At 39.2% G+C, this 72089-nt stretch overlaps 1 non-coding gene and 1 pseudogene across 1 annotated transcript; one reads left to right on the plus strand and one right to left on the minus strand.

Moving 5' to 3' along the window:
• Positions 1 to 22497: 22497 nt before the first annotated feature.
• LOC142179484 (large ribosomal subunit protein uL23-like) lies at positions 22498 to 26733 on the minus strand (annotated as a pseudogene).
• A 4657-nt stretch (positions 26734 to 31390) lies between these two features.
• LOC142179708 (small nucleolar RNA snoR126) lies at positions 31391 to 31481 on the plus strand. Its single transcript, XR_012708251.1, has one exon. It is a non-coding gene; the product is annotated as a small nucleolar RNA snoR126 (small nucleolar RNA).
• Positions 31482 to 72089: the final 40608 nt, after the last annotated feature.

The raw sequence follows: 72089 nt of genomic DNA on the forward strand, positions 1-72089 counted from the left end.
ACAGTGATGTCCGGCGCCATCACGACCTTTTAATGGATTTTGGGTCATGACATTAGTAAAAACACACAACCCTTGATGATTTAAGAATTTTCTAAAAAAAAAATCAAAAGTTATTCTCAAGTTCATTCAAGAAGACACAAATATAGTTAATTGTAGATTAATAAGATAATGTTTAATATGTAAAATTTAAATTAATTTCAAAGTCCTAAATATTAGGAAAGTAACTTAAATTATAATTTTGTCTATTGTGAAAGTGTCACGACCCCAGTTTGCCCTCCGTGAACTATCGTGATGGCACCTAGTATCTACGACTAGATAAGCCTAACAAATGCGGAAAAGAAAACAATTGCGAAAGGAAAATAATTAAGATCTGATATAACAAAAAGAAACAGTGTTTAAGATGCCACCTGACATTTAACAATACAAAATATCAACCTAACCTCTCAAAATACGGAACCCCATGAATCACAAGCTAAGAGATACATAAAAGCTCTAACTCTAGAATGTCTATCAAAATGAAAATACAGAAGGGCTATATTAATACTGCGAATAGAAAGGGACTCTTCAATCTGCAGACGCGGCAGATATACCTCGAAGTCTCTATGAAAACGCCTCACCTCAAGGGTGATAGGACTGAGTCGAAGTACCTGGATCTGCACATGAAAAACATGCGCAGAAAGGGCATGAGTACACCACAGCGGTACTCAGTAAGTGCCAAGCCTAACCTTGGTCGGGTAGTGACGAGAAAAGTCAGGGCCCTACTGAGATTAAATAAAATATAAGGTATAATAATGTAGAATAAGACAGCATAATTAAGTGCAATAGTAAGAAATAACACAGAATAGAAAGAACAACAACAACTATAACAGACACAAAATAATCACGGAAAAGAGTACAACTCAACATAGAGATAACAACCGGGGATCTCTTAGGATCCCGAGGATCTCTTAGTATCCTCAATATGTGTACGGGGGATCTCTCAGTATCCTGAGGATCTCTTAGTATCCTCAATATGTGTGCCGGGGATCTCTCAGTATCTTGAGGATCTCTTAGTATTCTCGATATCTATGCTGGGGATCTCTCGGTATCCTCAAAATCACCCAGCGGAGCTAACGGAACTAACGAAATTCCATCCCGAGGTCGTCTTCACACTGCTCCGACTACGGTCCAATTTCTAAAACTAAAACTCTCATTTAGGGACCAGACCGGTCGTTTTGCTTTCTAGAACTCCAATCTCCTAAATAAGACTCCCTATGTGATTTTATTGTTTATGACTTGTAGGGATGGTTAGTTCGGGATTTGGAAGGGTTCGGGTTGAAATCGGAACAAGTAGTTCCTTAAGGTTAGCTAAAAAGGCTAAGTTTGACTTTGGTCAATATTTTGAGTAAACGACCTAGGAATCGAGATTTGACGGTTCCAATAGGTTCGCATGATGATTTCGGACTTGGGCGTATGCTCGGACCGAATTTTGGATGATCCGGGAGCATTTTGAGTATGTATTGATTAGTTTATATACTATTGCAGAATGATATATTGTTGAAGAAAGTGTGATATTTTGTTCAAGGTATTTACATGGAAGTGGGAAAGAGAATAATCCAGTGGACAAAATTTGTGAAGGTGATCAGGTTGAGCCATTCAGTAGATTATCATTTTTTGAACAAAGGGTTGCCCTTTATTAGGAGATACATCCAGAAATCTTGAAGAGCTTGAACGAAAACAAGCTCATCTTTATGTTTTGAGAAATTGTGAAGAAGTTCAACCATTTTTACGGTATGTTTCTTTATGCCATTGTACATTTCTGCTTGATTTTGTTAGCCTTTTCTCAATTATTATGGTTATTTTAAACAGTGAGTACGAGAGTGAGTATGAGCAGAATAATAGGAACAAGAACTTCGATGATTGGTTTTTCCATCGAGTAAGTTTTCATTACATTGTTAATTTTTATTTGTAATACTTCTTTAACATCATTATTTTATTTATTTATTATTATACAGATTATACAAATGCGCAAGAAAGGAAATTCACAAGTAAGTTGCAAGTTGTATTCTTTGGCTAGAGGTCCTTTTGATGGAGTCCAAAGATTCAAAGGGTATGAGATAAATGATTTTAGATTTCATAACTTATTGCCACGATTTTTATAACTTGAAGCAAATATATTTGATATTTTATTTGGCATAATTTATTGTGGCTAAATATTTATTGTTGCTATAATAAATTAAATGCGTGGCAAAAACTAACAATTAGCTACAAATTTATAATGTGGCAGTAAATGTGTAGTTATTTTCGCAGTTATTGTCACAATACTAACCAACTATAGCAAAAAGTAGGAATTAGCTTTGCCAATTTACTTTTTGTAGCTAAGAAATTTTACCAAATTGTGAACAGCCAGGGAATTTCAATTTTTATGGCTATTGCTAGATAATAGCCAGGCTTTTTTTATTCGTAGCAAAGAATTCATAGCTGTAGATGCATAATGTTGTAGTGTTACCCTAAAAATGGATAACAATTGAATTTATATGTGGTTTTAAGGACACGTGATTTTACTTGGCACAAACTGAGAAAATACGCAAATTGATATTGAAATTAACTGTAAATAGAAATAAAAGCAAACCGAAGGAAATGTATAGTTTTGACCCTCGAGCTAGGTCGCCCTAGAACCAAACGAATATTCCACTGGAAAATATGAACAAAGTAACAGAATATTGAAAGCTTAAGAGAAAGGTAGTATATTGCTTTGTATTGCGTGAATATGATGCCTTTTACAAATGATCAGATCCCCTTTATATAGTAGGGGAGTTCTACCTTTGATACAATTCTAAATACAGTAAGAAATCTCATGATTAGCTAAGTAATCGCCCTCTTTTTAATACATGCCGAGATTTTCGCCGTGATCGTCGTCCGATCGCAGATATTTTGGCTTTCCGTTATTTGGCTCAGTAAGCTTCCCTCGATCTAGTTCGATCTCTATCCTGCTTGGTCTTGATCTTGGCTGATCTCGATTGGTCTCTGGTTTCGCGAGCTCGGCAATCTATCATGGTCCGATATAAAATGAGATCGAGTCTCGGCCTGCTGTGCTCCAGTCTCGATTAGTCATAAAAAAGGCAAGCCCAATTTGACCGTATACAGATAGTCCCCTCATTTCTCGGAGAGAAGATGACGAGAAACGACCTGAACTTTTCTAATCTTGTCTCGACGGGCCATGACGTAAGCAACAAACCCGATTATGACGTGAGCGACAAGTGGATACTGAAATGTCCTGTTGGTTCGGTTATCGAGGCATTAAATGCCTGTCAATTGTTGTCGGCCACTACCGGTTCTGACAACTCAAAGTCTTCTCTACCTTTGCTTTTTCTTCAACAAATCTCTTTACTTTACAATCTTCACACCCAAATTTCTTGAACCCTAATCAAATCGCTTATCATCCCAATTCTTTCTTCTCTTGTTCATTAATGGCTAAAACTTCCAAAACCATACCGCAAAAGGAGATTGCTTTTTCATTACGACCCACCGGCGGTGAGGCTCCAACGGAACCCACCCTGAGGAATTTGTTCCGCTAGGGTGCCCAATCAATGCTAACTTTAAGCTAAAAAAGACTCCCGCGGTGCCAGGCCGATGTGAACCGGTCTTGAGATACATATGCACCATTATCCAAGACATCCTCAAAAGGGCAAAAGAGGAGTGTAACTGGGTGGACAAGGATGTAGTAGTTCCTACTCCTGAGGAATCGATCACCACACATGTGGAGGGGTATCTAAGTGTTTACACTTACCCCTTCACGATGGGTCCCTTAGACCCCATTATCATCGCCTGTTGCAAGAGGTACGACGTCACCCTCGACCAAATCCACCCTTCATTCTAGAGAATAGTCATTCTCCCCTGTTTCTTCACACAAAAATCGAGGGATGTCCCTTCATCCTCAATCACCTCATGCGCCTCTACAATCCTTGACTATATCGAGGGGGATTGATTAAGCTTGTCCGTCGGGCCAATAGAGCCCCGTTCTCCAACATAGACGAGTCTCGGGATCAAGGCTAGATGGGCCGATTTGTTCGAATAAAGACTTTGGACCTGATCCCTGCTGAAGATATGTCGTTCCCTGAGAAATGGAACATGAAATGTAAGTACACTTCACCTTGAATATTTAATTTGCTGTTTTGCTTCCTATTTCCTTTACTCATCTTTATTTTGGTATTGCAGCTGTGGCCCAGATGCCGGAACCAATTCCAAAACTTAAGAAATGGATCGAAAGCCTAGTGTCACATAGACCTTACTCCGAACGTGCCTAGATGGAGTTGTCGAAGGGCCAATGGGAGGCACGTAATCATGGTAGGTTTCTTCCGTGGAAAGGCTATTGCCTATGCTTCTCCTTGAAATTACTCATCCTTCTTTCTTTTGTAGGTCTCGTGAAGGATGTTACAATGAGGCCGCCATCTGATGATAAAGAGGTCCTTCCCCAACCACCTGCTCTGAAGCAGTCCTAATAGAAGAGAGGAAAGAGGCTCTGAGTTCCCCGATCGCGGAGAAGAAAAGACCGGCGAGGAGGTCTCGCAGGCCCATAGGGGGTGCTGTCATTATGCCTTCGGACCAATCAGCCGATAAAGGGATGAGTTAGAAGAAGAGGAGGAAGAAGACAACTCCTAGTTGGTGGCCCGTGCTCGGGCTAGTGCTTCGACGCAAAAGCCCTCCGAACTGGAGGAAGTTGACGAGGAAGCTTTGGTCGAAGTTTTGGAGCCAGAGAAAGTCGAGGTCGCTCCATCCCAAACTGAGATGATTGAGGGAGGAACCAGAGGCGAGGCTTCTCGAATAGATGGTAATGTCCCAAGGGACGATCTCGGAGTGATTGATATTTCTGACTCCTCTCAATTTTCGGATGCAACAATCTACGAGGCTGCTAACTTGGTAGGTCTCCCTTGAGAGGGTCCTCAGGGGGCAGTTGACATCCACAACTTCCTGGATGGGGTATAGTTCGAAACTTTGGGATATGTCATCGGTCATGGTGACTTACCGGTGCTGAAGAAAACACCGTCATCGGACGTCCCTAGGTCTTCATCGAGCCCGAAACTAGTGGACCGGTTCCCAGCCCCAAGTATTAACCTTGATCGTAGGCGTACTATAGTGCTTACTGTCCTGGAGGATGCTCGGGTCTTCTCTTCCCCCGTGGGGATCGCTAGCTACATGAGATGCTTGGTGACCAAAGAGGACCAAGCCACGATGGATGCGGTGGGAGCTGCTTACCTGTTCAATGAGGCCCAGCACATTCTGAATCGGGTAACTTCGAGGTCCATTCCATCATCTTTTTTTTAAAACTTTGAGTTTTAGATAACTTTAACATTTTCTTTCTTATTTGTAGGCTTCGGTGTTGCATCACGAGGCCTTCCTTCGAATCTGAGAGGAGCGCAAGGCTGAGGTTCGGACCTCACTAAGAAGACAGATACCTACAAGCTTCTCATTGAGAAGCCTAAGACATATTAAGTGACGGCTCGAGATGAGCATGCTGAGATGGCCGAGAAGGTATTCCGAATGCTTCACGATAGTGAAGATGAGTTGGAGATAACAACTAACGATCCGATTTTGCAGGTCCGATAGAGGCTCGAATAGATCAAGGACCTTCAGAGACAAATAGATGACACATGAGTCGAGGTTGAAAAGTTCAAAGAGTGTATGGACATCTTTGCTTCAAAAAAGGAGGCCGTTCAAGCAGAGTTGGAGTCGACCTAGTCTCAGCTTTGGGCTGCAAGGGAGAAAACCTCAGTGCAGGCCACAAAAATCGAGTCGCTTCAGTCCCAACTGGATCCGTCCATCTCCGATTAGGCAAACTTGGCAAACGAACTCGAGGTGGCCAAATCTGAGGTGGCCATAGCCAACACTAAAGCTGATGCTAAAGTGGCCCAATTTAAGGTTGATGTCGAGGCCATCCAGGAAAAGGCCAGGAGTATGGTGGATCATGCAAAATGGCAAGCTCGAATGGAAGCCCTTGAGGAGGTTCAGGCTCAAGGTTTTGATATTGGGGCCGAACTCGAGACTGCCAAAGAGGAAGAGACCAGAGCCTAGAAGCTGGCCTTTCCTGAGGAAGACTCCGAAAGCCTAAGCAGATCCGAAGATGAGGAAGATCCCGAGAATGGAGATGCTGCCTCTGACGAAGACTAGGGTACTTAAGCCTTTGTATTTTTGCTTTCTTTTGTATCTTTTTTCGAGGCCATTTTGGCCATTGTGAATTTTGTATTTGGCCGATCTGGCCTTTATAAAAAGGTTGTTTATATCGTTTGAACAACCTTTTTGGAAAAAATTCCACTTTACAATCCCGTATTTTTGATCTTTTAAGAAAATGGACTCAAGGGCCGATTATAATCAAAGTTCGGACAGTCACTCCCTCACTCGGGGACTGTCGTTCTGAAACCAATATATATATATATATATATATATATATATATGGATTTATAACCTTTTTGGCCCTCAAACTTTTCCTTTGTTTTATTGCTTGTATTCACAAAAGGTCAGAGAGCCTTAGCACAAAACAACTTAAGTTGTATACGTTTGAACAAATCCTGAGTCCATATCGTTTAGTTTTGAGGCGTTTTGGATTCAGTGTCATATTGGGAACTTGTTCCCCAGATAAGTGATTTCAAAATATAGTTTTGCCGAGGGTTAGCCCTTAGAACCGGTTATGTAAATTTTGAAGGCCTATTTTTGTTATGGTTTTCGGACGTCTCTAAGTCGTGCTAATATAGTCGTGGCCTTTTAATTCGAGTGTAGCCCAATGGGCTTGCTTAAGATAACAGTCCCCCGAGTGGGTACGACCGTGGTCTTTAAAATTCGGGGGTTTCCTGATAGGTCTTACATCCCCAATATAGTAATAGCTCGATCTATTTCGAAGTTGGTTTCAGAATGACAGTCCCCGAGTGAGGGAGTGACCGTCCGAACTTTGATTATAATCGGCCCTTGAGCCCATTTTCTTAAAAGATCGAAAGTACGGGATTGTAAAGTGGAAATTTTTCCAAGATATAAGATAGTTGCAATGAAAGTACTTTTCTTTATTCTTGTCAAAAATAGTCATACATGCGTACATGTTTTATGTTAGAGCTTGAACAATCTACGTGGGCACGATTCATTTTTACCGTTTGGCCCTTATAGTAAATCCTACCTATCGAAACCCTTCCATTTCGAAATAATTTCCTTGCTAGAACAATTTGATATCTGAGGGTAACCCCCCCCCCCAATATTCGAGGTTGATTGTACAGAAATCTCGGATACTGTAAACACAGTCTTTGAAATCGATTCATGATCGACCTTTGATTCTAAGTTAGCACGATCCATTGTTGCCTCGTTAGAAACCTCGCCGGAAAACCCATTTGGGACAAAACCGGTCTAAGGAAAAAGAGTGTAACGCATACTTTTAGACCTAAAGACTTCATGCCGATAAATCCATCGTGTCTTGTTGACCACCTGCAAACGTAGTGTTAGTTTAAAACAAAAGTAAATAGAAAGGGGTCGTACCTTAGCAGTAATATCGTTTTAGGTGAGATACGTTCCAATTGCTCGGTAGTTGTTCCCCATTCATCGTTCCGAGCTTGTAGGATCCTTTTCCAGTGACTTCGAGAATCTGGTATGGTCCTTCCCAGTCCGGGCCCAATTTCCCTTCGTTCGGATTTCGGATGTTGAGGGTGACTTTCCTTAATACCAAGTCCCCGACGCTGAAATACCAAAGATTGGCTCTTCGATTGTAGTATCTCTCGATCCGTTTCTTTTGGGCGGCCAATCGGACAAGGGCGGCTTCACGCCTTTCATATAATAATTCTAGGCTCGTATTCATAGCCTCGTTATTTGACTCTTCTGTCGCATATTGAAACCTGATGCTTGGTTCTCCGACCTCGACCAGTATTAGAGCTTCGACACTATAAACTAATGAGAATGGGGTAATCCCGGTACTAGACTTCGATGTTGTACGGTATGCCCAAAGAACTTCGGGTAGAATTTCCTTCCACTTTCCTTTTGCATCTGTTAGCCTCTTCTTAAGGTTCTGGATGATGGTTTTGTTGGTCGATTCGTCTTGTCCATTTTTGCTGGGATGATAAGGTGTTTATGGGATTCTTTTAATCTTGTGATCTTCGAGAAATTTAGTCACTTTGCTGCCGATGAACTGCTTTCCATTATCGCATACAATTTCGAAAGATATCCTGAATCGATATATGATATGATCCCAAATGAAGTCGATGACTTCCTTCTCCCTGACTTTCTCGAAAGCCTGTGCTTCAACCCACTTAGAGAAATAATCAGTCATAAATAAAATAAATTGAGCTTTACCTGGGGCCCTTGGAAGAGGGCCAACGATGTCCATTCCCCACTTCATGAACGGCCATGGGGGGAAAACTGAATGGAGTAGCTCCCCGGGTTGATGAATCATCGGTGCATGACTTTGGCACTTGTCGTATTTTCGAACAAACTCTTTAGCATCTTTCTCCATGTCGATCCAGTAGTATCCAGCTCTGATTACTTTGTTGGACCAATGATTTGGCACCGGAATGATTTTCGCAAGTGCCCTCGTGGACTTACCTTAGAACATATTCGGTATCTCCTGGTCCCAAACATATTGCTAACGGACCATCGAACATCCTTCTGAACAAGGTCCCGTCTTCGAACAAGGTGAATCGTGCCACTTTTGTGTGCAGGGATCTTGATTATTTTGATTCCGAGGGAAGTTTCCCATTCTTCAAATACTCTATGTATTTGTTTGTCCAATCCCAGGTCAAACTTGTGGAGTTTATCTCGCTATGGCCTTCCTCGACCACTAACCTCATGAGTTGTACAACAGACCCCGAATTAAGTTTGTTGTCTTCGACTGATGATCCTAGGTTTGCGAGGGCATCGACTTCTATCACGCCCCAAGCTTGGGGAGCGCGACCGGCGCTCAACAAAGTGGACCCAGCCGAGCAAGCCTATTGACACTTGATCACGCCCAACTATACCCTCTAAAAAGGACTTTGCAGACGTTGCAAATATAACCCGAGTATTACGCCCAGGGTCGAATCCACAGAGAGTTAACCTATCAATCACAATCTTTAGACCCACTAAACTCTTGAGAACCAATTTCCCAAACTTTTGAATCATAGTTGAAGGTTTCTTTACTAACTAAGATTGCAAGTAAATAACAAGCTGTAAACTAAAATGCTAAGGTTGTAAACAATGATGAGAAAAAGATAAGGTAAAAATTTCCCCTATTGATGGAATCCCTTCTGTTTATGCTTCACACAAATTTCCCAACACACCTCTATCAATCATGAACACTTTTCTTACCGTAAATCTCTCTCGAGTAATCACAGTAATATTTTGCACTCTCCCGAGATACACTAGCTAGCTTTAATTAACACAGTTCACTTAAGATTGCACCCAAGGCTTCGTTATCCCTAATTCCGCCTTTAAACCCGCAGTTATAGATTCCTCTTATACTTTAGGAGTGGTGTTATTCAACAATAACCTAAATATGCACTCTCTTCCGAGTTATGCACACTAAATAGGCACAACTAATTGAGGATCCTGTCAATTAACTACAACAAGAACATAGTTGAATAAATAAAGATTGAAACTAGCAATTTGTATTCGCATAAACAAGAAGTTCATCCCCCAATAGGTTCCATCAAAACCTTAGACAAGGGATTTAGCTACTCCTAACTATGGATAAACAAACTAAGATAAGATTCATCATAAACTAGCAATCAAAATCAAAGAAAAGAAGAAATATGTTTTGGGTGATCTCTCACAATTGTTTTTCTTGCCAAGATACTCTAAAATTCAATACATCCTCTCTTGGGCAGAGTCTAGTGTTTAAAATAGGGTTTTGGGCTAAAAATCCCGTGTTTTGCACTTTAGTCCCTGAAATTTCCGCCTCCTACTGCGGTTCTACCGTGGTCGCGGTCAAACCGTAGCCAAACATGGCCTCTGATTCTTCAATTGTCTGTGTCTGCACTCTGCCGCGGTTCTGCCGCGGTCGCGGTAAAACCGCGGTTTTTCATCCTATTCCCTTTGGAATTTGGAAAAACGCAAAACATGAAAGTTGTATCCCTTTGAGTTATATTTCCAACCATATATTATGGAGCCAAAATTTAGTTCTGAGTAAAAAGTTATGTGCATTTTACTAGACAGTGCGCAATATGCCTCATCGAGTCTTCGTTTGTTCTCAACTATCAAATTTGACCCCCGAACACGATCCCGGCTTAATTCCTTGAGCTTTTACTCAGATTTCAAAGCTTCAAATCACTTAAATTCATTCCATAACATCTATATAGCTCGGAATCACATCTACAAGGCATAAAACACATAATTAGTGCAAAACACTAGCGATTAAAGCGCAAACTCAACTAAAGTGCAGTAAATTAGAGTGAAATAATCAACTAAAACACGCAATTATAGCCTATCATCAACACTTCCTATCCAACTCACTTATGATCAAAAGAAGACATGATTTCTTTAATTAGACATTAGGAGATCATCCAAGTACATTACTATATCATTTCATTAATTACATCATTGTTAGGTTTTATAGTACATACACCTTACGATTTAGTGGAACAGAAATCCAAAACATAACATAATTAATTGACCTTCCCAACACCCATATACAACCCACACAATGTCTACGGAGCCTCTAAGTAGATACAAAAGAAAGTGCTACAAAAGTGCCGGCAACAAGGCCCTGGCTATATCTCAAATGTGGTAATCATATAAGCAAAAGATGTATTACATGGCCCAGGGAAGAAATGTGGCTCACCAAGATTGCTGGGAAGATGAAGGCAAAACACCTCTAGTTGTGATCAACACTGTCGGCTAGGGAACCACCTACATCCATTAAAAGATGTAGCGCCCCCGGCAAAGGGGGTTTTAGTATTGTCGAATAGTACTAGTATGTAAAGCTAAACATCAATCTTAACAGAATGAACAATAAAACATAGAGGAAACAATCATGGTGTACAATAAGAGCTTCAAACAAATACAAAAATCATCAAGTAAGAATCACAAGGTTTCCGGTTAAATTTCCATCTTATTAGGTTACCAATCTCAGTGCCATGTGCCACAATCCACAATACCACCGTGTTCCTGCACGGAGTCCGATCTCGACCCGATCAGCTAGGTCATCTCCCTTGAGACATCTACCAAATTCATAATTTCAATCAATCAATCCAGCACAATTACCACCATGTGTGCTACATGGTGTCCAATAACGGCCCGATCGTCTAGGACATCTCACTTGAGACATCACCCCTCTCAATCGTTCATCTCGATTCACATTTCTTTCCCATCTATCATTTCATGGCACGAGTATCCTCATTCATTTAGTCATTCTTGGCACTTGGCCGAATCTTACAATTCAAGTTTCCCTTTTTACATGTTCAACAACATTATCATAGCAACAATAAGGCCTATCATGTAAGGCATGTTCACACACAAGGGAAAGCTCGGAAATTCTAAGCACATAGAGACTTTGCATACGAATTGGCACAACAATCTTTATTCAATTCCTTTGACATGAGTTCTTAACCTTTCTCAACACATATTCCACATTGTTAAACATATTCACATATGAAGATAAGACATGATAAGCATTTGGCACACATATTGAACATATATTCTACCACACGACAGATTTGGGATAGTCAATTCTAGTGTGCTCAATTTGGGGACTTACACCGATTCCACGGACACCAGGGAATTTCGATTCTAAGAAGAAAGAGGCTTAGCCATACATACCTCAATTGAGCTTTCCTTAATTCCTACTATGTCCCGAAATGTTCGCCAACTTCAATCTATTTAAGCAATGTAGCACAATTGAACCCATAATTAGGAAATGATCATAATCTTAGCTCACTTGAGCATTTTATCAAGCATTATGTGTTCATTAAGGTTTTAAGCCCCTTTTTATGCAAGATTACACCAACCCATTCCCCATGCCACTCTATTTATGATTTATAATTTCCTCATATCTTCTAAGAACACATGCAAGTAATGTAATCGCCCTCATCCCCATGAATTACCCCATTAATGACCCCTTACAACTATGTTTGAATTTTAAGAGCTGAGGTGATGAAGCCTTACCTCCTAGGATGAAGATTTAGGTGCCTCACTTGAATATCTTCAAAGTTTATGTGCCTCACTTGAATATCTTCAAAGTTTAAACAAGAATTTGTGGAGCAATTTTTGATGAAGGACACTTCCTCTCTCTTAGACCCTCTTTCTCACTCTAAAGTACTAGGAAATAGGCTCAAAATGAGCCATTGCATAAGTTATAACGACATGGGATCGGGTTTAAAAATTAAAAATATGGAGCACCGACTCAGATCTGCGGTCGCATATGCGATCACATAATAGTTATGCGGTCCGCAAAGTGACCGCAAAAGTGGCTCTTAGGCCTGATCTCTCTGCTTTGGTCTGCGACCATTATGCGGTCCACAGGCCTGTTTTGCGGTCGCATAATGTGCCGCAGAACCTCCTTTCGTAAAAGTCTAAGAATGATTGTGTGACCAATATGCGGCCCGCAAAGTGGATACGTGATCGCATAATGGGCCGCAAAAATGACCTCAAAATTGGCCACAAGACTGCCTCACTCTGCGGCAAATATGCAGCTTGTAGAGTGATTATGCGACCGCATAATGGGCCGCAGAAATGCATACCTCTGCGAACATTTTCCTTTAACTTTTTAATGCACATTTCAATCCAAGAAGAATTTCAACAATTTCTAGCACATAACCCTAATGTGGCACCATGATATTCCGGTTCTTAGAAAGAATTTATGGGGCCTTACAGCTTCGCTATACTGATCTTGAGGCACATGTTGCAAAGTCCATTCCTTGAGTCGGTGTAGAGTTACTTGTAGCTTGTACAGGTATCTTTGCATGCATTCCTCTCAAACTTCAAAGGTTCTATTAACCTGATTCACAACAAGGAGGGAGTCACATTTAACTTCGATCACCTCCACTCCCAAGCCTTTGGCTAGTTCGAGGCCTGCAATCATGGCCTTATATTCGGCCTCGTTGTTAGTCAATTTTACAGTTCTAATAGATTGTCTAACCACGTTAACTGTGGGTGGTTTTAGCACGATGCAGAGTTCGAACCCCTTTGCGTTTGAAGCACCATCCGTAAAGAGGATCCAGACTCCCGAAGATGTACCCGAGTTGACTAATAGTTCTCTTTTGACCTAGGGTACTAGGGCCGGCGTGAAGTCATCCACGAAGTCTGCCAAGATTTAAGACTTGATGGTTGTTCAGGGTCGATACTCAATATCGTAGCCGCTGATTTCTACGGCCCATTTGGCCAATCATCCCGAAAGTTCGGGCTTATGCAAAATATTTCGAAGAGGATAAGTCGTTATAGCACATATGGGATGACATTGAAAGTATAGTTTTAGCTTCCTAGAGGCGCTTATGAAAGCGAGCGCTAATTTTTCTAGATGGGGATACCTAGTTTCGGCCTCATGTAAGGTCTGACTAACATAATATATAGGGAATTGCCCACCTTGTTCTTCTCAGACAAGGACTCCACTTACCGCTATCTACGATATTGCTAGATACAAGTAAAGTGTTCGTCTACCTTTGGCGTGTGAAGTAGTGGTAGGCTCGATAAGTACCATTTAAGCTCCTCCAAGGCATGTTGGCATTCCGGAGTCCATGTGAAGTTATTCTTTTTCTTCATCAACGAAAAGAATCGATGGCTCTTATCACAGGACCTCGAGATGAATCTCCCAAGGCGACTATGCGCCCCGTTAAACTCTGCACGGCCTTTATGTTGTCAACTACCATGATGTCCTTGATAGTTTTGATTTTGTCAAGGTTGATCTCGACTCCTCGATTGGATACCATAAAGCTGAGAAATTTGCCAGTGTTGACCCCGAATGCGTATTTTTCTGGGTTGAGCTTCATGTTGTATTTCTTCAGTATACTGAAAGTTTCCTGCAAATGCTTCAAATGATCCTCTGCTCGTAGGGATTTAACTAGCATGCCATCAATATAAACTTCCATAGATTTCCCTATTTGTTCTTAAACATTCGGTTTACTAGGCGTTGATAAGTTATACCAACATTTTTTTAATCCGAATGACATTATATTATAGCAGTAGGTCCTATATTTAGTGATGAACGAGGTCTTTTCCTGGTCTTCTGGGTTCATCTGTATTTGGTTGTACCTGGAATAGGCATCGAGAAAACTGAGGACCTCGTGGCCGGCAGTGGCATCGATCATGCGATCGATATTAGGCAAAGGAAAAGAATCCTTGTGGCATGCTTTATTTAGGTCTTTATAATCTACACACATTTTAAGTTTGATTTCCTTCTTAGGGACTACTACTACGTTCGCTAACCATTCAGGATACTTTACTTCCCGGATGGACCCTATTTCGAGAAGTTTGGTTACCTCATCTTTGAGGAAAGCGTGTTTGACCTCGGATTGGGGTCTTCTTTTTTGCTTCACCGGATGGAACTTCGGGTCCAGGCTTAGTTTATGGGTGGTGATTTCCAATTGGATCCTTGTCATATCGAGATAGGACCAAGCAAAGCAATCCATGTTAGTTTTAAGGAATTAAATAAGTTTTCCCCTAAGCTCGGGGGCTAGCCCCATGCCCAGGTATACCTTTCGTTGGGGCTGATGTTCAGTCAGTATGATTTGTTCCACCTCTTTAACCATTGACTTGGTGGTGTCAGAATCACCGGGGACTATGAAAGATCGAGGAACCCCATAGTCATCATCCTCGTCAGTCCCCTGCTTCTCTGTTTGGGTTGAGGCCGGTGTCTGTGGTTGCTATTTGACTTCCTATTTTCCATTAGAATTTGACCCTTTTGTTAATGAGAGTGCCGATATCGGTATTACTTCATCGACGGAAAACATTTCCTTTGCGATGGATTGCTCCCCATAGACTATTTTGACTCCCTTTGGGTCGGGAACTTTAGAACCTAGTGAAGGGTCGAGAGCACTGCCCTCATATTGTGGATCCATGGCTTCTCGAATAGGGCATTATACCTTATATCTCCCTTGATAACATGGAACTTTATCTCTTGGATGGTCCCAGCCACGTTCATTGGCAAAGTTATTTCGCCTTTGTGGTTTCACATGCCATGTTGAAGCCGTTTAGTACTCGGGCCGCGGGCACAACCTGATTCTGTAGGCCGAGTTGTTCCACGACCTCGATCGAATGATGTTGGTCGAGCTACCTGGATCAACTAAAATATGTTTAACTTGAGTCTTATTCATAAGTACAGATATTACCAGTACGCCATTATAGAGTTGCACGATCCCTTCTACATCCTCATCATTGAAGGACAAGGTTCCTTCTGGCACGTAGTCCCGACTTCACGTCTCCCTTGTGATTGGCACCTTGGTTCATTTTAATACCGGTCCCTAAGGAATATCGACCCTTCTAACAATCATGTGAATCACGTGTAATGGCTCTTCTTGCTTGTTCTGTCTGATTGAATCTCTGTTTTTGAAATGATTCTTGGCCCAATCGCTTAAGAATTCTCGAAGGTGCCCCTCGTTGAACAACCGAGCTACTTCCTCCCTTAGCTTCCTGCAATCTTCTATTCTATGGCCATGGGTGCCATGATACTTGCACATCTGGTTGGGATTTCTCTGGGCTGGATCGTTCTGTAGAGGTCGAGGCCATCTAGTATCTTTTATACATTTGATGGCTGATACGATGGCGGATGCATCAACGTTGAAGTTATATTATGATAGTCGCGGTGCTTCTTTGGGCCCGACATCCCTGTCGAAACCATTCTTGCTCATGAGCCCTCGAGAGCTCTGACCTTGATCATTTCTCCTTTCACCTCGAATAGGGTTGCACCTAGGCTCGTTGCCTCTTCAATATCCATTGTATGGCTGGTAGCGATCCCTGTTCGATCATGGCTCTCGGTCGATGTCCCTTTTAACTCTGTCTACGGGCTTGATAGGATAAACAGACCCGGAAGGAGTCCCCAACTGATCGTCTTCAACCCTAATATTTGATTGGTACCGATTATGCACATCACCCAGGTAACAACTGGGTATTCGATCAAGTTCTGCTTTAGTTGCTGTGAAGCCATCAAGCTTCATATGTTTAATCCTTGGGTGAAGGCCTGAACGGCCCAATCATTGGCGACTGGTGGTAGATCCAAATGTTCCATCTAGAACTGACACACAAACTCTCTAAGCATCTCGTTATCTTTCTGCCTTACCTTGAAGAGGTCTGACTTCCTAGTTTTGACCTTTATAGCTCCGGCATGTGCTTTAACGAAGGAATCTGCAACCATAGCAAAAGAATCAGTGGAGTTGGGCGGCAAATTATGGTACCATATCATCGCTCCCTTCAACAGGGTCTCCCTGAATTTCTTCAACAATATAGACTCGATCCTATCATTTTCCAGATCATTCCCCTTAATCGCACATGTGTAAGAAGTGACATGCTCGTTGAGGTCAGTCGTTCCATTATACTTGGGAATTTCTGGCATGTGGAACTTCTTGGGAATTGGTATAGGAGCCGCGCTCGGGGGGAAAGGTTTTTGCACGAACTTCTTTGAATCTAAACCCTTCAAAATCGGTGGTGCCCCCGAAATTTGATCAACCCTGGAATTATAGGTTTTTGTCATTTGCTTCAATTTTATTCTCCCTCGATTCAACTCATATTGTTAGTTGCTCGAGCATCTTCATGATTGTGGGATCTGTCCCTGATTCATTCTGTTCGATCTCTTTGACACTAATTCGGCCTTATGAACAACTTCCTGTGATGGCTCGGGCTAGATCCTACTCGGTGCATGGTTCTGGTTTTGGAGTTGTGCTATTGCAAATTGTTGAGCCTGCAACATTTTGAATATCACTCGAAGGTTGATCCCGCCTTCTTCACTGCCATGTGTGTTCTAACCGGTTAATCGAACGTCTCGGCGGACGCTACTCTCAGGATCGATGGCCAAATTTGCATTAATGACAATATGGGAACTGACATTGATTAGTTTACGGTCGGGACTCCATCGAGGTCAACTGGAGACACTTCATTCCATAGGGCGGCTATGTTGTCGTTTTCATCATGGAGACCAAGGCCATTGTCTGTGTGTGTGGGTGCTACTTGAGAGTTTGACATGCTGATCCTGGAATCAAAGGTACGCATAAGAACAAGTATAAAATAGTGTGTGTCACGAAAGTTAGTACCAAGCAATCACTATTATCCTTAGCCCCACGATGGACGCCAAACTGCTTACCCTAAAAATGGATAACAATTGAATTATACATGGTTTTACGGACACGTGATTTTACTTGGCAAAAACAGAAAAAATACGAAAATTGATATTGAAATTAACTGTAAATAGAAATAAAAGCAAACCGAAGGAAATGTATAGTTTTGGCCCTCGAGTTAGGTCACCCTCGAACCAAATGAATATTCCACTGAAAAATATGAACAAAGTAATAGAATATTGAAAGCTTAAGAGAAAGGTAGTATATTGCTTTGTATTGCGTGAATATGATGCATTTTACAAATGATGTGATGACCCAAAAGGTCATCACTTGTTTTGGAAATAAATTCTGTGACCCGAGGCCTTAAAACCTCCTTTTTTTGTCTCGCCTCAATTTGCGTGCACAGTCCGGATGTGTATCCGGAAAGCCATTATGTGAAAATATGTGAAAATGATAAATTTTGCTTTTAAAATAAATTTAAGTTGATTTCGGTTAACATTTTGGGTAAACGAACCCGGACCTATGATTTGACAGTCCCGAAGGGTTCGTAGAAAAATATGGGACTTGGGCATATGCCCGGAATTGAATTCTGAGGTCCCGAGCCCGAGAAATGAATTTTTGAAGAAAATTGTTTAACTGAAATTATAAGAGTTTTAGAAATTTGAATGTGTTTGAATTTGATGGTATCGGGTCTGTATCTTGGTTCCGAAGCCCGGTACAGGTCTTATATGGAATTTTAGTTGAGCTTGTAAAATTTGGTAAGAAATGGAGGTCATATGATGTGATTCGGAACCTTAATTGTAAAATTTGAAACTTTAAAAATTCTTGATATTTTCTTTGATTTTGATGCTAAACTTGTAATTGTTGAGGTTATTTTGATGATTTGATTGCGCGAGCAAGTCCTTATGATGTTTTTAGGTTAGGGTTCATGTTTGGTTTGGAGCCCCGAGGGCTCGGGTGAGTTTTGGATAAGCCACAAAGTGAAATTGGACTTAGGAGCAAGTGCTGGTATCTGGTATTTTTGCCCAGGCCTCTGATCTCGCAATTGCGAGATCAGGCTTCGCAATTGCGAAGTTCTCAGGCTTGGTAATTGCGACCCAAGCTTCGCAAATGCGAACCAAGCCTGGGCAGGCCCTTTTCGCAAATGCGAACCATGCGCGGGAATTGCGAAGCCTCCTTTCGCAAATGCGACAGGTCCCTCGCAAATGCGAAGGTGACCGGATTTCTTCAAAGTCGCAATTGCGACATCTGCAACCTGCTAAATCATAATTTAGCCGAAAATTTCTCATTTTTCAAACTCTCTTAAACCTAAAACATCTTTGGGTGATTTTTCAAAGGCAGCTACTCTTCCAAATCATTGGTAAGTCATTTCTAACTCATTTCTTTCAATCTAATCCATCGTTTTACATAATTTCATCTCAAAATCAAGAGTTTTCATGGGGGAAATGGGTGTTTTGGGTAGAACTCAGGATTTTCGAATTTTTGGGATTTGGACCTTGATTTGAGGTTCGATTTCAAAAATAAATTATATATTTGAGTTCGTGGGTGAATGGGTAATCGGGTTTTGGTTCGAACCTCGGGTTTTGACCATGTGGGCCTGGGGTCGATTTTTGACTTTTTGGGGAAATCTTAATAAAACCTATTTTCATGCATTAGAATTGATCCATTTAACATTTATTGATATCGTTAACTAAATTGTGGCTAGATACAAGTGAGTTGGTGGTGGAATCAAGAGGTAAAGCAGTAGTTGAGGCTTAATTGTGTCCGTGGCTTTGAGGTAAGTTTTTGGTCTAACCTTAGCTTGAGGGATTAGGAGTTGTGTCTTATTTGCTATGTGTTAATTGTGGAGTACGACGTATAGGCATGGTGACGAGTATCTATGTGTTGGTGTCAAGTATGCACGTGAGTCTCGTATTGTAATTGTTATGACTCCGTTGTGATTTATTCATGCTTAATATGATGATTATCATTGTTGGTTCCCTTGCCGGGACGTTATTGTTTATGATATTGTCTTCCTTTCCAGGACGTTATTGTTTATAAAATTGTCTCCCTTGCCGGGATGTTGTTGTTATAATCTTGTTCCCTTGCCGGGATTCTTTTATGATTGATGTTGAAGTGTAAATGGGATCAGGTTACACGCCGCAACGGTAATATATGAAATGGGATCAGGTTGCACACCACAACGGTATTATATGAAATGGGATCGGGTTGCACGTCGCAACGATATTACATGATTTGGGATCGGGTTGCACGCCGCAACAAGAAAGAAATGAAAGTGAAAATTTTGTTTGTCTTCCTCATTCTTGTTTGCAATTGAATTGTGGTTTCTTTACATTTCCTCTATTGGTATTCTGTAGTTATCTGCTACTCCCCGCAACATGCTTTCCCCCTCCCATCTTTAACTGTAAATATCTGCTTTTATTTTTCCGCTGTATATGATTTAACTACACAAGTTTATTTGGTAGTCTGGTCCTAGCCTCGTCACTACTTCGCCAAGGTTATGCTAGGCACTTACCACCACATGGGGTCGGTTGTGCTGATACTATACTCTGCACTATGTGCAGATCCCGATGCTGCAGCTTTTGGACCGCAGTGAGGTTGCTACCTTCAGTCCATTCAGGCGACCAGAGGTAGTCCTGCAGGTGTCCACAGGCCTTGGCGTCTCCTTCTATCTTTCCTTACTGTTCCTTCTATGTATTTCAGAAATAATTTTGTATTTATCTTTCGAACTGCCCTATTTGTAGCATTCCTAGATAGTCTGTGAGATTGTGACACCAGTTCTGGGTAGTTTTGTTATGGATCTGTATCGGAATTATTATTAAATTATTACGTTTCGTTCTTCCGCTTATTTATTTTTGCTGTTTATATAGTGTTAAATCACAAATGTTAAAGGATTTAAAATGGGAAAAACATAAAGTGTTTGGAATGATGGGTTTGCCTAACTTTCACTAGTAGATGCCATCACGACTCCCGAGGGTGGAAAATCCGGGTCGTGACAAATGATAAGATCCTTTAATATAGCAGGGGAGTTCTACCCTTGATACAATTCTAAATACAGTAAGAAATCTCATGATTAGCTAAGTAATCAGCATCTCCTTGATACGTGCCGAGATTTCCGCCGTGATCCTCGTCCGATCGCGGATATTTTGAATTTCCGTTATTTGGCTCGGTAAGCTTCCCTCGATCTTGCTCGATCTCTATCCTGCTTGGTCTTGATCTTGGTTGATTTCGATCTCGATCTCGATCGGTCTCTAGTTCGCGAGCTCGGCAATCTATCATGGTCCGATATAAAATGAGGTCTCGTCCAATTATGCTCCAGTCTCGATTAGTCATAAAAAGACAAGCCCGATTGTGACCGTATAAATAAGTGTAAAGAAGATATCACTAGTGAAAATGGACAGAGTTCTAGGACAACTTAAAATAGAGAGCAAATAAAACTTATTAATTTGGATAGAAGGTGTTACTTTTTGTGGATACATACTCTTTTCCGCTATAGCCTATAGCTATGAACAAACTTGTGGGACTAACTCTTTTTTACTCCATTTTTTTGGTTAAAGTTATGTTTTTTAAAAAAAAACATAACTTTGGGTGGGGTAAGAAGGTAGTAAATTAATAATATTCGATATCAATTGATGCAAATAGAATAGACAGGTGAACAGCCAGAGATTTATCTGTAAAGGAATTCCCTTTCCCATATCAGAAAAAGGTATCAAGGGTTTCGAAGTAAACATATCTCTTCATTTCTTCACCCCTAAGTTTATTAAGATGAGATAAAAGGCACAAATATCAGCTTGCAATTCTTACTCTTTTCATGTTTAGCTTTAATTTTCCAATTTGAGAGGAGTCGCATCATAGTAATATTTTGAGAAGTACTTTTACAAGTGCTGCATTCCAATTTTTCCTGGTTTCCACTCAAGAATCTTTTAACTTATAAGTAGAAGTCTCCAAATTTGGGAAGTAGCTTATGAAGATCGTCTACGCATATTCGATTTGAGTAACTGATCGTCCATATAAAACGTGCAAGAAAAATCCTAGTAATTTTAGCTTTAATAAAATCAAATTTGAATAGCTAGAGAAAAATAAAGCGGTTCTTGAGATTTGCATGATTTCATCTCAGTAGTAGGACAAGATTACAAGTTTCTTGTAAAGAAAGCACTTCAAGAAATTTCAATGGAGAAGTTTTACGAAATAATAGATTAGTGGCACAGCAATTTTGTAAAGCTTCATAGCTCGTGGTTATTTTGTAACTTCTGCATAACTAAGAGCTTGTTAGAACAATATGATATCATAAAATAAAAATAAAACAAAAAAACCAAAAAATCAGAGAGAAGACATTGTTTAACCAAAAAGTAGTTTTTGTGGTCAAAACAAATAAAATAGTCATTACAATTTCAAATAACCAATTTTACTTCACTTTTCCTAATTTAAATGAATAGCAAATAATGGAATAAAATATTGAGAGAATAAGAAAAAAGAAATTTTATTGATAATCGCAGCTTCCTTTCAAAAGGAGAGAATAAGGTCTTCAATTAGCAGAAAATAAAAGTATAAGCAATTGATAGTATAATTCTGTGAATTTTTTATGATCGTACAATATATGGTAAGGGAGTTTATATAAGCGTAGAATATGTAACTGTTTTGACCTACTTAATTCTTGTCCATTACTAATTTTTTTACATTGATTATTCGTTACATGGTAATTTGTAACAGTTTTTATGCCGATTTCTTTTCATATTCGCTGTTATCAATGAACCTTCCCCGGTTCTTTAATTATCCATGCACGTCTATTTCTTTTTTTTCAAAATGTCAAGTATGGTATCTTTGTAAGAGATCTCGTAGGTGTTTTACCCATATTTTTCTAATCTTCATTCTTCTTTATCATTATTTTGACTCTTATGCCATCTATCAGCATATCACTAATTCACGCGGCAAATCTATTTTTCCACCAATACAGACATATCTAATCCGGATTAAGGGGTCGGTCAGCAGAATTGCTGTAGAATATCTAAGATAGGTCCATCAGGCCCCAAAGGTGATCATTGTTCATAAAGTAGAATCCACCGGATCTTCGACTAAATGATAAAATTAAGATAAGAGCCAATGGACTTGTTATGCTTTCGCGCTTTGTTTATTATTGGAATTTTTCGTATATATAGTAAAATATTAAAAAGTACTTTACCCGGTATATCTTGGATTCTTGGTTTCCAAACTTTCAAAAAGTATCTCGATTTCTTTTACAATTTGTCTACAATCAGAGTAGTATCTGCAATGACGGAAGAAAAAAAAAACAGAATAGAATCTGCAATATGTCACCATCTTCTCCAACTAATGTTGGCATTAGTGCATTTACCATGAATTCAAGAAATAAAAAGAAATCGTTCCCAAGTCAAAGCCAAGTGTCAAATGGCTTCATTTACTCAAATTTACAAACCTACAGACTACAGTACAAACTAAACTAGGAGGGCATTAAACCAAGATGTATATTCCATACAGGAAATTTAGCCTAACCACAATGTTTGAGCACTATTACTTCTCTGACAACTGCCAAAATTAATAAGGTACAACAACCACATGTACCTACGAAAACTATAACACTGCAGCATAAAATCACTAGAACACAACTCATATGCTTGTAGTTTCCATCTCCAACACCTTATATAACAGCCAGATTGGCATGAAAAGTAAGAAAATAAATCTTTAGATGGCTTTGATTCTCTTTGCCACATCTATGGCACTATGGTTCGGTGTCAGCATAAGATATGCTTTCTCCGTTCCATCAGGCATGATCGATGTATTTATTTTCTTCATTTCAATCTTAAACAGCTTCTTTACACCATCCCTTATGCTCTTCTTGTCAGCATCTTCGTGAACAACAAACACCAAAGTATTGTGACGTAATATATTCCTCATTGTAGACTCAGTGATCAGAGGATATCTGATAACCTGAAAATATTCGACTCTGTTCTTCCGTGATGCACTACTGTTGAGATTTTTGGGGTTCCTTTCCTTTCTCAATATCTTCTTCCGTCCAGATGAGACTGAATTTTGGATATCCAATACATGCCTACTGGTTGATTCGTTCGATTTTACTTCCATGGCACATTCTATCCCGTGTTTCTAGGCATCGCCCTCCTTGCAACCTTCAATATCACCAGCTACAGAACACAGAGACCTTTGCAGAAGGTGAGAACCTTTGGCGTTGAAGCTTGTCAATAGTCCCTAATATCAGGAAACCACTTTTATTTAACTGCAACTGATACTGGACTTGAACCATTTTTTAGTCCAGGAAATGCGATGTTGGCAACCATTAAAGCTAAGGATCGTGTGACATAGACCAAAAACAGCAAACTATTCTAGGAACACAATCTTCAACTTGCATTTTTCCTTTATTTGTTAGATCTTAGGTTAAAAAGAGAGAAGGGTCACGAATCATGAGAAAAACATCAATAACCTTCAAGCACTTTGTTACATTTCCGCATAGATTACTCTGCATAAACTTCCCATACACTCAATGTTGACAAGCTTTGAAGTATCTTTATTCATGTGATGCAACGACAAGAGCAATAAGAACTAATGACCACTTAAAAGAAAGCCAAATTACTGTTTCAAGGATATGTGATCCCAGTGCCAATAGACAATAGATAGTAGTATAAAATTTGAACATTGGGTTGATTTGGAGCTCAGAATGAGGACATTCAGATGTCCAAATGGGATAACATTGACAGTTTTTTAGACCTAACTACAACACTTATCGTCTTATAGTATCTTATCATTTTGGATACACTTATGTCAGCTTAAATCTTTTGGTTTAGGCAACAGCCTTAAATTGCCATAGTAAAACCCAGAATAGCATCCAAGGTTCTATTATCCCAACCAACAAGATGCTAATACAACTTCTAATTCACAGCATCCACTAGAACTAGATGATCAGAACAAACTTATTCAGAACCACATTGTTCGACCCACCAGCTCCAGCTAGAACAAAGGAATGCAAAAGGAAATCGGACAAATTAAACACATACAACTAAGGATAAACCATTACAAAATTCAGAAAGCTACCAACAAAAACTCATACTCCATCCATTTCAGCGTCTATATGACTTTTTCCATCATGGGACACAGTATTAATAAAAGCCTCATCTTCTTCACTTAAAGCACTGAAGCAATGCGAAGCGAGGGGTCATCATTCACCATATGCAAATATAATAAAACACACCTTATGAACTTCACAGCGATTTAGTAATAAAGTTAATTAGGACTTCCACACATTGCAAACTCTGTTTCCAAACATCTAATCTGAATGTTTGCCCAAACAACACATTATCACTGGAGAGCAAGAAATCCATGTAAGGCAGACATGTCAAAAGTATTTAGCTATTGCAAGGGCAATAATTGTGCCTTTTTGTATTTAAGCCAACTTATAAAGTTAATACAGCACAGAATTAGATGCCTTCTAAACAATCAATAGTAAAAGTAAGCATCTTCAACGCGAGAATACAAACTTTGATTTCTCCCGACATAAAGCAGGAAATAGAAGTTAATAGAGCTACCTTCACCATCCTTTCTCAATTTCAAATCACTTTATAATCTTGACTCATACTAACAGATATATGTATTGTGCTCTGGTGATTTATGTAAGGTTGCAGAAGTCAATTATTAGTGAAGAGAAAAGTAATTTGGAGAAGAAAAAGTAATTTGGAGAAGAAACGGGGACACTTCTAGGCGATCATCCAGAAAGAAAGGTTACATACTTTGAAGAAGGTATTGTCCAAGGCATGCATGACTCATTTTGTGACGAAAAACAAAGCGTTGTTATTCCCCATGGCAAACGTTGCAATTTGCATGACTCCAAGCACATTTTGCCGAATACTTTCAGGAAAACAAGGTCAATAACTCTGAAGACTTGCATAGTAAGCCCCATGGCAAATGAGAGCATTGCCAAATTTGAGCTGAGAAAATATCAAAAACAAAGGATATGAAATGAAAGATGGATAGTTACTTGAGCTCAAGATAACCGACCACATGAATAAGAGATCCTAAAAGCAGCGAAAAGGGATCTGAAGATAATACCCAATACTTTAAACCTTTCATCTAGCGGTTCTCTTATTTCAAGATTTTTCTCTCTGGGACTTACACAAGATATTTAAGTTGAGCTTGAGTGACCCGAACTGTTATGCTATCTGAAGAAGGAGAAGAATGAAAGAACAAATGAACTTGAACTTATGACATACTAGCATTTTATCCAATGATATTTTCCAATCAATTTATCATTCTCAATCTTCGAAAGGAATATCAGGTCCCTTTTTTCTTGAGTTCTTTCAAATACCAGAAGAGAATGATTTCACTTTCTTCTTTGAAACTAAGCGCTGAAGACCAAGTGATATCATGACCTGCAGCAGAATAGTGTCTTACCTTTGGGTGTCCAGTCAACTACTCTGCCTCAATGCATTTGGTGGACTTGCATATATCCTAGATTCTACTAGCAACAACAACAACCACCCAGTATAATCCGACTTAGTGGGGTCTGGGAAGGGTAGTGTATACGCAGACTTTACCCCTACACTGGGGTAGAGAGGCTGTTTCCAATAGACGCTCGGCATCCTTCCCTCCAAGAACTTCTCACCTTGCTCTTGGGGAGACACGAACTCACAACCTCTTGGTTGGAAGTGGAGGTTGCTTACCATCCCTCTTGACTATTACAATAAAATAAAGACCAATGCAAGATTCCATTTCAAAAAGAACCTTTGAGGAATAATTACATTTCTCATTTTCCTCAAAGCCATAGGCTCAAGGTAATACCTTATAAAATTAGCCTTAAAGGAAATCCTAAAGCGCAGCAATATTTAGCAAAATTGAAGAAAGCACTAAACTTGAACAAAATGTAAGGCTTAACTTTGAGCAATTTCTTATGTCGCAGAATAATGCATAAATACTTATTCAAGGGGATCAATAGACTGGCGATAACAAAGAGTTGAAGTTGCTGCTTCAACCTCAAAATATGAATGCGAGACAAAAAAGTATTTCCACTTTGAAATAGTGTTTACACGCAGTGATTCAATGAATAGAAAGATCACGATACACTATTCTATATATAATTAAACATGATCCCAACTAATTATTTAGATATAACCGCATATACAAAGTACAACATGTATATGTCTGCGTGCGTGTGTGCGTCTGTGCGACGAGCAAGGGGAGCGGAGAAACAAGGAGTTGAAAAAATAGAAGTAATAAATTTAAAAAAAAACTCACATCGTTGGTCAGACGGGAATAGTCGAGAAAAGAGCATAGCTTTATAGAAGAAGACGACACTTGAAAGGGAACAACGGCGAAAGAAGACGGGGCCCTGATGATTGATACTGAAGACCTGAAAGTCTGATCCTGGGGGCGGCCTGAACGAACAATAGCCGCCGGAGATGCTATTGCAGCAGCCATGGGATATGGACGGCGTCACCGACTAAAGAGCAGCGAGTAAATCCAGAAAAGTAAAAAATAATAGGGTTTTGGAGTGGAAGGATCCAGAAAGAAACATGCTTTTTCGCAAATGTCTGCTTTAAATTATATTGCACTTTGGTCCCTATAGTTGTATGTTATAGTTTTTGTCCCTCTACGAGTGGATCAACTCCAAATATTTGGTACCCATATATTTGGAGCAACTATCCAAATAGTTGCTCCTACTAACTTTCCCATTCATTAGATAGCTAGAAAATATCATCAAAATTTTGCAAGCCATGTACAGTAGAATTTGTGTCATTATAAGAGCTTGGATCAACTGGTCACTCTATTTATATAATGTCAATATGGTCCAAGCACTCTTATTGTAAATGCTCATTGATATATTGATTCATTCCAAGCTCTCGATAATTTGAAGATCACTACCAAGCTGACGATCGAGTGAGGCTAATCACTTCGACGTTTGAGCACTTCCACTGCAAAAAGATAAGCCGAAGTTCGAGTCTATTGCACGATAAAAGAGAACATTGTTGTCTTGTTGATCTTTCTGGAAAAGGGCAGGAGTTATTAAAAAATTTAAATTAAAACAACTTTATCAATTATGCCAAGACTTCCCTTTTATTAAAAAATTTAAATTTAAAAAAAAAAACGAAGAGAGAGATCTTTCAAATTTTAAAAATGACCACCAAGCTCACCAAATAGTTTCCTCTCAAAATTCCTCATAGTTTATCAATTAACTGTATATGTCATCATATGGTCTCTTAAAAATCTAATAATATTTTTTTTGGCTCCGATAGATTAGGGAAGAAATTCAAAAATAGCCAGTTTTACAAGTGGTCATTCAAAAATAGCCACAGTTTCAAAAGTAATCGAAATTTAGCCACTTTTCATGTAAATATAAATTTGAACGAAAACACTGTTCGAAATTCGGAAAAATACTCCAGCATAATATACTGGAGTTTGGAGCACCGGTGCTCCAGTCTCCAGTATATTATACTGTAGCCAGCAAAGTATACCGGTCCAGCATAATATGCTGGAGTACATACACAGGTACACCGAACTCCAGTATATTATGCTGGACCAGTCTCTGTTGCAGCAAAATAGTGGCTATTTTTCATTGACTTGACAAACGCTGACTATTTTTGAATCACCAGTCCGAAAACTGGCTATACCGTGCTATTTTTACCATTCTGCGACTTCTTTTGTAGGAGTTTTTAATAACCTAATAAAATTATGAATGGAGTACAGTCTGATTTAGTTCTGACTGGATACTAATTTAGTTGTCATACCGCAATAACATATTTTTCAGCATGAAAAAATATGTTAAGTACCCTGAATGTCGATTACACATACATTATAACGTAAAAAGAAAAATATTGGCAGACACATGCACGTATACAACAACGAAAATATACTATGTAAAGAGCAAAAATGAATCGGTTAAATGGATTGCAGCACAATTCATGAAATTAAGATCTAACAATACATGCATATATATTGCGCGCCTAGGGAAAAAACTGATCGAGCTGAACCTTTCAATTATGAGATGCATCATCATAATTTAATATAAGCACGCTGAAGTTTAATTCATTGACTGACATGTAGGAGAAATCAATCCTCGTCCACGTTCGTAAGAGCTCTGTATCTTCTTCCTCTAGTTCTAGGAATAGGTGGAAGATTCGATAATGTCACCAAGTTACCAACTTTAACATCGTCACTAGACTGCTTGCAAGAGAAGATACACAAATAGCTTTTCTTTGATCCCTTTGACGATCCAATATTCTTTCTTGGCTCATAATCAATGGGTCTTCGCTCGCTGTTTCCTACACTTTTTGTGCACTCTATTAATGCTGCAACAAAAGGGTCGTCACGTGGCGAGCATCTCATTGAAGTGCTTCTGCTAACTGGAGGCCGAGAGACGAACGGCGCCGGTGGCGGCGGAATCTTTTCAACGTTGAAATTATAAGAAGATGATAATTTCTGGTGTGTGAAATATTTAGGGACTCCAGGTGAATCTTCCCATGAAAACGCTATACTTCCTTGTGAATCAACTTTTTGATGACTCATTTTTTGTTTGTGTTGGAATAATAAACTCTTTGCATTTGTAACTTACACTGTTTTATATTCACTAGGTTTCAATTTTCAAATAAATTTAGCCCGAAATAATCCACGCTCTCTTGACTAATACACCAACACCAAATTCCTTGTCAGGACGAGCAAGTGAAACGTCAAGAAAAAGACTATTTTGCTTGCAGAAGAATTTAAGAGTTAAAAGTTCAATTATTGGACGATAATCAATGAGGTTTAATTCTGCTTTAATTTTGTTATTTGCTTTAGTTAAAAAAGTACTACCCTTATTATCAAGAAAGAGTATTCTGAAACTTAAATTAAATTAAATTTCTTGTGAAATCTATTTTTGCAGTCAACAATAATTTTCTTGACAGGGACCATCTTCTGTTTCTTTCATTGGTTGCTTATTGGCAACACATGCATCCCAAAAAAACAGATTAAGGTAAAATGTCATAATCGATCTTTTTTCTATTGCTCCCGTTTCAGGACATCTTTAGGTAAGATAAATGATGCTCTTCCTTAAACTTTTCTTGTAATAATATTTAAACTACTCTTGTGGTCTCAGAAAAATTATAGAGTTTGATACGATAGTCAAACATTTGATTTTCAGTAAAATCTAACACATATAACTTCTTTACTTCTTTTGAAAATAAATTATATATTTTGGAACAGTACAAAAGTACTCTAAATCATAACTAGATTAAAAAAAAAATTGATGAGAATCTGTAGAAAAACTGTAATAAGAAAAGAAATTATTTGACATCTCGATTAATAATATAGAATGTGAGCAAGGGAGTAAAACCATTTGTTATCATTCACATATGAATTTCCCCCCCTGCTATATACATATCACATATACGATATTTTTATATTCAAAACTCAAACTCAAGACCCTAATTAAAGGAGGAGGGATCAATGCCGTCATACCATACTCCTTAGAAGTTAGAACTAAATCTCAGTTGGTAGAGGCGTTGAGCTTTCATCTTGTTGTCACGGTAAAAACAGTAATTATGCCAAAACGAGAAATACTGAATCTTTAATCTGTCGTTACTCGTATTTTTAGGCGTTCGAATTGCATCTAGATTAGGATAATTGAATAGCTCGTTGTGCATTCACAATCAAGCTCTTTTATCAGTTGCAAAGAAAAAACTGCAGTTCTCCATGTTCTATTTAGAAAATAGAGAACGATATATTACCTAGCTCTTAACACAATCTGGTTAATTCATGTACTCCAACTCGACATTTTTTAGTGAATACGAGCTACTGAATTACATCAGAATGTAGCCAATTCATCACTTCGTTAAGGACTTTTTCCAAGAGAAAATAGTAATATTTACTTTCTTTTAGGAAAGGTAAAAGGAAAATCAAAGCCACAACGTTACAAGGGAAACAACCGCTACCTGTTCCATTCATTGTTCAGTAATTTGGCAAATACAAAATTGGCCGGTCGGTGAAATTAATTACATTCGCTAGTCAAAAAGTATATAAAATATGCATATTATGTATATATAATACACATATATACACAAAAATATATATTTTGCCGGCTATATTATATTTGAAAGCATATACATTTTTCATAAAAATTTAGAGAACTTGAAAAGGAGAGACTTTAGCTCCTTAGTTAATTAGATTTAAGGCTTCACTGAAGTTGGTGAATTGTTAATCTTCTTTTATCAGTTAACATTACGATTATTTTGTGCTTTTTTGTTTCTTTCTAACTATAAGGTTCGGTAACAACTACTCCAATAGTGAAATCATTACATATAAATAAAAACATATGGGAAAGAGGATGGTTAAACTGGCAATCGTACTTTAAATTGCACCTTAAGCAAGCAGGTTGGTTGGAGGTACCAAGTCGAAGCTATTAACTAATTCCTTAAAATAAGGATTATTACCACCATGAAGCACATTTTCCAGCTTTGTTTCTTCAATGAAGCTATTATGACTTAATTAGGCTTAGAAGCACAAAAACTAGCCAACAAAATTTCTTTCTCAGTCAATGAACAAAACTTAAATTGATTAGTTCCTCACTTCCATTACTTGGGATAAGAGATCGCTTGTAAAGTTAAAATGTATAAATAACTTTTCCGGACATGTTTAAAGGACATTTACTTTTTCTCACTTCAACTTTAACTTCGACGCAATAGTCGTTCAAATGACTAAGGGATTTTTATACAAATAGTCTATCATATTTATTTTTTACTTTTTCTAGCCATAAATTATACATATAATACATAAAATATCCATATATTATATTTTCACCGGCTATTTTAATTTAAACAGTTTGGTGAGCAGCTATTTAGGTTAATTCTTCTGAGAAGTAACCCAATTTGTAGCTGGTCCAAAACGGTGAGATTGTACTTAAGCCCAGCTCAAAATCATTTTGTTTGGCAAAGGAAGCCCATGTTCAAGCCCAAACACGATCCACTTTCTTACATTGGAGGCTAGGGTTCTCTATGTCTGTATAAAATGTATTTGTCAGCTTCAATTGGTAGTTTGAGGCGGTGAAGACAAAAGAATGCATTCCTGAGATAATTGTATTTATACCATTATCCTTCATGTGATGACTCTCTGTGCGTGTCGTCTGAGCCTCCCTCTTTGCTTTCTTTTGATTTTCTATTTCCTTGAAAATTTCCTCCTACCATATCTTAATTTTTTTCCCTTTTATTGTTAATTTAATTGAGAGGCGATGAAGAAACAAAACATTTCTCGATGCTGATATAACATTATTATGTTATACTTTTTTGATGACCTATTTGTGCGTGTCTGAGCCTCTTCCATTTTTTTATTTGGCATGGCATTCTTGTTTTAATTGAAAAATGTCTTCTTTATTATGTGATGTTTTATTATTTTCTTTTCATTTGGGGCTCTGATAAGATTTAAGTGAAGCTGTGAGAGCTGTATTTCCTTCTCCTGAATTCTAATGGCGTGAGACTCACCCCTTTGTAACTATTCCAACTTCCCCTTCCCTTATTGTTTTTACTTTTTGTGATTTTTTGAAGCAAGCATTTGTCAATTTATTGGCAAAAATTACATAAAAATCTGTAATTATCATCAATGAATTAACTATAGAATAGTTGGTAGAACAAACATTCATACAACCATTAATTCCTGGAAATAAAGAGATTATTGGAGTTATCTTATCATTTCTATTTAATTCCAATACGCTTGGTGTAAGAAAGAATCTCTTTTCAGCTCTTTGAAGGGAAAGAGATCGACTTTTATCAACTTTAGCTCTTCAAGAAGATGGTGGGATCTTTGTCTTCTGCACGCAACTTGAGAAAAACTATGGATTTAGACTTCAACATCCGTTAAGAAAGGGACACTAGATGTGAAAGAACTCCTAAAGCTAACTCATACACTCCATTTATTGTCCAAGATTATATAAGATGGAGTAATATTTTCTACTCAATCAATACGGGACTTTAACATCCTTTATATCAGACAATAATTGTACTCTCACAATTCTCTTCTAATATAATGTAATTCCTCCTATCAAATGCATTGCTCAATAACTCCTACGCCTTCAAACCTAAGTTTCAAGGACAAATTAATCGATGGAATTCAAGATGGAGAGATCCACATGATCATAGATTCACATAATCAATCTCATCCATCTCCTTCCAACGGATTTGAAAATACAATCCCTTACTCAAATGATGATCACCTAATTCATCTATCTCCGGAAGACCTACATCGCATTTACTCTCCATGGAAATACTCAACGATTATAAAGCAACAAGGAATGATAATCCAACATCAATTACTCAAAAAGAAAATTCAGGACATGTGGAAACTAAAAGAAAATTTTTCACTCATTGACCTAGGATCCGATTATTATATTACAAAGTTTAGCAATGAAGATAGCATGCACAAAGTCCTCATCAGGTCCTTGGTTCATCTTTGGCCATTTCCTATTTGTCCAAAAATGGGTACCAAATTTTATTGCCTCAAAAGCTAAGATTTCACTGGCTGCTATTTGGATACGTTTACCACAATTGCCAATAGAATTTTACGACGGCCAAATACTTACAAAAGTTGGTAACAAGATTGGTAAACTATTAAAAATTGATGCATGCACCTCTTCTACCCTTAGGGGCCGTTATGCTAGACTATGCATTGAAATTCCATTGAAGGTTCTGGTTACACCATTCATTTACAGCTGGACACCACAAACAAGAAATCCACTATGAAGGAATCAATTTCCTATGCAAGAATTATGGTAGATTAGGGCATTCAATGGCCTCATGCATCTACACGAAGCAAAGAAGCAAACCTTCCATTTCAGAAGGGGACAATGCCACTAGCCAATCCAAGGCATTAGACACTTCAAGTCATGGCATGCAAAAGGGATCTTCACTGCCCAAGGAGGACCCTGACACACTGTTACTTTCCCCAAGAAGAAAAAGTCTGTGTACAAGCCAAAACTACAACAAACCAATACTGGTAAGGCAATGGTTCATTTACTTCCCATCCCAGGTAAGTCTTCCCCCTCCCCCCGGTCTCGAAATATTAATCTTAATGGGAACATTGTTACTACTTTTTACATGCTAATAATACTAATCAAAATGAAAATACAGTTGACACAAGAGACTCCTTTGATGCATTGGACAATCCGCCAATTAACACCAATGAAATCACAAGGAGCCTAGGAAGTATCGACACTTCCTGCATTAATGAGCCAATAGACGTCCACTTGGCAGACTCAAAAACAACCCAATTAAATCACATGCATTCTCATAATTACTCATCTACTACTAATGATGCCCTAACCCCTCCTAAACCTAATCGCATGTCACACACAAACATCACTAATTCTACTAATATAGCCTACTCCCTCACTAATGCAAGATTATCTAACTGCATGGGAAGTAATACTCCACCTCTATTACCCAACCACGTGGCCAAAAAATTATCCTCCCAGTCCCAAATGACCAATGAATCATACCATATTTCCCTATCAAAATCCAAGCAAAATCTTTCTAACACTACTGCTCCAAGTAACCTAAAAGATATCCCTATAGATATCAACACTGCCAGTCTCACTATCTCGACTACTCACAGCAAAAACCGAAACCACTACCCTTCTAACATTCATATAAACCCTACCCCTCCTCTTGACAATGCTAAGGATCCCAATTACTCAAAGAAGAAGATATCGTCTAATGCAATTACTAAGGCACCAACGAGCCCTAAACATGTCCAACTCTCTTCTTCCCCAAAATCAAGCAACGAGCAACCAGATTTTCTTCATCCAACCGCCATTACCACAAGATCATCAACCCCTCTCGTGGGTAGAGCAAGCCCTCATGGGCCATGCAATAACGTTTAGCATGGTCCTCAATGGTCAAGAAATGATCATAGCGCTACAGAACTCTCATTTCCTAGCTCAACTAGTTTCTGAGGGGATGAACATGGCTATGAACAATTACTTTAATCACGTGTGGATGAACAACATCCTCCACCCACTAGCCCTATCCCTAAACCTCAGTCAAGCCCAAGCTATGAGAACTCAATGGAGTCTACCACCCCACTTCAACCCTATTCAATCTCAACAAGTCCTAGTGGATCTCCCATTCTTCCCTCCAAGGGAGATCAACAACATGAATCCCATCTTCATCCCCTGGACGACTCCCTTCGGCACTGTAGCCCCATAAAACAACCAGCCACCACCCCATGCACCACCTCCACAACATGCACAACCTCCACCCCCACAGGATCCCCATGCACTACCTCAGATCCCTCAAATGAACCCTCAGGTTCAGGTCCCTCCCAATGCACCAGAACCAGAAAATGTAGAGATGGAGGAGGAGGAGGAAGTAAATCTACTGGGATCCGGTCCAGTCCTAGAATTTTCAAGAATCAACGAGGTAAAATTATACCTCTTTAGGGATCAAAGAGAGAAAAGATATCTCATAAGCTGCCCAGTAGCACTATACAAATTCTCAATGGATGTGAGACCCCCTCAGGACCCAACAGTGGGGAATCATGCCATGATTTTAGTTCCTTCATTAAGGAGGAACCCAGTTCCTCAAGCACAGATGGAAAATGGGACACCAACCAACCATGCAAATATGTATAGGCCTACCAATGTTATACTTTGGAATATCCGGGGTGGTAACAATGAGAATTTTAGGGTCAACTTTCCGGAAATGGTGGACACTCATAGACCTTGCATGGTCACTCTACTAGAAACTAGAATGGAAAGTCATATGTTCCTTCTAAGTGATTTTGAATTTTCTCAAATGATTGAAGTTCCTAGTAAGGGTCAATCAGGTGGTATTGTGCTTCTATGGGATGCAAATGTGGTCAAGGTCCATAACTTTGTTAGAAACAATCAAGAAATACATGCCACAATCGAGGTACTTCCCTTAAAAGTTACTTGGCTCTTTTCTTCCGTTTATGCTAGTACTAAATTGTTTAAACAGGTAGAAATGTGGAATAACATAGAAAAAATCAGCAATAATGTAAAGGGTCCATGGCTACTGGGGGGATTTCAATGATGTCATTACCTCAAGTGATAAGCTTGGAGGTAACACCATTAATCGTAGACGTAGCAAAAAGATTTGGAAAAAATATTAATCATTATAATCTATTAAACTTAGGTTACAAGGGTTGTAAATACACTTGGTCTAACCATAGAAAAAAATCAAAAGGTTTAATTATGGAACGACTAGATAGGATCTTTGTGAACAAAGATTGGATTGACCTTTACCTTAAGGCCGTAGTCATTCATCTTCCAAAAACTCATTCCGACCATAATCCTCTTCTATTAAACCTAAAACCTAGGAATGGAAACAATAGAGATAAACCTTTTCGATTAGAAACTATTTGGTGTAGACATCCGGACTTCATTAATATAGTTAAACAAAGTTGGTTAGGGAAAGACCTAGTTGATGAGCAAAAATAATTTACTAAGGAGGTTATTAATTGAAAAAATACTACTTTTGGGGATATCTTTAAAAAAAGAGACAAATCCTTGCTAGACTAAATGGAATCCAGTCTTTCCCCCACTATCACAATAGTCACTTCCTACAAAACCTTGAGTCCACCCTCCAATTAGATTACAACAATATCCTCCATATGGAACATGACTTTTGGAAGTTAAGGTCTAGGAGCAATTGGCTAAATGATGGCGATGCCAACACAAAGTTTTTTCATATTATGGCTTCTAATCTTAAACGTCGTAATGTCATTATGTACTTCACCAATGATAAAGGAGATTGGATAACAGACCCAAATCAAATTTTAGATCACACCTTTACCTTCTTTAGAGAGGCCTTTCAAAGTGCAAAAATTGCCTCCCCAATAAAAAATTCTATCTCTGATCCTTCTACTGTTAATAATCCTAACCTACATTGTCTAGACTACCCTCGTACCAATATAGAAATCATTAAGGCCATTTTTTCTTTCAAACCCTTTAAGGCTCCAGGTCCGGATGGCATCCATCCTTTTTCTATCAAAAGTATTGGCACATTTTAAAAAACTCCTTCACTTCTTATTGCCACCAAGTTCTCCACCCAATCCCTTCCTAGTAGCATCAATGATACTTATTTATGTCTCATTACCAAATTCTCTAATGCTAACAATCTCAAAAACTTTAGACCTATTGGATTGTACAATACTGCTTACAAAGTTATCACTAAAATCATCGCTAATAGATTGAAACCTTTCCTACCCCTCGTTTTTAGTCCTATGCAATCTCGTTTCATTAAAAATAGAAGAACTAGTGATAATGCTATAATCATTCAGGAAATTGTGAATAACCTTAGACGTTCAAAAAAGTCTAGCTTTGATATGCTCATTGAACTAGATTTAGAAAAAGGTTTTTGATAGACTAGAATGGTCTTTTGTCCATAGGACCCCCTTCATTACTTCAAATTTCATCCTAAGATTATTAGACTCATTATGCATTGTATTACTACTAGCTCAATATGGGTGTTAGTCAAAAGGTCTAGAACAAACTCCTTCCAACCTAGTAGGGGTATTCGTCAAGGTGATCCTCTCTCCCCCTACATTTTCATATTATGTATTGAACTTCTTTCTAGACTTATCAATCACCAGGTTGACCTTAGGAATTGGGATCCCATCTAAATTGGCCATAGGGGCACTTCCTTTTCCCATATACTATTTGCGGATGACTTAACTCTTATGGGAAAAGCTAATAAAAAAACTAGCCTATGCATAAAAGGATGCATGGATTTTTTCTCCTTGGAATCTGAACTAACCATAAACAAAACTAAGTCCAGAATTGTTATCCCTCCTACTTGCTCAAAAGATCAGTTAATCTTCCTAACCTCTCTTTTTGGCGTAAAATCCACCACTGAGTTTGGTAAATACCTTGGATTCCTAATCCTTAGTAAATATCCTAAAACCAAGGACTTCCAATTCATCCTGGATAGGTTACATACTAGACTCTCTCACTGAAAATATTCTTTTCTTAATATGGCTGGGCGTACCACCCTAGAAACAAGTACTCTAGGAGCAATCCCCTCGCACATAATGCAATACACTCTCCTTCCTCTCAAAACACTAAAATACATTGATAGAATTTAAAGGGATTTTATTTGGGGCTCTACAAGTACTACTAAAAAGCTTCATCTAATCAGCTAGGATACTGTCACCAAGGATCTAAAGGAAGGTGGTTTGGGTATTCACAAGGCAAAAAATAAGAATTTGGTTACCCTATCAAGCCTTGTATGGAAACTCTTAAAAAATCCATCAGCTCCTTGGTGTCACCTCATCATGTCCAAGTATGCTCACTCAAAATCTGTCACAAACTCTTCCTTCATCTGGAAATCCATTCTCCAAGGATGGAAATTATGCAATAAAGGAATTCTTTGGCACCCCTAAAAAAATTCCTGTTTAAACATTTGGTATAATAATTGGATTTATAATTCCTCCTCCCTTAGAAGCTCTATTGAGGGCCCCCCTTAACAAAATTGAGTGTGATCTTTCTCTGGGAAATTTAACTAGGGATTGTTATTGGGACTTAAACAAAATTGACTTTGAATTACCCCCAGAAGTGCTCCACAATATTAGTATTACTCCAACTCCCTCCAATAATTCCAAAGTTGATGAATTTAGTTGGAAGCTAAGCTCTAATGGCATTTTCTCCACAAAGTCTTGTTATAATCTCCTCAGTAATCCCTACCCACCTTCAAATTCCCATAAATGGATATGGGATCTCCGTTGTCCTAACAAAATAAAAATTTTCTCTGGAAATGCTTCCACAGTGGATATGGCGCTTTCTCTTCTTCTAACAATGTAGCAGGAATTGGTGGATTATTCCGTAACAGCAATGGAGATTGGATTATGGGATATCATAAAGCAATATGTGTTTCTTCCCCAATTCATGCAGAATTACTGGCCCTTCTGGAAAGACTAAGAATTGAAGTGGACTTTAAACATACATATATGAAAATTAAAACGGATAGCACGAATGTTATTAAACTAATACATGAGGACTGTACTAATTTTTACAATATTATTTTTGAATGCAGATGGTTAATGCACCAACTGAAGCTCCCAATACTGTGGCACAATTTTAGGGAAGGAAATGAAGTGGCTCATCGACTGGCTAAAGAAGCTATGAAGCATCCCCCCAGTAACAAATGTGTTTACCATGCTTGTCCGTCTTTTTTTGCTGAAGAAGAAGTTCAAAAAAAAGCATGAATCTTGTAATAGTATAAGAACTATCTCTACTGATGTTTGTAATTTTCTAGCAAGTATGGGCAATAGTAATGCCCTTAAGACTATGTCTTACTCCTGTAATTTGTCTTTTAAGTAATATAAATATCGTGCTTTTATGTTAAAAAAAAAGTAAACGAAAAAGGAACTTTTACCTATCTATATTACATATTAAATTTATTTACCCTTTTTAATCAATATTTAATTTAATTACATAGTCATATACAATTTCTTAATATACAAATTTGTTTGAAATGAGTGTCCCTTTATATTATGAATTGAATGAGTAATATCAGTAATTTTTTGGTCTCTTTCTCTCCGTCTCTCTCTATCTCTCCTTCTATGTCTTTTCCCAATTTTTCTTCCTTTGATGTTCTATGCATTTTATCCTTTCATGTTGTATAAAGTTTTAATGGAATTCATCAATAGATTTCAATCGTTTTGCTAGAGAGTTTTAACCTAGCAATTTCCTTTCATATTGCACAATTCGTGTTCGAATTGAAATTGTCAATCAATAAATTTTGAAGGTTTTTTACTCTCCACCATTGACAACCATTAAAAAGTTTCGAAGCTTTGAATTCAAATTTGGATTTTCAAAAATTATTATTTGTTTGGATTGGGTGTTATTGCAAACAATTGGGAATGTTCTTTGGAGTTTATGTCTCAATTTTGAGGGTGTTTGATGAAGATTAGACTTGATTTTGGCTGAAGAACACATGGCATACAATAGTTACGAAATTGTATTATTATTATTATTATTATTATTATTATTATTATTATTAGAAGAAGAAGAAGAAGAAGAAGAAGAAGAAGAAGAAGAAGAAGAAGAAGATATGTAAATTGTATTCTGTTATAGTTATATATATTTTTATTTGAATGTTGTATGACAGTTGAAAAATAATTGTATAATGCATGAATCATTATATGAAATTTGTATTTAAGTTATAAATACTATCTTTTTTACATAAAGTTGTTGATTGTATCAAAATTGCATTAAGAGAAAGTGTAAATCCAACTATGTCTTTTCTGATCTATACTCAGACGGATTTCGTCCATTATTTCATCATAACATCCATGACTACCACTTCCAAAAATTCCAATATCGGATATTTTCATGTCTTCTTTAAACAACCGATGCAACTTATCTTCAACAATCCTATCTTTTTTGTTGCAAGTGAAAGGATCAAGTTTTGAAAAGGCAAAACTTTACCAATTTTTACTTATATCGAGGATCAAGGACGACTGCCAAAGAAGAAATAGGACTGGAGTCGTCTTGCCAATGTTTTGTAAACTTCTTCTGCATTTCCATAGCCATCTATCACGACCCGAATTTCTCACCCTCGAGAGTCGTGATGGCGCCTACTAGTGAAAGCTAGGCAAGCCGACCATTTGAACAAATTACTTTTTTCCCATTTTTAATTCTTTACCAAATCTGAATCAACAGTTTATAAACAGCGGAAATTTAAATCAAGCGAAAGAAATAATTAAACCATTTAAATAATTCCAACATGATTCCTTAATCAAAAACTACCCAAGACTGGTGTCACAACTCCACAGACGATCTAAGAATTCTACAAAAAAGGTCCGAAAAATAAATGCAACACTGTTTCTGAATTACATAAGTGAAACATGAAGTTTGATAGAGGGAGACGCTAGGGCCTACAGACGCCTGCAGGACTATCTTGGATCTCCGTATGGACTGAAGGCAGCCACCCAAGCTAAGGTCCAAAAGCTACTGCTCCGGGATCTGCACACAGTGCAGAGTGTAGTATCAACACAACCGACCCCATGTGCTGGTAAGTGCCTAGTCTAACCCCGGCGAAGTAGTGACAATGCTAGGGCCAGACTACCAAATAAACCTGTGCAATTATATCATATACAACGGAAAATAAAGCAGAAATGTACAGTTAAGAATGGGAGGGGGAGAACATGCTATGTGGGGATATCATTTACCAATAGTAACTCAGGAGAAAAGCATAAAGAACAATTTAAAATTCGTAGCAGAAAGAATAAGGAAACCGTAACAAATCAATAACCACTTTTATCCTTTATTGTTGTGGTGCACAACCCGATCCAAATCATAAATGAACACTGTTGCGGCGTGCAACCCGATCCAAATGTAATATTGTTACGGCATGCAACCCAATCCAAATATAGTATTGTTGCGGCGTGCAACCCGATCTGAGTATAATATTATTGCGGCGTGAAACCCAACCAAATATAATACTGTTGCAGCATGCAACCCGATCCCAATATACAATTCAATACCAATCACAAAAGAGTCCCGACAAGGGAACAACAACTTCTCGGCAAGGGAATTGACAGTATAAGTAAATATGTCCCAACAAGGGAATCAACTATAACCAAACTTGTTGCAACATTTAACTTCACAAAGAAACCTCAACTAGCACCAATACTCAACCATAGGCAATTTCCATGAGAATAATCATAATTCTTTTCCAACACAGAGAATCAACCACTTATGCATTTGTAGTACTTATTAACAACACAACAACTTCAATTTAAGACTTACGGGCTTGCTTGACAACGACGTATAGATACTCGTCACCATGCCTATACGTCGTACTCAACAAATAACACATAGCAAATAGGACTCGACTCCTAATCCCTCAAGCTAAGGTTAGACTAAACACTTGCCTCAAACTTCCACGGCTAACTCAAACCTCAAACACCGCTTTTCCTTTAGAATTCGCCTCCAAATAACTCGTATCTAGTCCAAATTGATTTAAAAACATCAATAAATGCTAAAGAATTCATACCTAATGCTTAATTATATGTTTTCTATCATTTTCCCCAAAAAGTCAAAAATTGACCCCGGGCACGCTTAATCACAAGGTTCGAACCAAAATCCGATCACCCATTCACCCATGAGCCTGAATATGTAATTAGTTTCGAAATCCGACTCCATAATGAGGTCTAAATCCCAATTAATCAAAAATCCCTAACTCTACCCAAATTCCTAATTTCTACCATAAAAACCTTAGATTTTAGGATGAAAATTGATGAAATGCAATGGGAAATCAAAAGAAAAAGGTTTAGATTCATATACCAATCCTTTGTGGAAGAACTTGTTCTTTAAAAATCGCCTCAATGCTCCCAAATTTTGAAAATATAAAAATAAATGGGTTCTGCCCGATTTTGCTTCTGTTTTAAAATCACTGGGTAGGCCTTCATCGCGTTCGCAATGGGCCTGTCGCATTCGCGATGGGTCAGGCCCAGCTGACCATCGCGTTCGCGGAGCTTCAACCCCCAGAGTCTTCGCGTTCGCGGTCGGGTGGCCGCGTTCGCGTAGAGCAAATGTGAAACCCCTCCCCTAGGCCATTATCCTTACGCGTTCGCGAGTGCCTGGACGCGTTCGCGAAGGGTACTCCCCCCACAGCCTCGCGTTCACGTCCCAAGCTTTGCGTTCGCGAAGAACAATTTTCACCTGAGGGATATTACCTCCCATGTTCGCGAGTGAAGCCACGCGAACGCGAAGCACAAAATCCCTGTGCACCAGAAACTGGAAACCTGCAACATTTTTGAGTTTATAAACCTTCCGATACCTATCCGAAATTTACCCAAGCCCTCAGGGCTCCAAACCAAACATTCATACCAACTCAAAAACATCATATGAACTTATCCGTGCAATCAAATCGCCAAAACAACATCTTAAATAATGAATTTAGCATAGAATTCTAAGAAAAATCTCAAAACTTTCAAAGTATCAATATTCACAACTATGGGTCTGAATCACATCAAACGACTTCTGTTTCTTGCCAAATTTTACAGGCTCGACTTAAATCACATATAAGACCTGTACCGGGCTCCGAAAATAAAATACGGGCCCGATACCAACAACTTCCAAACATTTTTCATTTCTAAAAACTCATATATATTCCAGAAAATAATTTTCTTTACAAATTTATTTCTCGGGCTTGGGACCTCGGAATTCGATTCCGGGCGTACGCCCAAGTCCATATTTTCCTACGGACCCTCTGGGACCGTCAAATCACAGGTCTGGATCCGTTTACCCAAAATATTGACCGAAGTCAACTTAAATTTAATTTTAAAGGCCAAATTAACATTTTCATCACATTTCCACATAAAAGCGTTCCGGATATGCGTCCGGACCACACACGTAAATTGAGGCAAGGAAAAAGGAGGCTTCTAAGGCCTCGGAACACAGAATTTACTTGTATGACCTTTTGGGTCATCACACCATCGCCTTGATATTAGGATCCCCACTATCTATCTCTTCCCTTATCAACACATGGACTTTTCAAAATTTATGAAAATATAAATTGACGGTATGATAATGGCTCCTAGAAAATAGTGTAGTGATTTCATAAAAAGGCCTTAAAAACTTAGCAATTATTTCAGCTCTAACCCAATCCTCATCTGAAGGGCATCATGTAAAATCTGTCAAGTATCTTGAAGTTAGAAAATGCTCGACAGTAAGGAAAAGTGCTATCAAGTATCAAATATATATAATTCCACCTAGTAGACACATCTTGGCGCATTTTTCTCGTCAGTTTTAAACCAAGATTCTTGATACACTCAACAAATTTTACAATCCTTGACTCAAAACCTTTAGTATATTTGATATTTTCTCTAATGTTTAAAATAATACTCTCTATTATTTTCAATCTGCTTTAACAACCGAATTCAAAATATGATTTGCACACCTGATTTGGACTAAGTCTCCATCACAAAGCAAAGAATCCATCAGCTTAAAATGCTTTCAAGCAACCCACAACACCATAATCTAAAGTTATAGAAAATATTTTCTTTTCATATCCCATTCTTTCAACAGATTAGTCAACTTTGAACCCAAAATAGCACCTCTATGAGGAGGAGGCAAATGACAAAAGATTAAAATTCTCTTTTGTAAAACCCAATCCAAATTAACATAGTGTGCAGTAACACAAATATATCCATTTGATGTGATTGATGACCATAAATCAAATTTCAAACTGATCCTATTCAAAATAGCTTCAAGCTCATTCTATACCTTCTCTTTTTTATCATGATATAATTTAGGCACATCAGCTTTTGCAGTAATTTTTGAAATGATTTTAACTGTAGGATTCAAGAATGCATGCACTTCTCTAACCCCTTCATATTCTGCATAACTAGATGGGAGGTTATGTCTAACTATAGCCTTGGACAACTTTACGATATTCTTTATGATCAATTGGCGTACTTTGCTTTGATGATTCAATCTTGTGCTTAGCTAGATGTCGCTATAAATTTGTAGTTTCAACTTTTGAGTTAGCCAAAAATATTATCTTGCATGTCTTATATTTAGCTCTAATTCTATTATCAGGATTCGTATCTAATGGCAACTCCTTATAGAAATCTCACACTACAAAAGTAGTTTTACGTCGTCTTAATGAACTTAAAATACTTATTTCATTGGACTCTACATCATCATGCTCCATCAACATCTTCTTACACAATAAGATCATACAATAAATTAAATCCCATAGAATTAGATCAAGTTCAAGAGTAAAATCATCTCTTTATCATAGATTCATGCCCAATAAAATGCCAGGTTTAATAAGACAAAATTATAATACATCATTCTTTCTTCCAGAGGAGTAAAGTTAAGAATTCGATACCACATTCACATGGAGTAATCAGTTATATATATATAAGACATTTCTAGCAGTTTTCTAAAGCATTAGACTATTTTTGTTAGTGAATATCTTTCTGGTAGTTCGATTTCTGTTTGAAGTTCTTTGTAAATAGAGATGTAAAATCCACTATTGAGCTTAGAAAAAAAAAGTGTTTTGAACCTGTTTTTGCAAAATAAAGTTATAACTCTTTTTAAAGATTTCCCAACTCAGTTATGTAAGCTCAGCTTTTGAAAATCTTAAAATAAATATTATTGACTTCCTCAGAGTTGAATCTCTAATATTCACTTGAATATGCTTTACAGATTTTCAGCCAACCACTATTTGCAAATATTGAGAGATGGTTTGGCAGAAAATTCCGAGAGAGCAAGTTTATTCGCAAGAATCAAACTCTGAAACCATTACCAATGCTGTCATTTAAATTGAACTTGATGAGATTAGTCTTCCGAACAACATATATTGCATTAATCACAAGGATTGCATATCGATATACTTTAGCAACAAAGATGAAATTTCACATATTACAGGAAAACAAAAAGGGAAGAGGAGTTACACACCTACCTTATTTGATGGCCAAAATTTGAGATCCAGAAAAATCTCCAACAAAGAGTTCGCCGGAGAAAAGGAGTGCACCGGAGAGAAAGACTCATTTTTAAGTTCAGAGAGTATACTAAGGGAAAGCGTCTGTCTTGTTTCTATCGCTAATGTTAATTGTTTTTAGGTTTTGAGAACAGAGATGGATCAAGGATTTCTAGTACATGAGCGCACTACTAAAAAAAGGAGGAAAAATGTGTTAAATGGGAATTGATCCCTATTCCTTTTGGTAATTAACTCAACGTTTGACCAACTGCATCATTCAATCTTCTTGGAGCATGGGTTCCAACAATTAATATTATACCAATTTAGAAAATATATATAAGCAAGAAAGTTATTGTCATGCCCCAAACGTGAAGAGGTGTGGCCGGCACCCGGTGCCATACTCGGCCCGAGCGTACCACTCTGTAACTATGGACTCTAGAGGGGTAACCCTCAACTTAGGCCGATGAGGCAATATTCTGAATCGTCTAAAAATAAAGTCTCTCTCATCTGTAGGGTAAACATGCCCAAAAGCTCATATATATATATTTATGTGGTAAACATACCCAAAAGCTCATATATATATATATATAAAACTGTGGAGGCTGACGAGGCCGCCATGAACATCTACTGATATACAAACTATACAGGTGTAATGACCCGACCGGTCATTAGCTTTTACACTCCGCTCGCCAGTTCTCGGGCACGACTAGCCCCATGTGATGCATTATGACTTATGTGAATCATCGGTTTTGATTTTTCAGGGTAATCAGGATGAATTTGGAAGAATAGTCCTTAGTTTGAAGTTTAAAATTTGAAAGGTTTGACCAAGATTTGAATTGTTGGTATATGATCTCGGATCAGAATTTTTACGATTTTTTAGCTCTGCTAGGTGACTTGGGACTTAGGAGCGTGATCGGAATGTGTTTTGGAGGTCCGTGGAAGGTTTAGGCTTGAATTGGCGAAATTGAGATTTTGGCGTTTTCCGGTTGATAGGTGAGATTTTGTCATATTGGTCGAAATGGAATTCCGGAAGTTGCAGTAGGTTCGTTGTGTCATTTGGGATGTGTGTGCAAAGTTTCAGGTCATTCGGACGTGGTTTGGTAGATTTTTTGATCAAAAGCGGAATTCGGAAGATTTTGGAACTTTAGGCTTGAATTCTATGTGATATGATGGATTCGATATTGTTTGAGGTGTTTCGAAGATTGGTATAAGTTTGGGTAGTGGTATATGATTGGTTTGTGCTTTTGGTTGAGGTCCCGGGGGCCTCGAGATGATTTCGGATGGTTGGCGGAAGGTTTAAAGTTGAGTTGGGACAGTTGAGGCATTTTAGCTGCTGTCATAACCGCACCTGCAGTTGGGAGGCCGCAGGTGCGATGCTCACAGAAGCGGAAGACAGTCGCAGATGTGGCCAAGATGAAGTTCTTCAGGAACCGAAGAAACCGTGAAGTGGACGCACCGGTGGTAGCGCAGGTGCGAGTTTTTAATCGCAGATGCGAAAATGGCCAGTTAAGTGAAAAACCGCAGATGCGGTGGATTAGCCGCAGAAGAGGGACCGCAAGAGCGGAAAAAGGGTCGCAGGTGCAAAAATGCCTGGGTCAGAAAGTATAAAAGGTCCCCTTCGCGATTTTGAGTGGGTTTTCACCATATTTCATTTGGGAGAAAGCTTTGGAGAGCTAATTGAAGAGGAAATCAAAGGATAATCTCGTGGAGGTAAGATTTTTGACTTCATAACTCGTTTATATGTGATTAAAGGCCTAAAAAGTGGTGAAATTTTGGAAAAATTCAGTGCATAATAGGTAATTAGGGCTTGAGATTAAGAGACCTTCGAGCGGGGATTTGAGGAGCCATTTGAGGTCCGATTTTGATGTTCTTGATATGTATAGACTCGTGGGAGGATGAAGATTCTATTGATGTGATTTTTGTTGGGTTTAGAGGCATGGGCCCAGGGGCCGGGTTTGAGCAATTTCGGGTTTGATGTTGTAAATTGATTATTTTTGCATGGGCTTCGTTCCCTTAGCATATTTTGACGTCGTGATTCTGGTTTGGATAGATTCGACGCGAGTTGAGGCCGATTCGAGGAACAAAGGCATCGCGGGCTAGAGTTTGGACCGGATCAAGGTGAGTAATGATTGTAAATGTTGTCCTGAGGGTATGAAACCCCGGATTGCACATCATTGTGCTATATTGAGGTGATGCACATGCTAGATGACGAGCGTGGGATCGTGCACTGTTGGGGATTGTGACTTAGTCCGTCCCGAATGACTGTTTTACAACGTATTTGATTGAAAACTATTTACTATCATCATGTTTTGGGCTGAATGCCATATTTGGGCCTCGTGCCAACTATTTGTACCCTTAGGGGATTTTTACTGATATTTCCTTATTGTTTGACTTTATTCTTGAACTCAGTCATGCTATATTCTACTATTTTCATAACTCAACCATGTTTACTTTGTTTTAACACTTAAGTGATATTTTAAATGATATTCTGGGCTGAGCATCATGTTTTATTGTTACCCGAGTGGCTTGTGAGATTCTGACTGAGTAAGGCCGAGGGCCTATGTTGTGAGGAAACACTGATTACGATTATGAGGCTGAGGGCCTGAGATTTGTACGCCCCGAGGTGGCTTGTCGATATAAGGTCGAGAGCCTAGTGATGATGCCACGAGATGGCTTGATATTGCGCTTGGGCCATAAGGGGCCCCTCCAGGAGTCTGCACACCCCCAGTAAGCGCGGGTACCCATTGTGATGTGAGATATAGCCTGAGGGGCTGGTGTTGTTCTATGATATTGCCCGAGGGGCGATCCTTTATTTGTTTATCTTTCCTAGTTGCCTGTCATTTACCTGCTTAATTGTTAAAAAAGGCATTTTATGAAGTTTAAACTAAACTAAAATGACTTTACATATCTTCACTGATTTACTGTTTTTACTGGCTTTTACTGCTTCATTATTGCATGTAATGTGCCTTACGTGATTTCATATTTCCCAGTCTTTATTTATGATTATTACTCACTGAGTTGGAGTACTCACTTTACTCCCTGCACCCCGTGTGCAGATTCAGGCTCTTTAGGTCCCGCTAGCGAGTGTTGATCCTTCTAGCTCAGGCGGATTCGAAGATTCTCTAGGTAGTTACCGGCGTTCGCAGCCCAGAGCTTCTTCCCTTATCTTAATTTCTCCATTTTAGCTCTGTATTAGACTATGTAGACTCTTTAGACTTGTAGTATATTGATAGATGCTCATGACTGGTGACACCCCGATGTCGGGCCGTGTTGTTTCTGCAAATTGATTATTCACCATATTTTGGGATTTTAATATGTTTAATGACTTAATTTATACTACTTTAAATTGCTTAAAATGAATTGGGAATGTGTCGGCTAGCCTTGTCTTCACGAGAGGTGCCATCACGACCGGGTCCAGGTTTAGGGTCGTGACAACAGGACTTGTCTACAAGCCTCAAGAGATAACTGAACTGTACCATGGTCGGGACTGGGCCTCGACCTAACCATCAAATCTGTATATATAAAATGGACTCCAAGGTCTAGACCTAACAACTTCGAGGAAGTGGAGCTTACTAACCAAGCTGATGTTTGACTCTGTCTGCTGGGAGAGTCGGTCCAACTATCAATAAGGACCTGTAGGTATGAAATGCAGCGTCCCCGGCAAAAGGGACATCAATACGAAATAATGTACCGAGTATGTAAGGCAATAGGATAGCTGAAAGCTAAAACTGAACTGATAATATAATAACTGAAAGTAACTGGGAGTCAAAGATAATCTGAAGATATGCTTACTTGCTGATACTGGCTCAACTCTCTCAATATAGTAAGTAAAATAGCTGTCCGGCCTTATAAGGCTTGGTATATGTATAATTGCTCTGCCGTATTAGGCTTGCTCATAGGCGCTCGGCCACAGTAGGCTTGGCATATAACTTACCATCTGATCAGAGGTTGCCCAATAGGGACCTGCCCCTCGATTATAGCTCGATGGTAGTGAAAATACTATAATACTGTATATATAGACTCTCTGCTCTCTTGACTGGAAGAAGACAATACTCGATTGAATATGAAGTCCCGATAAGGGAGAATACTCTAACTTATGAGTCTAGGATAGTGTATATAAATTCGGGAGTATGAACTTCTCTTTATGTCTTATTGTCAAACACATGTAGTTACTGGATCATGCCAAATGAAAGGAAGGTTTAGCCTTAACATACCTTATCACAATCTTTCAAATCACCAAGGTGAACTCGCCTCTTCGCACCTTAATCTACAACAATGACAATAATACTATCCTTATGTTACGAAAGGTACAACTATCACACAACGAATGACAAGTTTATTTTTGTATAAAAATGGGCAACATCTCCCCGGTAATCCTTACTTTCTCCAAATTCAAGATAACACCAACGACAAAGGAACACAACAATATCAACATATATACATTTTTTTCTAACCTTATATACACCACAAAATACTACAAAACAGCCCAACACACCCGAATCTCTTCATACACAAAACGACCACCGTAGTAGAGTCAAACAACCCGAAAATATTACAACGAACGACCAGCCCTCCACCCTGCATATATGTGGTGTTTCTCAACACCCTTCCTCCTCCAAAACTCTAGAAAACAGTAGTAAAACACGTAGCCTAACAGCAACACAAAACAGTCCATAAAACAGACTGCTACAAGTGAATAACTCGAACTCACGGTTTTCGATCACCGTCCTGTGAGTTCTTACAACAATAAAACGACTTACCATGAATTTACAGTAGAAAAATGGATAAAATAGAGCAGTAAACATATCTTATTTGTTGGATAACTCAACTCCTATATTGGTTCTTCAAACTCTAGGTTATACCTCCAATTAGAACTTGAAAGGGAGAGATAATCAATTAGGGTTTGTGGGTAATTTTTGGGAGGAAGTTTGCAGGGGTTTAGGTCTGGTTATTTGTGATATATAATAAGGGTTATAATGTAGGATATAAACTCTTAAATGAGCTTTTTGGCTAACTCGAAATAGCCTCTTTTGGGATCTCATTTAGCCAAGTAGGTGACACACCTACTTGTCACCTAGCAGCCTGCGCAATCTCGCAAAAATGCATATATCTCTCTACTCCGATGTTGTATTGATAAAAGGTTTAATGAGTTAGAAAATAGACTCATAGAGATTCAATTTTATGCATGGAACACCCCATAACTCTAAGTATATTGGGAGAAAATCGTAGTTACATTTGACCTAAATGTTCGGTAAAACTTATGAATATAACTTGTGATGACTTTCATCAACTTTTGTTCCACAACTCTCTTGACTTCAAAACATAACACACGACTATCATACGACTAACATAACTCATAACATAACTTCCTTATCATATTAATAAGCCTAGTATTACCCCAAAAGTACATGTTATAATATTCCAAACTTGTCGACTTGCGACGAAACATTGTTTTCTTTAATTCCTTGGCTTCTAAACCTTCCAACCCTCTTTGTACTTGTTGTTCATGATCTTCAATATTTGTAACATCCGAGGTACCATGATAAATTACATTATGTGCTAAGATGATCTCATTTATGAGCTTACATCAATTGACTTACGACGTACTCTTACGTACGAAAACTGGGGTGTAACAGTTACCATATATAATTGATATTATGGTTAAGCTAAGTGGCAAGCTAATAAATGTCAATAGTATATGATAACTTTATTCTATATTTGACTATTTTAGTTAAATACAAATATATATATATATATATATATGTGTGTGTGTGTTAAAAGATAATTTTGAATTTATAGATAAAGTTCTAAAATTTGAATTTAAATTAAAAATAAAATTTATCTTTTTTTTATCATGTTATCATACTTAATTCGGTTAATGATCATATGCAATCATGTTAGGAACTTTTGTTATTTTTTCTAATTATTTAAATACTACTTCGTCTCTAGCAAAAAAAAAAAAAAAAACTACTCCATATAACTATAAACCTCTTTCACATTTAAAATACTATAAGTATAGTTATTTGAAACACTGTAGCTAGATTTGAATAAAACAAAATACTTTTAAAATAAATGTAATATATAGGGTACACATCTATGTTTATTTAAATAACAAAAAAGAGTTTACAAAACCAAATAAAAGTTACCATATATAATTGACATTATAGTTAAGCCAAGTGGCAAGCTAATAAATGTCAATAGTATATGGTAACTTTATTCTATATTTGACTATTTTAGTTAAATACATATATATATATATATACACATACACGGAATTTGAATTAAAAGATAATTTTGAATTTATAGATAAAGTTCTAAAATTCGAATTTAAATTAAAAATAAAATTTATCTTTTTTATCATGTTATCATACTTAATTCGGTTAATGATCATATGCAATCATGCTATTTATTTAAATACTACTTCGCCTCTAGCAAAAAAACAAAAAAAACTACTCCATATAACTATAAAAGTCTTTCACATTTAAAATCTTATAAGTATAGTTCTTTGAAACACTGTAGCTAGATTTGAATAAAATAAATTTCTTTTAAAATAAATGTAATATATAGGGTACACGTCTATGTTTATCTAAATAACAAAAAAGAGTTTACAAAACCAAATAAAAGTTTACACACATATATAATAAAGTAAACATACATGCTGGAGAAAGAAACATCACAAAATCAGTCAATATTTATAAACAACAAAGTTGTTTCTTTTTTCTTCTCGAAAAATATTTGTTTGAAGAGTCAATTTGCATAAATGGACATCAAATAGATAACAAAACTTTTGCTATAAAATTGCTATCATTAATTTCAATTTAGCACTTTCAAGGAATTGATAAGTATAAGCTGAAACCCCTTCATTTAGATGTAGTCAGACCAATATTGCAAGGGTATAATATTTTTTTCGTTGAAGAATATTAGTTTTGAATCATTAGATTATGTGAAAGATTTTTTTTTCAAACTCAACAAGAGAGAAATTGGTTTCAAACTCAACAAGAGATAAACAACTTTTAAGTGTAACAAAGAGTATATATAAAGAAAAAATTGGTATGACGTGAAATATTTTTTTAAAATGTAAACAAATTATTTCGAAAAATCTCTTTACTTTAATTTAATTCAAAGATAATAAAAAGATAAGATATTTTTGAACATTAGTAGAGAGTTTTAAAATTATTATAATAGAAGTTATATCATGGATAAACTCAAAAATCGAGAGCCTAGGAGCGAGACCGGCACCCGGTGCCTCACCTATCCTTGCGTATCAACTTGCGACTAAGGAGCTCTGAATATGTGATTTCATACTTTGGCCATGGGCCACATTGCAAGACAACTACGAATGCTGACTAAATATCAATATAAAGCTAGGCCGACAAGGCCGTCATAATTATTGCAGCTGACAAACCAACCAAATATATATACAAGGCCTACAAGCCCAATATATTACACTAATAGATAGGATATGTCTACAAGCCTCTACTGATGGATATCCTGTGATCGGAATAGCTTCCCAACCTAATCGTAACATGTATACGTATATATACAAGATGTACATAAGGTTCTAGACCCGGAAACTCCGAAAGGCATAGAGCTTACCGATCAAGCTGAACTCGGGCAACACTTATTGAAGAGGCCTACCCGTCTGTATATCTGATCTGCACGCATGAAATGCAGCGTCCCCAGGCAAAATGGACGTCAATACGAAATAATGTACCGAGTATGTAAGGCAATATACTGAAAGCTGAAACTGAACTAATAATATAATAACTGCAAGTAGCTGGAAGTCAAAGATAATCTGAAGATATGCTTACCTGTTGATACTGACTCAACTCTCTCAATATAGTAAGTAAAATAGCTGTCCGACCCTATAAGGCTCGGTATATATATATGCTCTGCCGTAGTAGGCTCGCTCATAGGCGCTCGGCCATACTAGGCTCTGTATCTCGACCAACTGGACTCGCTCATAAGCACTCGGCCATAGTAGGCTCGGTATATGTATAACTGCTCTGCCGTAGTAGGCTCGCTCATAGGCGCTCGACCATACTAGGCTCTGTATCTCGACCAACTGGGCTCGCTCATACACGCTCGGCCACAGTAGGCTCGGTATACAACTTACCATCTGATCAGAGGTTGCCCAATAGGGGCCTGCCCATCGATTATAGCGTGATGGTAATGAAAATACTTTTAATACTGTATATATGTAACTTTTCTGCTCTCTTGACCGGAAGAAGGAAATACTCAACTGAATATGAAGTTCCGATAAGGAGAATATTATAACTTACAACACTAGGAAAATATACGCAATTTGCGAGACTAGCAAAATATACGTAAATTCCGGGATATGAATGTAATGCCGAGATCATGCCAAATGAAAGAAGATCTTAGCCTTAACATACCTAGAGTAGGAAAAAATTCGTATGATATTCTTGAACGATGGGTTTAAACTACACAGCTTGAGCTATTTGACTTCTAAAGAAACCAAATGTAGAAAACTGGGCTATCACCACGCCTTGCCACCAAGTTAATTGACTTGAACGTTAGAAACTTGTACATCGGCTTGACGTGAGATAATTCATCCTTTGTAATAGTATAAAATTGAACTAAGTAATACTATGCCCATGATTGACTGAAATTTAAAACCACAACTATATACGGATACCCACAATTCCATTTGAAGTCTCCTTCACAATATACATCAAACGTTTCAAGAATCACTGCCAAAGTAGTAGTAAAAGCTTTGATTATCACATATTGGAAAATTCCAAACTTGATAACTTGGTATACTCACTGACCAAGTTCCCACATCAACTATTGAAGAAGTCATATTACTAATCCAATGAAATGCAGATTTGACCAACCACGTCGTTCATGCAACTGCTGTGTCAAATTAAATCTAGCCACCTTTTTCCTTAACGTGACATATAATATAAATGACTAATGAGTCATTAGGTTGAATTCCACAAGCTTCCACGTCCCTTTTGGTATGGTCTTGTTAATTTTATCCACTTATTAGATAACCGGGTAATGTCCCGTTACCCGGTAGTTAATCAATTACCCGCATAATTTAAAAATTATCCTAAATTACTTAAAATTCTATTTATTACTAAAATACTTCATATATACTTTATATGTTATACTACCGTGGTCATATGGTACCTTGCGTCGTACTAGTCCACAAATACTGGGTATTTTAGCTTGGGCCGTATCTTACCCCAAAATGCCAAACTTGGACAAAATTTATTTTCTTTGACTTGCTCCCCCTTTTATCTTCATGCATTTACTAATTACTTGTGAAATAGCATAATCCTTATAATCTCCAAATAATCATTTACTTGGACTGATGTCAATTACCTTATGACAAATTCAACGTACAATAGTTCAAGGTGCAACATTGTCGTAACTTAATACCGCGACGTAACATCATCGCAATATATATTACTGTAGAGCATAACATCGACGTAATACTGCGGGGCCTAACATTATTCCCCCTTTGGAACATTCATCCTCGAATGTTGACTAATGCACTTATCATTTTCATAACTTATATCTTTCGAATACTTTAAAACTTCTCTTGCCATCTAGGTGATTGTCCTGTGAATGAGTCCAAAGTCCAGGGCATTCCCCCCTTTGGCCTCCTTCTCACACCACAACTTGTAGTCGGAATCCTTCCTATCTCATAACTGTTACTACCTTTTATCATGCAGCCTGTACAATTTTGACATTGTAGGTGTGCCCAATCTCTAGGATTCATATATAGAGCTTGATAAGGGGTCCCTTTGGGAATATATGAGTATCTGAAGTTCTTCGCTTGGTACTTTGTTGAATTCACGAATATTGATCTACAATACACCACTGATAACTTGAAAACTTCTTACCTAATACTTTGCCCCTAGGGCTTACGTTACCTCAAGGAATATTCGAAGTGATTACCATAATTGTATTTCATAGTGTCTCAATGTGATTCACCTTGTGCGGGTATTCCAATTTCGTGCCGCCAGTGAAATCTTTTCTCCTTCTCATTCAAATCATTATTCAAACGAAGGCCCAAACGTCATCCTGTACCTGTCACAATTATACCCTCATTTTATTACCAGGTCAGCATTTCATTCCTTCTAAATGCTGTTAATCTTAGACTTCTTTGAGTTCATTAAAGTTATAGTGAGCTTTGTATAGCATAGAGAAACTGTCTGCTCTTCTTGTTTTCATAGGCTTAATCCTAAAGACTTATCCATTCTCGTCACCTTTTCACTTGCCTTTCCTCATCCTTACTCATGCTTCCTTAAAACTTTATTGCTCTACCATATTTTAGCTTGCGACCTATACATATCCATTTATAAACTTTCCTTCAACTTGCTTGCATCATAGATTTTCTTATGTTATTCTGGAATGTCAAGCGAGACATCACATTGTCTCCAACTTTTCTCTATTCTTTTAATTAGATCTCTCAGTACGTAGAAGCCATAGGCTGTAAGACATGCCGCTGACGATGCCACTATCATTCCCGGTTATTGGATCCCCGTGCTTATAGCCTTCTATCTGAAGTATAGACTATTCACGATCTTCTGCCTTTGAGTATCCCGTACGTTGTTCACCTTTACCTCACTTACCTTAAAATCTCGCATCGTATCTTCTATCTCTTTCGTGACCTCCCTTCCACCCAGGTGTAATTCTCGTCCATAACTTGAAGCTCTATTATAATACTCGTACCTCTGGTACATACACAATCTGGTGGGAGCTTCGTACTGACTTCTTATGAGGCTGGTACACTACTAAAAAAACTAGGGTTTAGCGACGGACAAAATCTGTAGCTAAACAGAAAAATCCGTCGCTAATCTCATTTAGCGACGGATTAGCGACGGATTATCAAAAGATTCTTCTAGCAACAAGCATTTTAGCGACAGATTAGCGACGACGTTCGTAGCTAAATCCAGTTTTTTTTTGTAGTGGTACTTCTTCTAACTTGCTTCCTTGTATATTATTTCTCTTGAACATCTGATATTAAAAGTGATTCTGTCATGTTCTCAAGCACAATTTCTATAATTTTTCTAGGTCCAATAATCAGACTCCTGATTTACTTGGGTGATGTAATTCTTTAGTTTCCTCTTCCTTCTGATCAACCTTTATGTAGGCTTAAGCTATCTTCCGATATGTGGCTCATGGTATCAGTTATTACCTTAGGATTTTATGGGCATTATGGAATATCCATGATACAGTCTTCTAACAATTCAATCCTTTGTCTATGCCCTAAGCTCAATTCTTCTTTTTAACTTATACCGGAGTCTTCTATGGCTGTATGATTGTCAACAAATATAATGCTCCAAAATCTTGAGTGTATCCATAACGTACTCACTCTGGATCATTGATCGAATAATTCCTTTTGTTCCATCTCAGCTTTCTTTAAACGTGTGCAATTACTTTTCCTGGTCTTTCTGCCCCTTGTTGCGTCCATACTTAGCTTATCTTAGTGCCCACACTTGCTAGAGTTTTCATACAACTCATATGATCTCGAATATTACTTTTAATTCTAGCTTCCCGTTCATTAGCCGCGATAGGTGCCACTTTTTTTTGGAATGCTTACAATGTTGTTACGAGATTGTTGTTACACGACCATTTCCTCTTTAGGTCGTTGTGCTTAGGTTGAAGCCTTCTTTCTTATCTCCTTAGCTAGTCTTTCGTTGTAGTACTTAGGGAGAACCCTTGACTCTTGTAAAGATGCGAGCTTATTATATCATATACTTGACGGAACTTCTAGTGTCCTTCCTTGCCTATACTTATTCGTAGTTACTTATCTCCACGCCCTTGTGCTTGTGGGGTTTCTTCTGGACTGATATTTTGACCATCTTCCTAGTGGCACTCTCTTTTATTTCCGTAACACTCATATAGTACCTTTTTAACTTCTCCAACTCCTATATGAATATATCTCAAGTATTACAATGTCATAACTGCGGGGTTGAATTCTCCATATTGGGGTTTACTATATTTATCTTGTATGATCTGCTGATTTGTCTATAACTTCTTGTCTAGTCGTGACTAGGCTCTTCCTGAATCAACTACTAACTACTCGTTGGCCCATTCTCATGTCAATATTCCGCGAAATCTTTCTTGGGTTATTTCCTTTGTCTTAACTTATGTCTCGCACTGACTCCTTTTCTATCAATAACATCTCGGGCAGGGACCCTTACTTTCTTTCATTGACGTCGTGTTTGCATAATGTTCTGGAATTGTAGCATATACATAGGAGCTGAATAAGTGTGATCTCATTCCTTTTTCGTGTCTACTACATTCTTCATTTATTACTCCATATTCCCCCCCCTTTAGGGGAGTACTAAGACTTGGAGCTATGACGACCTGCCTATAGATGTTTTCCTCTTCATCTTTGATGTCCTTTCACATCATCAATGACCCTTACTCGCATTGCGGCAATCCTTCTGTACCAAGGATGACAAATCCCCTTACTCGCGAGGGTGACACTTAATGTAACTGGTACATACAGTCTTTTAAGCTTAAGTTTGCTAACATTGCTTGCTTTAGGGAAGCGTCTTCCTGAATGACCATCCTCTGAATTTCTCATGAATCTTCTTCTGTTGTCCGTCCTATTATTGCCGGAATGTGATCTGAAATTCTCATGATGCTGACTATTACCAAATCACCCAGTCCCTAATTCATATTTAGTTTATCTTATTCACCAGCCCATTGTCACGACCCAAAATCCGAACCCGATTGTGATGGTGCCTCTCGTGAAGACAAGGCCAGCCGACACTTCCCATTTAAGTATTTAACAGTTAAAACAGTAAGAAACAGTCTAAAGCATGGTAAAATAATCTAAAGTTTAAGCAGATAATAGCATAATGTGCGGAAATACAACCCAACAAAACCCGATACCGGGGTGTCACTAGTCATGAGCATCTAAACAATCCAGAAAACTCAGAGAAAACTACAGAGTTTAATACAGTAACTAAAACACATGGAGAAATAAGATAGGGAGAAGCTCCGGGCTGCGAACGCTGACCTAGAGACTCCTCGGATCTGCCTGAGCTGGGAAGATCAGCACTCAGGAGCGGGACCAGATGCGCCTGAATCTGCACACGGGGTGCAGGGAGTAAAGTGAGTACTCCAACTCAGTGAGTAATAATCATAAATAAAGACGGAAAGCAAGAAATCACGTAAAGCACATTTGTAGACTATAATGAAGCAGTAAAATCAGTAAAAGATACATGAAAGTCATATAGCGCAATTAAACTTCAAGAAAACCTTTTTGAACAATTAAACAGGTAAAGGACAAGCAATTAAGGAAAATAAACACATAAAGGTTCGCCCCTCGGGCACAATATCAACAAATCCACCCATCGGGCAACATCTCAGAACAATACCAGCCCTCGGGCTACATCTCACATCACAATGGGTACCCGCGCTCACCGGGGTGTGCAGACTCCTGGAGGGGCCCCTTATGGCCCAAGCGCAATATCAATCCATCACGTGACATCATCACTAAGCTCTCGACCTCATATTAATCAAGCCACCTCGTGGCGTACATATCTTAGGCCCTCGTCCTCAAATCCTAATCAGTGTCTCCTCACAAAATAGGCCATCGGCCTTACTCAGTCAAAAATCCTCACAAGCCACTCAGTAGTAGTAAAACAGGATTCCTCAGCCCAATTATCATTTAAAAGATCATATAAATGTTAAAAACATAGTAAACATGGCTGAGTATGAAAACAATGAAATATGTCATGACTGAGTGCAAGTATAAAGTCGAAACAATGAGGAAATATCAATAAAAATCCCCGAAGGGTTCAAATAGTTGGCACGAGGCCCAAATATGGCATTCAGCCCAAATAATGATGATAGCAAATAGATTTCAGTCAAATACACGGTAAAATAGTCATTCGGGATGGACTAAGTCACAATCCCCAACAGTGCACGATCCCATGCTCGTCATCAAACGTGTGCATCACCTCAATATAGCACAACGATGTGCAATCCGGGGTTTCATACCCTCAGAACATCATTTACAATCATTACTCACCTCAAACCGGTCAAATCTCTAGCTCGCGACGCCTTTGCCCCTCGAATTGGCCTCCACTCGCGTCGAATCTATCCAAAATTAGAATCACGACGTCAAAATATGCTAAGGGAACAAAGCCCAAGCGAAAATAATCAATTTACAACACAAATCCCGAAATTACCAAAACCCGACCCCCGGGCCCACATCTCGAAATTCGATAATTTTTATATCAATAGATTTCTTACCTCCCCACGAGTCCATAGATACCAAGAACACTGAAATCGGAGTCCAAATGGCTCCTCAAATTCTCATTTTAAAGTCTCTTAATCTCAAGCCCTAATTCCTCAATTTTTGGCTTAGATTCCACGATTTATTAGGTAGATTTCACAATAGAATCGAGTTTTAAGTCCAAAATTCTTACCTCCAAGTGATTCCCCTTGAATCCCTCTTCAATCCCCTTCAAAAAGCTCCAAAAACGACCAACAATGGAAGAAATAAACCCCAAATTCTCGGACAAGACGACTATTTAAACCTTCTGCCCAGGCCTGAAATCCTTCTTCGCGAACGCGGTTCAAGCCTCCTGTTCATGAAGCACAAAAATACCTTGAGCAAAATTCCTCTTTCGCGATTGCGACCACCCCATCGCGAACGCGATGCTTTACTCAGACAAACCTTTACGATCGCGTTCCCCCTATCGCGAACGCGATGAATTAAATTCCCCTGAAGCTCAGCTGCCCATTTCTTCTACGCAAACGCGACAACACCCCCGCGAACGCGATGCACAGATGCCCAGCCCTTCGCGAACGCGGAGCCTTCCTCACGAACGCGAAGGCTAAATTTCCAACTTTCTCAACTGGCCCTTCGCGAACGCAAGGCCCCTCTCGCGAATGCGAAGGTCATTTTTCTGCAGCACTGACCTGCAATTTTCTGCAGTTCCAAACTTCATGGAATGGCCCGATTGACCACCCGAAACTCAATCGAGGCTCCCAGAACCTCAACCAAAGGCACCAACGTATCCCAAAACCTTATTCAAACTTGTACCAATCTTCAAAACACCTCAAACAACATCAAATCAACCAAAATACATCGGATTCAAGCCTTAGTTTCCAAAATCTTCCGAATTCCGCTTTTGATTAAAAACCCAACCAAACCATGTCCGAATGACCTAAAATTTTGGACACACATCCCAAATGGCACAACGGAACTACTACAACTCTCGGAATTCCATTCCGACCCCTATATCAAAATCTCACCTACCAATCGGAAATCGCCAAAAATCCGATTTCGCCAATTCAAGCCTAAATCTACTCCGAACCTCCAAAACTCATTCCGATCACACTCCTAAGTCCCAAATTACCCCCCGAAGTTATGCGAACCATAGGAACTTAAATCCGAGCTCTCTAACACATAAGTCAACATCCGGTTGACTTTTCCAACTTAAGCTTCATCAAGAGAGACTAAGTGTCTCCAACTCTCTCAAAACCTTTCCAAATCCGAGCCAACCAACCCGATCACTCATAGAATCGATAGACTAAGCAATAAGAAGCAGAAATGGGGGAAACATAGCGGTAACTCATGAGATGACTAGCCGGGTCGTCACATTCTCCCCAACTTAAACAAACGTTTGTCCTCGAACGAGTCAAGAAACATACCTGAAGCCTCAAACAGGTGAGGGTATCTGCTCTACATATCCCGCTCGATCTCCCAAGTAGCCTCCTCTACGGGTCGACCTCTCCACTGCACTTTCACTGAAGCTATATCCTTTGACCTCAACTTTAGAACCTGACGACCCAAAATAGCTACTGGCTCCACATCATAAGTCAAATCATCATCTAACTGAACCATGCTGAAATCCAAAACATGAGACGGATCTCCAATATACTCCGGAGCATAGAAACATGAAATACTGGATGCACACTCGACAAGGTGGGTGGCAAAGCAAGCTCATAAGCCACCTCTCCAATCCTTCGAAGCACCTCAAAAGGCCCAATGAACCGCGAACTCAATTTCCCTTTCTTCCCAAATCTCATAACACCGTTCATGGGCGAAACCTTCAACAGAACCTTCTCACCAACTATGTAGGACACATCTCGAACCTTCCTATCAGCATAACTCTTCTGTCTCGACTGCGCTGTACGGAGCCTCTCCTAAATCACCTTCACCTTTTCCAAAGCATCCTGCACCAAGTCTATCCCCAACAGTCTAGCCTCACCCGGCTCAAACCAACCAACTAGAGATCTACACCGCCTTCCATACAAAGCCTCATATAGAGCCATCTGAATACTCGACTGGTATTTGTTGTTATAAGCAAACTCTGCAAGCGGTAGAAACTGATCCCATGACCCTCCGAAATCAATGACATAAGCACACAACATGTCCTCCAATATCTAAATAGTGCGCTCGGACTGCCTATCCATCTGAGGGTGAAAAGTTGTGCTCAACTCAACCTGAGTACCCAACTCTCGCTGCACAGATCTCCAAAATTGCGAAGTTAACTGAGTGCCACTATCTGAAATGATGGAAACTGGGACTCCATTCAAGCGAACAATCTCCCGGATATATATCTCTGCCAACCGGTCCGAAGAATAGGTAGTATACACAAGAATGAAGTGCGCGGACGTGGTCAGCTGATCCACAATCACCCAAATAGCATCGAACTTCTTCAAAGTCCGTGGAAGTCCAACTACAAAATCCATAGTGATCCTCTCCCACTTCAACTCTGGAATATCCATCCGCTGAAGCAAGCCACCCGACCTCTAATGCTCATATTTCACCTGCTGACAGTTGAGACACCGAGCTATAAATCCCACAATGTCTTTCTTCATTCTCCGCCACCAATAGTGTTATCTCAGATCCTGATACATCTTCATGGCACCCAGATGAATGGGATACCACGAGCTATGGGCCTCCTCCAGAATCAACTCCCGAAGCCCATCCACATTGGGCACACATATCCGGCCCTGCATCCTCAACACCCCATCATCACCAATGGTCACATCTCTGGCATCATCATGCTGAACTCTGTCCTTCAGGACAAGCAAATGCGGATCATCATACTGGCGCTCTCTAATGCGATCATATAAGGAAGACCAAGAAACCATACAAGCCAATACCCGACTAGGCTCCGAAATATCTAACCTCATAAACCGATTAGCCAAGGCCTGAACATCAACTGCAAGAGGTCTCTCCCCAACTGGAATATATGCCAAACTCCCCATACTCACTGCCTTTCGGCTCAATGCATCGACCACCACATTGGCCTTTCCCGAATGGTATAATATAGTGATATCGTAATCCTTTATCAACTCCAACCATCTCCGCTGCCTCAAATTAAGATCCTTCTGCTTGAAGAAGTGTTGGAGACTACGATGATTAGTAAACACCTCATAAGACACACCATACAAGTAATGCCTCCAAATCTTCAATGTCTGAACTATGGCAACCAACTCCAAATCATGAACGGGTTAGTTCTTCTCATGGGGCTTCAACTGATGGGAAGCATAAGCAATAACTCTACCCTCCTGCATCAAAACACAATCAATACCAACTCTTGAAGCATCACAATACATGGTATATGAACCTGAAGCTGATGGCAAAACCAACACTGGAGTTGTAGTCAAGGCTGTCTTAAGCTTCTGAAAGCTCTCCTCACATTCGTCCGACCATACAAATGAAGCACCCTTCTGAGTCAACTTGGTCAAGGGTGATGCGATAGATGAGAATTCCTGAACAAACCAGCGATAATAGCCTGCCAAACCAAGAAAGCTATGAATCTTTGTGTCTGAGGACAGTCTGGGCCAACTCTGAACCGCCTCTATCTTCTTTGGATCAACCTGAATACGCTCACTGGACACCACGTGCGCCAAAAAAGCCACTTATCTGAGCCAAAACTCACACTTGGAGAATTTTGCACAAAGCTTCTTTTCCCTCAATCTCTGCAACACATTTCTCAAATGCTCTGCGTGCTCCTCCTGGCTACGCGAGTACACCAGAATATCATTAATGAAGACTATGACAAATGAGTTAAGATAAGGCCGGACACACTATTCATCAAAACATGAACGCTGCTGGGGCATTGGTCAGCACAAAAGACATCACTAAGAACTCATAATGACCATATCGGGTCCTAAAAGTCGTCTTAAGAATATCTGAGTCCCTGATCTTCAACTGGTGATAACCCAAGCGGAGATCAATCTTGGAAAACACTCTCGCTCCCTGAAACTGGTCGAATAAATCATCAATACGAGGCAAATGATATTTGTTCTTAACTGTTACCTTGTTCAATTGCCTATAATCAATTCACATCCTCATTATGCCATATGATACGGCGGAATAGAAATAGGATGAGTGCCCGGCACCAGGTCAATACCAAAATCAATATCCCTATTCGGTGGCATGCCCGGCAGGTCTGCAAGAAACACATCGGGAAAATCCTTCACAACTGGGACAGAATCAATACTGGGAGTCTCTGCACCAACATCCCTCACAAAGGCTAGATACGAAAGACAACCCTTCCTAACCATACGCTGGGCTTTCAAAAATGAGATCACTCTACTGGGAACATAATCAGTCAAACCTCGCCACTCAATTCGTGGCACACCCGGTATAGCCAATGTGACTGTCTTAGCATGATAGTCTAGAATAGCACGACACAGAGATAGCCAATCCATGCCCAAAATGACATCGAAATCCACCATACACAATAATAAAAGATCCGCATGGGTCTCTAGACCCCCAATAGTCACCACACACGACCGGTACACATGGTCTACAACAACAGTATCGTCCACCGGGGTAGATACATAAACAGGTGAAACAAGAAACTCACGGGGCATACCTAAATAATGAGCAAAGTATGATGACACATAAGAAAAGGTGGAACCGGAATCAAATAACACAGAGGCATCTCTATGGCAGAATGAAACAATACCTGTAATGACAGCATCGGAAGCAATAGCATCGGGTCTAGTTGGAAGTGTATAGAAACGGGCCTGACCGCCACCTGATCGACCTCCCCCTCTGGGGCAACCCCTAGCTGACTGACCTCTACCCCTAGCTGGCTGAGTGGGTGGTGATGAAGTAACTAGCGCTAAAGTCGCTGACTGACCCCTCTACTAAGATGAACTCGCAAGATGACGAGGGCACTGCCTCCACATATGACCCATCTCTCCACACTCATAGCAACTCCCAGGTGCTGTAGAAGGGGACTGAAGGGAACCCCTCGCACCAGAGTGACTAGCAAATGCACCTGACATAGAAGAGCCCTAAACTGATGGAGCACGGGACGAGCTCTGAGTTGGAAGGGCACTAAGTGATGACTGGACCTAATGAGAACTGTGAGAACCATGACCCGATGACGCCCCATGATAACCTGGGCTAGCTGGCTGAGCATGCCTGAATAGACGGCCTTTGCCATGCTGAAACTGACCTCTCGAAGGAGTACCACTATAACTGCCAGATCCTTGAGGCCTCTTGGCCGCCCTCTCCTCGCTCTCCTGGCGATGAACAGACTTAATCTCCCGAGCAATGTCTACAACCTCCTCAAAGGTAGCACCAATCACCCTCTCCCTGGTCATGAGAATATGAAGCTGATAAGTGAGGCCATCAACAAACCTCCTAATCCTCTCTCTATCTGTTGGAACCAACCAAATAGCATGACAAGCTAACTCGGAGAACCTCATCTCATACTGTATCACAATCATCTCTCCCTGAGCAACCACTCAAACTCCCTACGCAGCTCCTCTCTGCGGGACTACAACATATACTTCTCCAGAAAGAGAAGGAGAACTGCTGCCAAGTAAGGGGTGTTGCACTAACAGGCCTACACCTCTCAAAAGCCTCCCACCAAGTGAAGGCAGCTCTAGAAAACTAATAAGTAGTGAAAGCGATCCCGCTAGTCTCCAGAATACCTGCTGTACGAAACATCCTCTAACACTTATCCAAGAAGCCTCCTCGCCCTCTGCACCATTGAAGGTCGGAGGCTGAAGTCTACCAAACCTCTCCAACCTATGCTGCTCGTCCTGTGGCATGGTACGAACTACATAGTCCTAAGCAGCTGCAATCGGCTGGGCTGGATGTGCCCTCGACATCTGAAGTCCCTGCACGACCTGCTCAGGTGTGCGAGCGGTAGGAGTCTGATTGCCTCCCCCGACCTGAGAAGTAGCTACAACTGTAGTGACTGAAACCGCCTGAGCTAGGCCAGTGCAAACTGATAGAATCTGAGCCAAGGCCTCCTGAAGACCTAGAATCATAATGGGCACAGCTGGTGCTTGAGCTGGTGCTGCTGGAGCGTCCACTGCTGGGACCTGATCCTGAACTGGGGCGGCTGGTGGATCTGTAGGTGCTGCCCTAGCTGCTGTGCGGGCCACACTTCTACCCCTACCGTGACCATAACCGCGTCCTTGGTCTCTAGTAGCCACAACTGGTGGTACTAGTGGTCGTCCATCCTGACCAGTAGCGCGGGTCCTCACCATCTATGAGAGAATAGAGTAACATAAGTTTAGTACTCGGATCAACAAAGTCGCACGACAAGAATTTCAAGAATATGAAGTTTTTCCTAAAGGTTCTGCAGCCTCTCAAGATTAAATACAGACGTCTCCGTACTGATCCGCGAGACTCTACTAAACCTGCTCATGACTCGTGAGACCTATGTAACCTAGGCTCTGATACCAACTTGTCACGACCCTAAACCCGAACTCGGTCGTGATAGAACCTCTCATAAAGACAAGGCCAGCTGACACTTCCCATTTCAGTAATTAACGGTTTAAACAGTAAGAAACAGTCTAAAACATGGTAAAATAATCTAAAGTTTAAGCAGATAATAGTATAATGTGCGGAAATACAACCCAACACATCCTGATACCGGAGTGTCACTAGTCATGAGCATCTAAACAATCCAGAAAACTCAGAGAAAACTACAAAGTTTAATACAGTAACTAAAAACATTGAGAAATAAGATAGGGAGAAGCTTCGGGCTGCGAACGCCGACAGCTACCTAGAGACTCCTCGGATCTGCCTAAGCTGGGAAGATCAGCACTTGAGAGCGGGACTAGATGCGCCTGAATCTGCACAAGGGGTGCAGGGAGTAAAGTGAGTAATAATCATAAATAAAGACTGAAAGCAGGAAATCACGTAAAAGCACATTTGCAGACAATAGTGAAGCAGTAAAATTAGTAAAAGATATGTGACAGTCAATTAGCGCAATTAAACTTCATGAAAACCTTTTTGAACAATTAAACAGGTAAAGGACAAGCAATTAAGGAAAATAAACACATAAAGGTTCACCCCTCGGGCACAGTATCAACAAATCCCTCCCTCGGGAAACATCTCAGAATAATACCAGCCCCTCGGGCTACATCTCACATCACAATGGGTACCCCTGCTCACTAGGGGTGTGTAGACTCCTAGAGGGGCCCCTTACGGCCCAAGCGCAATATCAAGCCAGCTCGTGGCATCATCACTATGCTCTCGACCTCATATTAATCAAGCCACCTCGTGGCATACATATCTCAGGCCCTCGGCCTCAAATCCCTATTAATGTCTCCTCACAACATAGCCTTACTTAGTCAAAAATCCTCACAAGCCACTCGGCAGTAGTAATTCCTCAGCCCAATTATCATTTAAAAGATCATATAAATGTAAAAACCATAGTAAGCATGGCTGAGTATGAAAACAGTGAATTATGTCATGACTGAGTGCAAGTATAAAGTCGAAACAGAGAGGAAATATCAATAAAAATCCCCAAAGGGTTCAAATAGTTGGCACGAGGCCCAAATATTGCCCAAATACTGATGATAGTAAATAGATTTCAGTCAAATATGCGGTAAAATAATCATTCAGGACGGACTAAGTCACAATCCCTATTAGTGCACGACCCCACGCTCGTCATCAAACATGTGCGTCACTTCAACATAGCACAACGATGTGCAATCCGGGGTTTCATACCCTCAGAATATCATTTACAATCATTACTCACCTCAAACAGGTCAAATCTCTAGCTCGTGATGCCTTTGCCCCTCGAGTCGGCCTCCACTCACGTCGAATCTATCAAAAATCAGAATTATGGCGTCAAAATATGCTAAGGGAACGAAGCCTAAGCGAAAATAATCAATTTACAACACAAATCCCGAAATTACCAAAATCCGACCCTCGGGCCCACGTCTCGGAATTCAATAATTTTTACATCAATAGATTCCTTATCTCCCCACGAGTCCATACATACCAAGAACACTGAAATCGGAGTCCAAATGACCCCTCAAATTCTCATTTTAAAGTTTCTTAATCTCAAGCCCTAATTCCTCAATTTTTGGCTTAGATTCCATGATTTATTTGGTAGATTTCACAATAGAATCGAGTTTTAAGTCCAAAATTCTTACCTCCAAGTGATTCCCCTTGAATCCCTCTTCAATCCCCTTCAAAAAGCTCCAAAAACGATCAACAATGGAGGAAATAAATCCCAAATTCGCCGACAAGAAGATTATTTAAACCCTCTGCCCAGGCCTGAAATCCTTCTTCGCGAACGCGGTCAAAGCCTCGCGTTTGCGAAGCACAAAAATACCTTGACCAAAATTCCTTTTTCGTGATCGCGACCACCCCATCCCGAATGCGATGCTTTACTTAGATACACCTTCGCGATACCGTTCCCCCCTATCATGAACGTGATGAATTAAATTCCCCTGAAGCTTAGCTGCCAATTTCTTCTACGTGAACGCGACAACACCCCCGCGAACGCGATGCACAGATGCCCAGCCCTTTCGCAAACGCGAAGGCTAAATTTCCAGCTTTCTCAACTGACCCTTCGCGAACGCCAGGCCCCTCTCGCGAACGCGAAGGTCATTTTTCTGCAGCACTGACCTGCAATTTTTTGTAGTTCCAAACTTCTTAGAATGGCCCGATTGACCACCTGAAACTCACCCGAGGCCCCCGTGACCTCAACCAAAGGTACCAACGTATCCCAAAACCTTATTCAAACTTGTACCAATCTTTAAAACACAACAAACAACATCAAATCAACCAAAACACATCGGATTCAAGCCTAAGTTTCCAAAATCTTTCGAATTTCGCTTTTGAACAAAAACCCAACCAAACCACGTCCGAATGACCTGAAATTTTTCACACACATCCCGAATGACACAACGGAACTACTGTATCTCTCGAAACTCTATTCCGACCCCTATATCAAAATCTCACATACCAACCAAAAATCGCCAAAAATTCGATTTCGCCAATTCAATTCTAAATCTACTCCGAACCTCCAAAACTCATTCTGATCACACTCTTAAGTCTCAAATCACCTTCCGAAGCTATCCGAACCATCGGAACTCACATCCGAGCTATCTAACACTTAAGTCAACATCCGATTGACTTTTCCAACTTAAGTTTCGTTAAAAGAGACTAAGTGTCTCCAACCTCTCAAAACCTTTCCAAACCCGAGCCAACCAACCCGATCACTCATAGAACCTATAGACAAAGCAATAAGAAGCAGAAATGAGGGAAATAGAGTGGTAAGTTAGTTTATCTTGTTCACCAATCCATACTGGTTTTATTATTTTGGGGTCTAACTTTTCCTCTTGGTAATCGCGCTAGAGTTGTGAACTTATTTCTCGAAATGAGGACATGACTGTATGGCCTATACTCTTTTGTTGTTCTAAGACCTAACACCTCTCGTCTCTTTATTGACTTGACTAGACTATGTAATACTGTCATTTTTTCTTCTTCTTCTTTTTTCCTACCGTCTTTATCCATGTATTATACCTTATACATAATGATTCCTTATCTCTCTTCTCATTACTCTGCTAATATTTTTGCATATCCCCTTTCTTGTGAAAACTTCAACACGACATTCTTTCGCTTTTAGCTCTCCTTGCTTCATTCATCGGCTCTTTGGTTTGCTCAACATCCTTGCTCTACTAGGGATGAGAGCCACACTTAAGGTAATATTTATCCCATCCAGGCTTTCAGTGCCTATCTTCTGAATGCTAGTATTCACATCTAATCATAATATACTACAGTGCACCATCTAGGTGTCTCACAAGAAGATCTATTGGCACATTTGTAATACCCTTCGGAAATGTCAACTAACACAAACAATTCATCCATCATATCTTCTTATACTAATTCTAATAACCCCTATAGGTCATATCTAGAATGGGTGCGACCAATTGTATATACCTCTATTACTATTGAATATAACTCAAAAAGCTTATGTGTCTCTGCCTGAATTATAAACATTGTTAACCTTTGTTAACTGCACGCCTCGTACTATTCTTTATCTTGCTTCTTTTGCTTGTTGAAACTTGTATTAATCTTCTTAATCTCTTATTTTCTTTCATCATAAAGGTGGATAGGCATTCTTGCCTTAAGGATTCTTATCAAGAGGCTTACACATTTCAGTACACCCTTGACCTGCTGAAGATCTCACATTTACTTATCATAAGCATGATACAAAGTCGAGTTCCTCTAATTCAACACTTCCATAGTTATATTTCTTATCGATCATCTTTCTGAACTTAGGCATTGTCTTATTATGAATAGGATTTAGGAATTTGAATTCCTATGACTGAGCTATACCACACGATCTAGAGCAAGAAGAAAGAGTGACAGTCTTAAATGCCCTATCTCCTCCTACTTATAAGTGTGGTGCATGACACACCCATAAACAAGACTCTAATAGACATGGATGTAGACTCCCAGGACAGAACTTCTTTGATACCACTTTTGTCATGCCCCGAACCTGGGAGCAAGACCGGCACCCGGTGTCTCACCTATCCTTGCGTACCAACTTGCGACTAAGGAACTATGAACATGTGATTTCATACTTTGGCCATAGGCTACATTGCAAGACAAATGCGAATGCTGACTAAATATCAATATAAAGCTGGGCCGACAAGGCCGTCATAATTATTGCAGCTGACAAAACAACCAAATACATATACATGGCCTACAAGCCCAACATATTACACTAACTGACAGGATATGTCTACAAGCATCTACTGATGGATATCCTGTGATCGGAATAGATTCCCGACCTACTTATAACATGTATACATATATATACAAGATGTACATAAGGTTCTAGACCCAGAAACTCCGAAAGGCATGGAGCTTACCGATTAAGCTGAACTCGGGCAACATTTATTGAAGAGGCCTACCCATCTGTATATCTGACTTGCACGCATGAAATGCAGCATCCCCAGGCAAAATGGACGTCAGTACGAAATAATGTACCGAGTATGTAAGGCAATATACTGAAAGCTAAAACTGAACTGATAATATAATAACTGCAAGTAGTTGGAAGTCAAAGATAATCTGAAGATATGCTTACCTGCTGATACTGACTCAACTCTCTCAATATAGTAAGTAAAATAGCTATCCGTCTCTATATATATATATATATATATATATATATATATATATATATATATATATATATATATATATATATATATAACTGCTCTGTTGTAGTAGGCTCGCTCATAGGAGTTCAGCCATACTAGGCTCTGTATCTCGACCAACTGGACTCGCTCATAAGCGCTCGGCCACAGTAGGCTCGGTATATATAACTGCTCTGCCGTAGTAGGCTCGCTCATAGGTGCTCGGCCATACTAGGCTCTATATCTCGAACAACTGGGCTCGCTCATACGCACTCGACGACAGTAGGCTTCGTATATAACATACCATCTGATTAGAGGTTGCCCAATAGGGGCCTGCTCATCGATTATAGCTCGATGGTAATGAAAATACTTTTAATACTGTATATATGTAACTTTTCTACTATCTTGACTGGAAGAAGGAAATACTCAACTGAATATGAAGTCCCGATAAGGAGATTATTATAACTTACAACACGAGAAAAATATACGCAATTTGCGAGACTAGCAAAATATACGTAAATTCCGGGATATGAATGTAATGACGAGATCATGCCAAATGAAGAAGAGCTTAGCCTTAACATACCTGGAGTAGGGAAAAATTCGTATGATATTCTTGAATGTTGGGTTTAAACTACAAAGCTTGAGCTATTTGACTTCTAAAGAAACCAAATGTAGAAAACTGGGCTATCACCACGCCTTGCCACCAAGTTAATTGACTTGAAAGTTAGAAACTTGTACATCGGCTTGATGTGAGATAATTCATCCTTTGTAATAGTATAAAATTGAACTAAGCAATACAATGCCCATGATTGACTAAAATTTAAAACCACAACCATATATGGATACCCACAATTCCATTTGAAGTCTCCTTCACAAAAACATCAAAAGTTTCAAGAATCACTGCCAAAGTAGTAGTAAAAGCTTTGATTATCACATATTGGAAAATTCCAAACTTGATAACTTGGTATATCCACTGACCAAGTTCCCACATCAACTACTGAAGAAGTCATATTACTAATCCAATGAAATGCAGATTTGACCAACCACACCATTCATGCAACTGCTTTGTCAAATTAACTCTAGCCACCTTTTTCCTTAATGTGACACATAATATAAATGACTAATGAGTTATTAGGTTGAATGACACAAGCTGCCACGTCCCTTTTGGTATGATCTTGTTAATTTTATCCACTTATTAGATAACCGGATAATGTCCCGTTACCTGGTAATTAACTGTAACGACCCGACCGGTCGTTTTGAGCTTTTGCACTTTGCTCATCAGTTTTCAAGCATGACTTGCCCCGTGTGGTGTATTATGACTTATGTAAATAGTTGGTTTTGGTTTCAGGTTAATCAGAATGAATTTGGAAGAACAGTTTTCGGTTTAAAGCTTAAAATTTGAAAGGTTTGACCAAGATTTGACTTATTTGTATGCTATCTTGGATTGGAATTTTTATGATTTGGTTAGCTCCGTTAGGTGATTTAGAACTTAGGAGTGTGATCGGAATGCATTTTGGAGGTCCGTGGAAGGTTTAGGCTGGAATTGGCGAAATTGAGATTTTGGCGCTTTCTGGTTGATAGTGAGATTTTGATATAGAGGTCGGAATGTAATTCTGGAAATCGCAGTAGTTCCGTCGTGTCATTTGGGATATGTGTGCAAAATTTCAGATCATTCGGACGTGTTTTAGTTGGGTTTTTGATCAAGAGCAGAATTAGGAGGATTTTAGAAAGTTTGGCTTGAATCCGATGTGTTTGGATTGATTTGATGTTTTTTGAGGTGTTTCAAAAATTCGTGCAAGTTTGAATAAGGTATTGGGGTATGTTTGTGATTTTGGTTGAGGTCCTGGGGCCTTGGGATGGTTTCAGATAGTTATCGGGAGGTCGGACTTGGAGTTTTGCTGCAGAAAATTTGCTGCTTCTATTGTTTCCGCACCTGCGAATTGGTGACCACAGGTGCGATGCCGCTGGTGCATAAAGGAGACCGCAGAAGTGGTGCTGGCCGCAGAAGCAAAGACCTTGACCGCATTTGTGAGGCCGCAGGTGCGATGCCTGGGTCGCAGATGCGGAATCTGATGGAATAAGTGAAATCCACAGAAGT

This window comes from Nicotiana tabacum, chromosome 3, assembly GCF_000715075.1.
Source record: "Nicotiana tabacum cultivar K326 chromosome 3, ASM71507v2, whole genome shotgun sequence".
In the NCBI taxonomy this organism is placed as follows: domain Eukaryota; kingdom Viridiplantae; phylum Streptophyta; class Magnoliopsida; order Solanales; family Solanaceae; genus Nicotiana; species Nicotiana tabacum.